Raw genomic sequence first — 72089 nt, 5'->3', positions numbered from 1 at the left:
GCTTGATATGCACTCGCTCCTCTCTCTGGACGACATTAATTTGTAATTTCTGAAGTTAACTTGGCTTAAGGTTCACTCTTCGCGGAGTGCTCCGCCTTCATCAGGATTGTCTCAATTGATATGTTTAACATGAGTTGAATGCGAATGTTGCAAAGCTGTGACGTCTTCATCGAGAATGTTGAAATGAGGTAGAGGATCACATTTTACATTTTGCTCGTGATCTGTACTACAAAGGTCGCAATCCCAGCTTAATGTCGTGAAAGCTTCACTGAACGTTGCATCTGAACTGTTTGACGAAGTTAACTTCAAATTTATACGGGTCATTGTCCTCAAACTTGTTCTTTTCGAAGTCTCGTTCTGTGAAAAGTACAACAAAAACGTGCGTGTGGCTTCACTTAACATTTTGCACGGTACTAGGCACGACATCTGCACCAAACGGCCTCTCTGTTCAGAGGAACATGTACTTCATTCATGACTGGCAAGCTGAATAAACATTAAGAGGAAAACGATTTATTTGCTCCACTTTCAATTTCCTTTTATTGTCTAGAGAACATGAAGCACTTGCGTAGTATCAGCAGCAGTTGAAAACAGCTACTTTTTTCGGGGTGCTTCAAAACAAGCAAACACTTGTGTAATTGACTGATTGTCGACATATGCCCAATTTCTGTGGTGAAATTTAATGCGTATTCATCGGACTTACATTAGTCAAACATATTCGCGTTCTTGTGTTAGAGATGTAAAACAGTGAATCATGACTTAGCGTGGTGCATCCCACATTCACAGACGTTCACACTTGGTAAGCTGCTCATATATGTATTCCGACATCGAAGAAGCTATATGTTTTAGTCTTGTTTGTTTGACGATATTATCGTCAAGTGTTCAAGGCGTTCCAAGGCGTTCCAAGTGAGTCAAGGCGTTCCAAGTGAGCGGAGATTGCAATGAAAAAAAAATGCTACACTGATTGTTCAATGACCTCAACCTCCACCCCCCCCCCCACACACACACACAAAATCATACACAGCTGAATGCACCCGTACAAAAAAGCCACGTAAAGGTTTAGGCAGCAGTCATTAGAGGTTGTTCTTGCCGCAGTATTAAGCAGAATATTTATTACGACCGAAGTAAGGAGAGCCTCCAAAATACAATTTTTGTAGTTTTACACTTAATTCGAAAGCCTTAGAGACCGGCCAAGCAGCCCAGTGGCTATTCTCTTGCGCTGATGAGGACGAAGTCCCGGGTTCTGTGCCGTCCATGTAAGCTACATGGCTGCGAATAAAACATGCAAAAACGGTGATGTGGCTTGATTTAGGTGCACGATACATTATTTATTTTCAATACTGCCACACTCACTAGAGAGCATAGCAGGTGTAGAGAGCATAGCAGGTGTGCATTACGAAAACAGTCATTAAAAACAAAAAAAAGACGGAAAAAACTACCGACAAGGAAATCAAACAGCCAAACTAAATCAGCGTCCCCGCTGCAGCATCCCTTCAAAACAGATCGTGGTTTGACGCTTTAAACTCGAGAATCTCAGTAATATATTTTAGTTGCTGAGTACCTTTGAGAATTTGGTTTCATTAGTTGCCTGCGAAATGAAGGACTTACAGTTCTAATTGATTCATTTTCGGCAACACGCGTATACGGAGTATGTCGTCGCTATCAGAATACTTTCGGATTTTGGCTGAAGAAGAGCGTCCCCTGAACTGGGATAAAAATCCGTGTGATATGAAACGCAAGAAAATGAAGAAAATATTACGACGCAATGTTAAAGTGCCTAAAATGAGTTGATTTTCAACCCTCCAAGGCTCTAAAGAAAATGTGTATGGCTGCCTATTAGTTTCAGCTTTTCAGGTGTTCTCGAAAAGTGATGTTCTAGCGTTTTATTTCGTTATTTTTATGTAGAGCTATTTCAGCTTTTTAGTGGGCACACCACTGCAGTGTATGCATGCCGCAAATAAATGGCGTCGGTTTCACTCAATTTCTCCACCTAACCCATGTATATGCATCCTACATTCGGGACAATACAAAGGCAAACGTACCCGCAGTACCCTCCGTCACAAGACCAAAACTTCCCGAACACCGACAGCCACAATATTCTCGTGTGCTACCGCGTACCCTCGGGTAGTAGACGAGGTGATTGAAATTATTATTCTTTTTGCCGCATTACGAAGCCCAATGCTCTTGGCGAAGGCACCAAATTGGGTTGATGGTGCCTCTTTAATTGCTCACCCAGCAATTTGTGGAAGAAACGAGCAATTCATCGTTATTCCGGTGGCTACAGGAAATGGAAGCGTCGAACGGCACATGTAGTAAACACGATGAAAGCTTTAGAGAAAAAACAGTGCTTCTCTCCGTCTCCGTGTCCTCCGTGCATGCGTCGTGAACTTGAATTACCAGCTCGCTTCGTATTTTAAATACTTGCAATGACAATTGCATTTGCTCTTTTAGGTGTTTGTCCACGTATTTCACAGCAAACTAACGTAAAGTGCCGATGACGTCCACAGCGAATAAAAAAAAGAAAAATAATAGACTAACAACGCCTGCCATGTACAAGAACAAAGAGCGTGCTTCGATTACGTTACTTTTAGCCGCGTCTGTTTTCGCTTCGGATATTCATTTTAGAGACTAGTCTGACTCCCCATTCCGTCAGTATGCAGCCGCACACTTCATAGATTGCTCGAATTCTCAATATTGAGTATTCTACCTTAAGTGCCAACCGGGTGTATCCTTTAAAATTGTGCTCATTATGAAAGTACTGTAGTAAAGTATTACAAGTAAAAGTAAAAGCGCCATTGTGGTGTCGCCTCCCTTCTGTCCTTGTTCACTGGCGCTAAATATACTTTCCAGGTAAAGGGGATTGGGGCAACTTCACTGAAATCACGGTTAAAGTCGTACACTGTGGTGATGTATTATCATGAACGAACTGAAGGACCGGACAAAATTTAAAACAAGAGCAAAATTAAACATACTAAGGTTCGGTAAACGATCAAGAGAAATGCCAGAAAACTGGCGATGTTTTCTGGGCTTCTCGTTCAGAGCGTAGGCTGTCCTGCGCTGCTATCCAAACGGCCAAAGCCCGATGAGCTGTGCACGCTCCCATTTCACCATCTGGGGTGCTTCTCGTAGCATGCAGAAGGAAGTGGCCAAGCAAACCATGGCCATTAGTAAATAAATATTATGCCCGCGATAATATTTACACGTGTACTTGTCTTCATCGGGTGACAGGTTTCATCGCCTAACAGATGCTATCGCACAGCGCAGGACGCGCTTGCATGTGTAGTTTCTGGAATGTTATCGATGGTTTTATCCGCTGTCTGTGACCGAGCCTTGTGTAATTGATTGCATGTGTGCGCGACGCGAATAATGTAGAACTTTGTGGAAGGCGCGCGGGTCCCAGCGATTAGTCTGGAACATTCGACGATTGATGTATAAAAGCCGACGCGCTTGACCCGTTGATCAGATTTTCGACGATCGCCGACTGTGTACGCCGCTGTCGCTGTTATTTGAATGTATCCTGTTTTTGAGAGCACAAGTTCACCCAATGAAATGCTAGGTTCGTCTTTCTCAGTTTGGCTGCTTTCTTCACAGAAGAAAGCTACCACGTGACAATATGATATAGCAGTTGGTGCACGCTCTAGCGTTAATAAAAAATCAGTCATGAAGTAAACAAAGTGCTTTTTTTGTGAATTTATTTCGTACATCAAGAAAAACGACTACTGCGATTCGAACAGTGTTCAAAGAGTGCGTATTTCAGCTCACAGAGATTTTGGGTCAGTTTCGAGGCAAAGCTGCACAGATCTCGTCAGCGACATTTAAGGACCTCAACTACCACTCAAGAGTGTGAAATGGCACCAAGGTCTCAAGAAAGAGGAATGTTTTACGCAACATGGAAAATAACGATCCGACTCTGCTTCTCGCATAAATATTCCACAGTTTAAGCGATGGCATAGTCCTAACTTCGTAATTTTGCTAAAATAAATGTAATCACGGCGTGAAACAGCAGCTTTTCAAAAACGCGTCAGCAGAGAAGTTTTTGTTAACTACCCTCCATTATTGACAGTCATGAAACAACGTGTTTAGTGCTGCTCTTCAGATCACAGTATTTTAGTACTTTAGATCTAGAATCAACGTTTTTCTTAAATATCTGCAAGCATAAAACATTCGCTAGACTGGCCCTCCCCCCCCCCCTAATGCCGTATCCATTACCGTTCTTTTTAGCTGTTTGCTCGTTCTCTGCTGTGTACGACATCAGTGGCAGCTATAGTAAGTTTGTTTTAAAACCCCAAATAAGTTTTCGTGTAAATATGCAAATGCCACGTAGGTGGACAGAACCAAAGTAATGTTGTTTACCATCGCTTGGAGACAATCAGACTGTTTTCTGCGTGCCCCTGGACTGGCCGCTTGAGGCACTTTGCGTGTGTTCACATGGTTTTATCACGCTAGCAAAAACTCTTATGTAGCGCGTATTGGGCAACAGAAAAGCTGCATCGGGGGTTCTTTACGTTGCTCTAGAATGTTCTCAATGACACTTTTCATCTATCTCTAATATTTCCGAAGTTGAATAAATAAGAAGGCGAATTATCTAATGAGGCAGAATGAAACAAAGTGTATGAGCATCTCTAAGCGACAGAAAACAGAATCCGCTTGGTTCTCTCCAGCTACGTAGCATTTGTATATCTTTTAAATCTTGGTATACGATAGCTGCTACACCCTGTATACATTGCCCCGCCGTAGAACGCACTCGAAAAACTCTGAATCAGGCAACGAGCTTTCAGAGCGCAGCTCTTAGGTGTCCGTTCCTGCGGTGAGTGTCGGCGTCATACCTCGTAACCAAGAGAACGAGCACTACGAAAGATGAGGGTGAAAGCGCGCGCAAGCGGGCAATGAAAGACAGCGAGAAGGAAGATAAAGCCAGGAGGAGGGTGCAGCGGAAACGTGAGGCGGTAAGCGGAGGAGGGCCTGGCAAAAGCGTGAGAAGGAAAGTGTAGCGCCGCGCAAGACGTGCTGTGGCGGCGATGGCTGCGAGATGGCGCCAGAGTAGCAGGCGTCGTTAGGATACCTCGATGCGCTAGCTCACGTCCGCTCCGTTCGCGGAGACGCCCGCGTCGAAGTACTCTACGGGCAGAGTGTTCACCAAAGCACTACATGAGCGGCAGTCTGTCGGCGGCGGCTGCTGTGAATCGTGCCCACGGGCTGCCTCTCGCCATCTCCCGTTTAGCGAGGCAGTTGCAACATACTTCACTCCGTTTGGAACATGCTGCACGAGGAAGGCTCCCCGCGCCTGCCAATATGTCGTGAAATGAAAAAAAAAACGACGCTCAAATTTTGCATAAGCATCGTAATCGTCACTGTATTTTCCTATTGGGCGAACTTATGCCCACAAAAGCTACACTCCAAACACAACAAAACACAACCCATGAATGCTTCCTGCTTAATCGCTGGTGCCCGCATGACTTCTAGAAAGTACTACACGATTCGCGTAGCGCATAAAATCGAATTACACAAGTTTCGATGACAAAACACAACGGATAGAACCATCGATAACGTTCGAGAAACTTCGGACACATGCAGACAATACATCTCCGGTGAACAGTAGTCACCGGAGAAAGATAAGCAAGTACATGCGTCGGTGCCTACTCTCTCAAAATTTACCGTCCAAGCATTCCGTGCAGATTGTTAACCACGAAAGCTGAAACGTGCGGCCCCGGTCACTGGGTTAATTCCGATGGTTCATTCAACGGCGGCTTGGTAGGCTGGCGGATCCTCGGTATGCAGCTGCTGCTTGCGCTCGGCTACACCAGTCTGTTCTTGTGCCCAGGCTGCAGCATCGGCACGGCGTACGGGACCTTGTTCCCGGTTCTGCTTGCGACGTTGCTCATCGAAAGCTGCCTGCTCTTCAGGAGTACTGGGACACATGGCCTACCCATTTCGGAGCCGGAAAGAAACCGCTGCGCGCGCGCTCGGCTGCGAGGGAGACGAACGACGTCCCTCCTGGCGCAGTAAATCCGGCGCCTCTCTTTCTCTTTATTCTTTCGTGCATCCGCATGGCGTTGCGCCGGATGTGTTTCTGGCGTACAGGCGACAGACGTACGCACTGAAGGAGAAACAAATCGGCTAGCCATATACAGCTTAGCTGTGAAAGCACCATCCCGATGCTGCAAACACAAGAGAAAAAACAGAACTACCTGCAGCAAAGCAAGATGCCAACAAACAAAGTCCCACGTTCGTCAACGGGCACAGAAAGGCTCAAGACGCACGACGTGGACGACTTGAGATCGTTCACTGCGTCACTTTGATCGGGCAATGTCGTCTGGGACGGCCTCGTAGCCTAGTGCGCCAATACGTCCGATGATCTTGCAGGTTCGGAAATAGCGTCACAAAAGTATGTTACGAAGTTCTTGTTAACGTATCAGGGTCACAACCCAAATACTATCACCGATCTGGGTTAACACGTAGCGTTGTCGAAAATTGCACTGTCGGCTGTCCGTCCTATGCTGGCTCTTGATGCTCGTGCGGGCCGGTTGTGCTTCTTCGGCGCGCAACAGATACCCGGCGACGTCGAGATTGAATAATCTCGTCAGTAACGTGTGGCAGTATGACGTCCAGAGCCGTCGTCGGGCTTATTTCCTAAACAAGATTTAACCGCCTGATCTGTGTTGTTGGTTGTACCACCGTGTTGTAAGCGAAGCTTGCGTAGGCAAAGTCCAGTGTTGAACCGTGACGTACGGGCACTGGTAAAAGAAGCCGTAAAATTACAGCAACATCCTACAGTATCGCAGCCGCATGAACGCCGTAGCTGCCGCGGCCTGTAACGGTATTCAACTGATCCGAACCCGTTTCACAACGGAATCTTATTTTGTGTATGATAGGCGACGTTTAGTGTGACTAATGTGGCGAGTACTGTTATTTTCTACGATTGCCGGGAGGCCCATCCTATGTCCATTTAGCTAACGCAACATTAAAACTTCAATCGAACTAACTTTTTGCTCGGATCTTGCGTGACAACGCCACCACGCGGAAGATCACGGCCACGCACACGCAGGCCTACTTTCTGTTCGGGTTTGCATGTGCGAGCCGCGGCGGCTTCGTCCCGGGTTTCGTCATTTCCCGCGTTTTACGCTGATGCAAGGTACAACCGTAGAGCGTTCTGGATTCTGCGGCTCCTGTCAAAGAATTGCGAGGTAAGTTCGAATGAACAAGTCCTTTGTTGCGTCAGAAAGTTGTTCATCTGCGAATCACTCATCTACCACCGGCACGTGCGCCTGTCTTGCTATATGGCACGCTTCCCTTGCTATAGATTAGTATTCTATACCTTATACGAGCGCTTTGTGGCGTTGTGCCATCGCCATTCTTTCTGGACATATAACTGTTCAGCGTAGCTTGCTTGATCGTCCCTGGTAATTTAAACTTTGTCGCCGAATCGCCGGCCGGTGCTTTCTTGTCCCTTCGTCTCGTCGCCCACAAAGCCGATATATGTAGTTGATGTGTCTGTGCGGTGTTTATTTGCATATGGTGTCGTTGCACGAGTTCGTATCGGCATACAAGGCGTCGCCATGCCTTCTGCGTACACCTCATAATTGCTCATAATGACACGCAAAAGCGCCGCCGGAGAAACCATCCGCACTTTACACGGGCACACCTCCGTTAGATTACGCGCCGCTGCTCAGGAGGCGTTTGTCTAACGCTGGAAAGAAATTCTCAAGTCAGCTGCGGTTATCACAGAGCGCTTATCTTGTGTTAGGGCGTCACACACAGTTTTTCTCCGCTGGCGTCAAACGAGCTGCTTGTAAGGCTGCGCTGCTTCGACAATAACACCACTCGTCGCCATGAGCCAGCCGGCACGGATCGGATATCTTGCTGGAATCGCTACTGCAAAGACGACCCGGTGAATTCCTTTCGCGCGTCGGTCTAACACGCCCTGAGCAGCGGCGCGTCCGATGCGCGTCCGGTGCGCTGCCGTGGGAAACTTGTATGACATTTTTGGCGATCCACTTGCACGTTTTTAACGAGTCTGAGGTCTGTACTGCATTCTAGAGAGGATAGAGGAAACTGATTAAGTCGGGTCGTGAGGCATACCTTTATTGCGATAGCCTTTATATGGACCCGCCATGCAGATTTTTACAGCGTGAGATGTTATGGTCCCATTCCAATAGCCGCTTCGGTTGACGATTGTGTCCGTCGCCGCTACCGGTGTCCGTAGCAGCTACCACCGGGAATGGAAAAAAATTACCGACGATTACGTTACTTCCTAATGCGAAGTTTGAGCGCAGCAAATAAGCTGTTTCACCTTTTCGATAGATTGAGGGAAAGAAATCGAGCAACACATGTATGCGCTATCACAGAATTTTTTTTTTATTTTTCACACGTATTCCTTTAACAAAGACTCCACTAACAGTTCTTGACAGTCATGAAGGAAGCTTTGTGGTCGGAGAAATAGACTGATATATGTTCGACTTGGTACACCAATGCTTGATTCTCAAAGACGACATCTATACAAGTGCCTCGCGAGGTTGTCACAGCCGTGGGACGCGTTACGAGCGAGAGGAACGGGATGTTCTCCCGCATAAGTGTTAGGAAATTGCTGTTTGTCTTTATGTCAAGCCGCCACCGATCTGGCTCTCTGATTGCCACCGCACAGGGCGAACGGCAGCGGCAATTTCGGCTCGGGCGGTGCACATATACAGATCCGCCGCCACCGATCTGGCTCTCTGATTGCCACCGCACAGGGGTTGCATTGGAGGAGGAGCGAAGAAAGGAATTAAGTTCGAGCCGGCGCTTTGACAACCGGAGACTCGCAGGAAGAGGGGGGAGGGGGGCGGCGTGTACACCCAGCGGCAAACGATGGGGGCAGAAGCGCGCGCAGCAAGCGGACAACACGATAAAGGGAGGAGGGAAGAGATAGCAGCGACTGACTGATGCCGCTGACGCCGATAGTGAGTCAACCCCAGCTGCGGAGTTGGTTTCAGGGACAACGAATAACCGGCGCGTCGGCAACTGAAGAGCACCCTATCCGCCACACAAGAAGAGGGGGGGGGACCCTTTCCTCCTCTTTCTGCATGGCGGCGACGGTGTTCTATGCAGTCACGTTATCTTGACTCTCTAGCGGCGTCAGCGGCATCCAGCGGTATCAGTCGGTCGCTGCTAGCGCTGGGGGGATGAAAGGGGGGCGGAGCTGGTTACGAGGCCGACGACGACGACGACGCGAAACCCAGGAACGGACGCCAAAGAGCTGCGCTCTAAAAAAGTTCCCACCGGGATTGAACCCGGCCTCGTTGCGTGGGAGTCAGCTTTACCACTGAGCCACACCAGCTTTCTTCTTTTTAACATGGCAGCAAGATCTTCAGCAAAATAAGAAAAACTCAACGATCAGAAATTTAAGGACTGGAAAACTGTATTGTGGTGCTGCAAGACGTGCTTAGCGCGTAGCGGGCGTCTCCAACTAGGGCGGGGTGCCCAGTACCCGACCGAGATGGACGGGGAACCAAATGAGAGTGTGGTGCTTGAGGGTGCTCGGAGCCGTGCTACGGAGGACGCGTAACGCCTGGTCGGAGACGACCCCATGTTCGAAGGATTTCATGGCCGGTCTGGAGTCGCTGTACATCGTTTTCGTTGGCAGTCGAGCACGGCCAGGGCGATGGCTACAGGCTCCGCCACTTCGGCGTCTCGGGTGAAGATCGTGGCTGAGTTGAGGGTCCGCTGCGTGGATGAGACGGCGACCGCGGCGACGGCTGGGGTTTGGGGGGGGGGAGCCAGAGGCGTCTAAGAAAGTGGCGTCGTCCACTTTCATGTCTATGCGCTGGAGAAGGGCGGCCGCCCGGGCAAAGCACCTGTCTCTGTGATGGTCGGTATGCACCTTTCGCGTAATAGGAGCCATCGTGATGAGGTCTTGTATATCTCGGGGAACCGGCGTCTACTTCGACGGGTAAATGGTCGTCGAGGAGAAGCCGAGCTGGTGCAGAACTGGGCGGCGCTGTTCGAGCTCGACTGCTTTTGACACAAGGTCTCCTACGCGGAAGACGGCCTTGTGCCGTGGAAGGAAGGAGCGGACAAATTTATAGAAATTCATAGAACCTACGCCCGAGACCGAGGTCTATGATCAAGGTCTGTGATCGCCATCAGAACGGACGAGTGCGCGATGTTATCAAATGCCGTTTCCAAATCGAGGCCGAGTATAGCGCGGGTGCAAACACAAGCAAGTATCCAATGAAGGCATCCAGACAGGCGCTGGTTCTTGTGCCGCGTACGGACGACGAACGTAGGAAGCAGATTGCCGAAATAAAGGGCCGGGAGCTTCGCGGTGGCTCAGCTTGCCTTTCGCACATTCTACTGAGCCATGAACATGTTATATGGTGGGTCAGAAGGACATCTGAAAAGTGGGAAACGAATTGTGTATGGTGTGAAATCTAAATCGTTTTTAAGTGTTCTTTGGAGAATGTGCCAGAAGAACACGGCGTCCCTGCAATCTACAGAACAGTCATCAAACTCAATCGGCTAAGTGATGTCTACATGCGGAAACGACTGAGCCACGTCATCGCTTGCTAGCATTCCGCGGAAATGTGTCCGATAAACGCGTCCTAGCGCGCGAGGACACACACGATGTCGCATTCGGGCCGCGTAGCGTCGATGCTTGCGCATTTGCATTGCAGTTGCACATTATTATGCCGGGTAGAATGCTTGTAGACGATAAACCGGTAGCGCTACAAGGAAGTTAAGGAGGTTCAGGGAAGAAAACAGTTCACGGGGATATATACAAGAAGGCTTAAAAGTGGATTATGTACTTGAATAAATAGGGCCGGTTAGGTGTCTATGTCACCGCCGCGTTTCAAAGGGGACGCCAATAAATCATCTATACCATGGCGTCATGCCATTTGTGTTGCGATAAGTGAGATGCGCGCCGTGCAGTGTCTATACGTGCGCCCTTTGCGGTGCAATTGCGTATTACTACACCAGGTGGTGCGACATGTAGCACTTGCAAAGGCAGCGGAACAAAGTAGGTAGGAATGTCTTCAAGAAGAAAAAGAAGATTGTGGAGACGTATACATATTGATCTAATGAAAAATATATATGGCATGCCTGATAAATTCAAGCAGGATTGGTCGCTGTTTTTTTACCGTACTTCTTCAAAGGGAATGACATTAAATTATCATCATCATCATTGCGATCATATCGTGCAATTTGACACGCGATGTGAGAGGCGCGCCGCGTGGCGTCAATGCGTACAAACCTTGCATTGCAGGTCAGTTATATTGCACCAGGTGTCCCGACATGTAGCAGTTGCATATATCATTTGCATGCTGCGGGTAGCTGGACCACGTTAACTGAAGCACGCCGGGTGGGTATTTGTCGCCACCCTATTTCCAAAGGTATGCCAATAAACCATCATTAATATCGTCATCAACAGGAATGCACCGTGCCACGGGTCAAAGCATGGGATATGAGCGCAATGTAGTCTGAGTATCTGTGTTTAGTCTTCGGTTCGCGTTATTGCGCCTCCTCAAAAAGTACGAAGCGCTACTGAAGAAGCGAATCGTAGAGCTACGCGCGCGGCTGCAACCACGCAACACTGTTCAGCAGACCGCAGTTAACAGAGCAAGACAAGCTGCAGCGCAAGCCGCATCTTGCCGTCGACGTCGGGTGGACAGTTCCGATCTTTGTCATGAAAACGGCGCGAAGAGACTTCGCCTCGAAGGCCTTGCAGTGCGTGGTGCCGAAAATGGAGCTTCTATGGAGCCGCCCCTCCAGCTTACGCAGGGGCTGTGCTGCATGCACCGTGCAGGCCTGTGGCTTTTCCTGCCGTCGGCGTCGCCATCGCCGTGATGCTCTGTATAAATTGCAAGGGTGATAACACCGTCGCCGTGCGCCCTACGCTTTATCTGCGAGCGAAAGCAGGACTCCGGCCGCAACTGCGTATGTGGCGGCTGCGCACGTTCACGGTGCGTCGACGGCTTCTAGCTTTCTGCGTGCTGTGTGTTTCCGGCGCTCAGTTTGCGGTGAAGCGAGAGGCAGCTCGAAGGTCACTTCACTCGCTGCTGCTGCCGCACTTGCTCAAGCAAGCATTTCTACAGAGTTTGTCCGCGGCAATCGAGTGTTCATGTTTTCTGTGTGTGCATACACCATGCTTGTTAATTTAGTTAGCAAGCGAATGTTTGCAAGTTGATACGGCGAAAACAAGGAGGAAAATGCCACTGAAGTTTGACAACTCCTTTAATAACAGACCTATTTCTCATGTTACATGTACAACTACTTAGGTGTTATGGTTAATTCACGGCTTAGTTGGGCTGACCCCATTAATTATATGAAGTCATCTGCAAAACGAAAACTAGGCCTGTTGAGGAATAAACTCAAAAGAACACCAAACAGCGTTAAGAAATTGGCATATATATCTCTCATCAGCACAAAACTCGAATATGCAGAAATAATGTGGGATCCACACACCAAAACGACATTTCAAAATTGGAAGAAAGTGCAGACACGTGCATTGCGTTTCATTTACAACAGATATCTGAATACTGACTCGCCATCTGCACTAATGGTAGCTCACCAAATTTAGCCGCTCCACATAAGGCGACAAATTTCTCGATTAAGTTTCATGCACTGCTTATTAGGAAATTTGGAATCTCTCCCCACCCTTACGTCATGCATTCAGTTACACTGAAAACTCTCCACAGTCATAAACACACCTTAACCCCCTATTTTTAACGCACGAATGAATATCAATATTGACATTTCCCGCGAACAATCACGGAATGGAAGTCATTGCCTGAAGAAGTGTTTGAAAATGAAAATTTCAGAAATGCAGTTGCCAACGTTATATAATTCTATTCTTCTAATAATATTCTCCATACTCTACCTCTCTGCCGTTAGTGATCAGTCCTGTAGTTTATTGGCTTCCGCTACTGTTTCTTGGCATTCCGAATATTGTATATTTTAGTTCTGCTCTTCCTGCTTGCACCACGTGGGTTCTGCAGTATCGCGTAAATAAATCAAATAAATAATGTGCTATTTTTGCTTCGTATGGTTTTCTGCAAATTTTTTACCGTAATCGATACTTCGCCTTTCTGGGGAAATTTTGGTTTTTTTGGCAGATGTGCTGGAGAGAAATTGGCAATTATGGGTCGCGATTGACAATAACTCTCACTACAGACATTCTATACAGAAAACGGGCCCATGTCCTACATTTGGTTGGCCCTCCATACACGATCCTTGTGAAAAAAGACAACCTTATAAATTTTAACGACTTCCACATGCTCACCAAATTTTAGAAAGACGTTGTGCTCGATTGAATAATGAATGCGCAACATAACTGCAACGTCCACCGTTTCAGAACTGCTAAAATAAATGAAACCGACTCTGACCAGCGGATCTCTTCATTCGTGCAACAGGACAGAATCGATTGAGCTTCTTCAAGCAATAGGCGAAACACAGGTGTCTCGAATGTGCCTTGTTCTTGAATCAAATCATAATTAGATAAAATAAAATGTCCCCATGAACACATCCACTTGAGATGCTAGGTCAGATTTCGACGATCGACGAATGTGCGTGCCACTGTTATTGCCCTACTTGTCTGGCTGGCCACAGGTTCGCCCAATAAACAGCTAGTTCTGTGACTTGTCACCAAAATAAAAAAAAAACGTATTTCAAGCTAAAGTTTGTACAAAAACTATCAATGATGGGGGTGAATATGGTGAATATAAGCAAATAGCTAAACATTGCAGGAAAGCTTTTCGCTGTGCTCAAGGAATGGTGAACTTGAACACACATATCTCTTGCGGCGACGTATGTTTAGGCAGCGTTTCTTGTTCCACTGCGTACTTGCGCAGACAACAGCGTCCATAACCTCGACATCTCTGGCATGGGAAGACTGCACGACCGTCTTAAAGAGCTTCAGTAGTCCGCGTTCGGCAACGAGCTCAACCCGCAGTGCGAGCCAAGCGCATCCTTTACGTAGTCTTCTTTCAGGAAGACTGACTGCTGAGCTAGTTGGCCTTGGATTATAATTATGGCAGTTGGGCGCCAATTAGTACATGGACACAGAAGAACAAAGTGGACAAGGACCGGCGCTACTAGCAACGGTTTATTCATACACAGGCCGCTATGTATTAAATTTCGTGTATTAATCTGTGCATTAATTTTCACTAATCTACCATTATTATGAAGCCGGCATCTTCCTCCTTACAGGCGACTAAAGACAAAGAAAACCGGCGAAAAAACCAAGTAACGTTATTCGCTTTAAACGTTCTGGAGTATAGTGACCCGGGGTCGCGGCATGCAAGCATTGGCACGGTGTGGGACGGCGACAGATGATCGGTGTGAAGCTGTCATTGTCCTGTTCCGCCTAACATCATCTATTCAAACTGGTGAACGTGCTAACATATCTATCTAACCTGACCTTATGTGCACAGCTACAGGTCGCCTGACGCTTCTGTGCCCGAGGTCAGCCCCTACTCTGTTCGAAGGGCATATAATGTTTCGTCTTCTTTTCGAGAGCTGCAGTGAGAGCACTTGAACTTAGCGTGTCCGACAAACGCACGTCATGTCTGACGGCAGACTGCTGCAGTCGTTATCAATAGGTCTAGTTTTAGCGCTCCTCCATTTTGCCCCAAGAACAATTATTGCTGGATACACGCGTTGCTTTTAATTTAAAATGGAAAAATGTAGCGTACATCCAACTCTTCCAGCATTTCTCCTGATGAATTTCGGAAAATAAAATTGAATACTAAATCGCACGTACATCTGCGTTTCGTGAACGCATAGAATATCATATTGCAGAATGCATCGTGGAACGTCCAAATGTGTAGAAATATTCAAAGCGTGGTAGCACTGCAATTGTTGTGCGCATTTAGACCGAGGAAGTCTCATGGCACTTGGCCTGTTTAGAATATTAGAGCTTGGTTAAAAACTGCTAATAAAACTACGGATAGCTTGGTTAAAAACTGTCGATTAGCCTTGCCTCTCAATATAGTATTTCTATTTAGCCACTGAAATATAGTCGTCGTGTATTGCAAATTTTATTGCATCTGGAACAGTAAGGTATGTAGGGACTTGCTCTTTTTGTTAAACTGTGCTATCTGCTTTAAGATTGCCCTCCCGAATAATTGACAGGAAATGGCTCAAAAGTCGGTCGTAAGAGGCACTTGCTAAAACTGCGTGCAATGAAAACATGCTCTGCTAATATGGCCTCCGTGTTTGCAACCCTGCTGTCCACGCACCTTGCTTTTCTATCGTAGTGTGTGAAAAAAAAAGAAAAGATTGCTCGATCATATATCGGTCGGGTGCGCAGATGGCTCTGTCGCCGCGCAAGACTTGACTCAACGAGAGTTAAATTTAGCGTCTCGCTTACAGTTCAGAGAGGCATACCTATTCAGTTAATTTGTAAATCTGATCGGCAGTGGGCGGGCTTAAGAGAGCTATAGCAGCCATAGTAGTCATAATCTATCAAACTCGAGCCTTGGCTAAATCTTGAGTTATAAGGCACACAGGCGTGCAATTTCACGCAGAAATTTCACGCTTTCTCGCTTATGGCGCCCCTGCGTTTCAATGGCGGGAGGAGACAGGCCACTAGAATGATGGCATTTGTTTCGAGTGAGATGGATGCGAATTCGCGCCCATCACCTTTGACCACAAATAGGGCGAAATCACGACTGCAAGATTATACCGTAGGATACGTACTAGCGGCATCAGAAGTTCAGCATGTAAGCTTTGTAGTGCGTAAATAGCTGTCATGCCCTTGACTTCGGTAACGTTTATATAGAAAAGGGGCGATTACTTTTGTAGTACCGTTGTCACGCGAGGCACGACACAAATTGGAGCTAAATTTAGCCTCTCGCGCGGCGTTCAAAGGGGCTTACATCAGCAGCGTCTTTTTCCATCCGAACAGGAATGGCCGCGTTTGAGAGAACTCGCTACGCCATAGTAAATATACCTGATAAAACTCAAACTTGTGCTCATCGGCATTTATGGAGCCATGAAATGTACAACTTCATACAGAAATTTCGCGCGTGTTCGGCTATGGCCTCCCTTCGTTTGACACTTGGCGCCTATAGAATGATGCGACGAGTCTCGAGCAGCACGACAGAGGGATATCCGAGATCCCCGAGCATGGTATAATGTGCCTGTCTTCATCTGTAGCCCTAGCGCGAGAGATTGAGCCAAGCGCAAGGACCCCAACATCTGCGAATGCGGCCGCTTTGAGTAGCAAAGCGCTGTCTCTGACGCCACCAGTACCCGGGACCGTGTTAAAGGAAAGCTTTGAATTCTTTACCTCTTCCTTAGACTTTTGAGCTGCTGCTGCTGTTGCTGTCACCGCCACCGCTGCCGCTGTCGTTAGTTAGTTCAGAGCCTGAATATACAAGATAGGAGTGTGCCAGACAGGAAAGGCGACGCGAGAAGCTTCTTTGTACCGTTCCATCCCGTGTGCCACAGTGCCCTTTGAAGTCCCGTGGGTGTCCCTTCAACATCCTATTGACGGCTGTTATAATCCGTGACCCTCGCAGAAGCACTCCAAGAGCTACAGCGCTTAACTTTGTATTAACGTGCAACAGTGGAGAGGGGAGGCTGCTAGAACGTTAGACAGGAGGTAGGGAGAATAGGCAGAGAATGGGTAGAACCGACGCAATCTCGCACATTTTCATTCATGGCGAAAAGCAGGAGCGAGAAAACGAGACGTAAGGTGGCGACGAAATGCTGCTACTAGACAGGACAGCATTTGCGCGCAATTGGATAACATTACGTTTGATGTATATTACGGCACGCTTCTACTATTTCTGAAGAGTAAACACCGTGCAATGTTGCTAGGCGGGTAACTGATGCAGGGCGTGCAGACACAAAGCCACGTTAAAGCGCCATAAGGTCTAGGCGGCACAACGGAAGCGGCCGCACGTAAGATCAACGCTTCTGTGCAAGCTGCAGTAGCTTTGTGGCTATGTCGTCGGTCGTTGTCGCGCGTTCGCCCACCACGGCATGCCTGATAATCTGACTAATGTTTTGGCGTGCACAGCCCCCTAATTCAATTGAAGTTTATCATTTCTACCCCGATGTGAGGTACCGTGTGAGGAAATGCCAACGCTAACCTTCTCGGAGGTTTTATCAACAACGGCGCAAAACTGAAGGCTCAAGCAAGGACGTCTCGCTGTGAGTTCCGTGCACTGCGCCGCCAAACAGCAGTGGTGTACGCAGGGTAACGTTTAACACGCACTAAACGCTGAAGAAATTAAACATTCGCTGTCAACGTTGCGGCTAATTATTGCCACTCAAAACAAAGAGCAGAGAGTGATTCGCTTGCATCGATTGCCACAGCACGTGGTATCCACATGATTTTTACGCTAGTGCCCAAAGACTCTTTACAAATCAAACGGGCTGCTACGAATAGGGCGCCATCAAGATTGAAGAATTAGATTGTAAGAGCCACCACGAGCTGTAATATAATTTAGGCATGTAATCATTCTAATGCACGGATGGCGCCAGCAAGATTGAAGAATTAGATTGTAAGAGCCACCACGAGCTGTAATATAATTTAGGCATGTAATCATTCTAATGTGCGGATAAATGCAACTGGCGTACGTCCGTCCTGTACGCTAGTGTCCATATACATTCTGCAGCACATGCGAGAAGTTTCGCATAATTTGCATTGGCGTCTCTGATACAGGCTGCCAATCTTTTTTATCCCAAGAGGTCATAGGTTGTACGAAAACAGAATATGACAATCGGAAGCCAGCATCAACTGTGGTACGTTTGCGCACTACAAATGGCACACAATCCTGAATAAGATTTCTTGTACCTGCTTCTTTACACTGGGAAAGTGCAGAATTTTACGATGAGTTCTAGCTGCGAATTACTTGGTCAGGTGTTATTCAACAAGGCATCGTATGTCCTAAAGGTGATGAGAAGGGTTTAATTTATGTTGACATTTGGTTTTTTAATTGCATGCACCAGATACACAAAGGTTTATTATTGCGAGAACAGCAAATTACACGCCCGTTAGAGGCCCATTCACGCGATCGGCACCGTCGGCTGTCCCTCTGGTGCTGCATGCACGACTCGCCTGCGTGCGTTTCCTGCAATACCTCTAGCGACGCTCTTGATCGCGCCCACTTTGTGTGGCGCCAGATATCTGCCAGGGCGCTATTCGTTTTCACCAGTAAGAATTGCCTTGCTACTGCGTCCCGCCAATATGCCGTGCTGGCGTAGAGTTAGAACACAGCGCACCGTTCGGTGTTGAAGCGCAGTGATAAACCTTCCTATCGCAGCCAATACTGCACACTTTGGGGCGAAACTGCCAACACTTTTTATTGTGATAGCAATTACATGGACACTCCAGGCGCACTTTTGATGTCACCGTGGTGTTAGCTACAATGATGACACCATGGCTTTAGCGACAATGATGATCACCATGACTTCGTGCTCGGTCATTATCGCCCAGGTACCGCTGAGGCCGTTTTTGCATTCCGTTCGTCACCCAAGAGACCCGAAGTTCTTTCCAGCTTATACCTGGGCCTTTACCGCGCAAATCACAGCGACACAACTACGTGTTCTCATGTAAGGTATGCCCATACTTTCGTACAGGCGTGGCCACGTCGCCAATCATTCATTCATTCATTGACTTACTCGCTTACTAATTTTTCAACCACTTATTGATACTTTAACCCTATGTTGCGATATACAGTAACTGGCACTTACAGGTAACACATATAGACGTGTATATATATATATGTAAAAAAACATTATTTATATAAACGTGATACCCTCAGCGTGTGCGGCGACGCAGAAATACGCAAGGTGCGCCAGGGGAAAGCCTCCACCTCTGAAATTGAAAAAAACACATCGCAATACAACCTAACGACCTCTTTCGTGTTCGGTGATTAACTATTGAACGTTTGCACTTAACCAGGAATTTAATCAGGTGAGCTCTGTAGTGCCAGGGCATTCGGTGGCAAGTGCCCTAAGTCACTATTCCGGAGCCCCCCAATCACCGTTCTTCACTCAGATAAAGCCAGATACCTGCAACGGCTGCCTGTCAGCCACGTCGCAAGGGTCACCAACCGCCAGCAAAATCCGCAACCAATGATATAGATACGCCTTTAAAATGCAATAAATTGAACATTTTGGCGCTGAAAGGTGTTAATGTGCGTAAGGTGTTTGCGAAAATATAACGTCAACACCATCCAAAAAGTCTGCGCTTGCAATTTCTGGCTATCAATGCTAAATTGTTTGCCCTACAGTCACATATTTCAAAAAAATGTTAATTTCATTATGCTTTCGTGAGCGAATAAGTAGCTTTCCCCTGTTCTTCGTAGTGCTCTGCTCAAAGGCGCGACACGCAGTTCAGGCCAGCAGCTTTAGAGTAAGCGGAATGAGTAACGAGGGGAAAGAACATGGATAGAACAGTTGTAGAACTGCTGGGCTACAGGAAAGACGCGTCTGAGATTAAAAAACAGTGCTTATTATACCTTCCTTATATGAAAGGAATATTAAAACACCGCGTAACTGGCAAACTTATGTACGCTGGTGCCAGCCCTTGTGATACTTTAGGCACTGCACAATGTAAACTTGCTCATCGTCGCGATAAGATCATTGTCAGCTCAGCTTTACTGAAGTAGTGAAATCTTCAGAAATGACCAATAAATCTAACATTCATAAGCTTATAGGATCATCCCCAACGATAAAAAAGCAAAGCAAGCGGTTGCTTTGTTTTCTAGTTACGAATGAAATATGGTATGATAAAGTTTGACTACATGAAATGCTTTATACGTGCTCTTTTGCTCTACTGAGTTCAAGGTTTCGTTATCCAAACCATCACATTGAGTTGTCACTACCTGTGACGTAGTTAGGATTCGTGTGCTGGTGCACTGTAGGATACACGAGCAGCTACACCAACTCATTGAATTCTTCGCTTTTTTGACATATCCCATAGCCTTTCGCCAGCATTTGACTTACTGACGTTGTAGTGAGACAAGAATGCGCCAAGAAATTTCGAATATATCCAGGAAGTAACAGCGATTGGTAGTTTTCATTTTCCCGTCGTAGAAAGAAATATGTGATCGACATTAAGTGAACCAAAACACTTTCACCCTTACGAGAGGTCAGAGTTCAATAAGAGAAGCGGACGATACACTACTCCCCGCCGGTCACCTACCATCCCAGCTCCAACGCGCAAATATATGTTGCTCACGGACGCAAGGAATCTCACTGACACGCCTTTCCTTTCTTCTTTTTCCCGAGATCCTTGTTCGGAGGAAGAACATCTAATAAGCATGGTGGGAGTACGGGTTACGCAATCGAATATTTGCTTTAATGGCAAACAGTTTTCTCAGTTTCGTTTGTCCCTTTTCGTGGTCGGTGGTGACAAGTTTAGCCCTTCCCGCCGACGCAAAGGCGCTGATGCAAAGGGCGCGCGACCGAGTGGTGCTCGTCGTCGAACTCCAGCAGTTACAGCTTCTTGCAGGCGAGCGTGCTGTCCACCTATACTGTATGCCTGCAGATCGGCTGGTTAACGTGTCTGCTTTCTGCGGAGTTACGCCAATGAAGCAAGAATTTTGAATTTCTGAATGCGCCAATGAAGCAAGAATTTCTCTTCATAGCCGTGGAAGGCAGCGGTCATACTGGTGGCCTGACACACATAGTTTCAAAACAAAAGAAGGAAACGTGGCTACAGCGCCATCGTAAGATACAAGTGAAACACGCAACTAAAGACGCGCGTGAGGAAGTTTACAAATTTTCTGATATTTCGGGGAAACACCTAAATGACACTTCGGCAGAAGGCCTGCTGTAAGTTGTTTCGACCCACCGCGTGCGTCAAGCACAAATGTGCCCTCTGCTGTTCGTGACGTACGTGGGGAGGCATATTTTGTACGCAGACACAGTTGAATACCCAATACGTATGCGAAAAGTGCAGTTCAGCACCATTTAAAGGGCCCGATGTACGAATACGGCGAAACATTTCAGTGCTCTTAAATCTCTATGAAATCGCATGTGCCCCTAGATGACAAGCCCGCTTAGAGATCACCTCGCTACTTCGATGTACCGCTGGCACTGAAATGATGCCCATGTTTCTGTCTATACAACGGAGCATGACGATTGTATTACAAATATTACTTCACATTTTTCTGCATCCCCGTGAAACAGATTGTGCCACACGTGAGTATAAATTGTGCACTGCGCTTTAAATCGTCAATATGTCATTTAGCTTACTTTGTTGATTACTTTAAGGATTGAAGCATCCTCTGCCATATCCTCGCATTTTCGCGCCGTTCGAGTGCCTAGGTGTTGACCTCCCTTAACGAAGGCATTAATTTTGATGAAACATCGGTCTTATAAAAGCAAAGCTAATAAGCAAATAAACGGTTTCACTATATTTTGTATATCATCATGTGATATCACAAACCCATTATAAGATGCCTATGTTACGGCGCGCGCCAGCAGAACTGTAAATAAGTACGCGCTTGTCCAACATATATTCCACTTATACAGGTATATTTTCATTCTATGTCTCCTTTTTAGCCCCTATCAATAAAAATTATCAGTCACACTCAATTCAGCATCCGGTAATTTGGTATGAGTAAGTACATAAGCGGTAATGATTTTGTATGAGTGCGTACAGATTCCACACAAAATTTGTAGTGTATTATGCCGCTGAATTTTTCTCGTTGGCCTTATTTGCATATGGTCTGCTTTAGGTAGAGAAGAGTTAAAATAACTAACACTCTTATTGAGTATCTGGTGACCGCTAATATGCTAATCTGCCTAATCCTTCTGGTTTGGTATAGCCTTACTCTTCGCTATATTTTCTTTTCAGTTACTGGGCGAGAAAGCGTGGTATTTCCAAAGTTATTAGAAAGTCGGAGCGACAATGGAACTAAGGTGCTGAGAATTAACGAAGATCTTACATTGACTCTTGAAAAGAGTTCTGTTTTAAGCAAGAACTTTCTCCTCAGGACTTACGAAGATCGCATCATGAAGCACAGTTATGTAAGTTCAGGACGTTATTCTATGCTATGACTTTTCAAATATCAATGATTCCACAAGTTTAATTTTTCTCTACAAAGACACGTGGATAGAATAAAACAGTATTCGGAACACAATCTAGAGCATAATGATTGCTCACTTCACAATCTCAACACATCTACACTTCTACTAGTAAAGAATCAATGCGAATGCGCCTTTGGTCGTTTTAAAAAATAGCTTTTGAGAATTTCAAGTTCTGTCATTCTCTGTACTCAATCTTTCATTGGTCATTGCTTTCCCGATGAATATCAGAAAATACTGGAACAAAATTCGCAAAGCGTCCGACATTCCGATAGCCGTGCACTTGCCCTTACAAAATTATTTTTCTAGCACAACACAATTTTTTCGGTGAGTATGGCCCCAGATTAAGGGAGTTCAGCATGCTTGGTGTTACTCTGTATTCAGCCCTCTGCTTAAGCGCCGGTTAAAAGGTGAAGTTGCACAATGGCACCCAGCTTGCTACGAACAGCAACCAGTGTTTGCGCCTCTGGAAGAAATAAGCGCTCTCATCCGTATGCGGAGGTGGCCAGTGCCGCACTTCGTAATGAAAACCACGTCGTTGGTACCTGATGCACTGTATTCGAGGAGGAGGGCTAGATGTGGACTCATCGATTTTCTGAGAACCTTTCAAGAGACTAAAAAATTACCGACGATTACGTTACTTCCTAATGCGAAATTTGAGCGCAGCAAATAAGCTGTTTCACCTTTTCGATAGATTGAGGCAAAGAAATCGAGCAACACATGTATGCGCTATCACAGAATGTTTTTTTTATATTTCCCGTACTCTTGGATCATCTCGACGGCGGCGACGGTAAGCTTCTGCTTCGGCGGCACGCACCTCTGGATTCTGACGGCGACGGCGCTGGGCCTCTGCTCTGGCAGCTCGTTTAGCAGCAGCAGCAGCAGCAGCAGACGGAGGACTTCCATCGGTCGTCTCGCTCATGGCTCAGAAAGAACTGGCAGATAATTTCGCAGTGGCGAACGGCAGCGGCAATTTCGGCTCGGGCGGTGCACATATACAGATCCGCCGCCACCGATCTGGCTCTCTGATTGCCACCGCACACGGCGAACGGCAGCGGCAATTTCGGCTCGGGCGGTGCACATATACAGATCCGCCGCCACCGATCTGGCTCTCTGATTGCCACCGCACAGGGGTTGCATTGGAGGAGGAGCGAAGAAAGGAATTAAGTTCGAGCCGGCGCTTTGACAACCGGAGACTCGCAGGAAGAGGGGGGAGGGGGGCGGCGTGTACACCCAGCGGCAAACGATGGGGGCAGAAGCGCGCGCAGCAAGCGGACAACACGATAAAGGGAGGAGGGAAGAGATAGCAGCGACTGACTGATGCCGCTGACGCCGATAGTGAGTCAACCCCAGCTGCGGAGTTGGTTTCAGGGACAACGCCGCCGATGCCGACACAAACAATATGATACCCTCGCTTCCGCAGCGCTAAGAACCAGGTCTAGCCGTGGGAAGGTGGTCACGTATTCGTCGACGTGCCGGGGCCTACGTGAAATAACCGGCGCGTCGTCAACTGAAGAGCACCCTATCCGCCACACAAGAACAGGGGGGGGGACCCTTTCCTCCTCTTTCTGCATGGCGGCGACGGTGTTCTATGCAGTCACGTTATCTGGACTCTCTAGCGGCGTCAGCGGCATCCAGCGGTATCAGTCGGTCGCTGCTAGCGCTGGGGGGATGAAAGGGGGGCGGAGCTGGTTACGAGGCCGACGACAACGCCGACGACGACGCGAAACCCAGGAACGGACGCCAAAGAGCTGCGCTCTAAAAAGAACGGTGGGGATGACAAAGCAAGCGGGCGTATCTTATGTTCTTTTTGGCTTTTATTTAGTTGTAACCCTTGTGATTGTATGGTATAGTAATATAGTAGGTGCGGAGGAGGAAAAGAAGCTGCAGCTAAATGCGGTACAACATTTGTAGGTGTGATGGTATGGTAACATTAGGAAGTCTGTATGCATAGAAAACACATGGGTAAATAAAGATCACCGATACAAACATCCATCCTGCAATTTTTACACGATGATGATGAGTGTACTGATGGCTGAAGGCATTTTATTCTCTGAAAGTCTGAATTTTCTGCTGCTTATGAGACGCCATGATAACAGTTTACGACGGCCTTCTAGCTGACATGAAAATACATGAATTGATGGTAAGAAAGCTCTGGACAGGACGGAGTCACTCGTGGCTCAGTTACATCGGAGCAGAAATTATACTTTATTTTAATGCAAGGTTCCACGCGGGCAAACACATTTCGGCCCCAAAATTATGCAGAATAACAGCCTAAACGAATTTCCCAAAGCCCGTGCTTATTGTCCCATAAGATTGATCCCATGAGCTTAATGTTGTCCAGAGCGGCGGGAACACGGCTAATTCAAATGTCTGCTTTGCATTTGGTGCTGTATGCTCCTTTGAATTCACGTGCCTATGCCTCTTAGGTTGACCAATTTTACAGATGTTAGAACGACTTGGATCATACGTGATCAAAACGCAGTGCATGAACAAACGTTCAGCAAGCTCGTGTTCACTGTCTCTGTCTATAACACAGTAACGTGTTTGGGCAAAACATGGCGTACTCCCTGTGAACGGAATTCGTAGATAGCGCCAATGGCAAAGACACCTTATTGCCTGGCGCACTTTCACCCAAAAAATGCTTCCGCAGTTGCGAAAGTGAGCAAACAATCACGCAAGTTTCTTTTGTGCCAGGCAAACAATAGGTAAATTCTACCTGTTAGCCCTATTCTTGACTTTGTGAGCAGGGATGTGCAGATACGGAACGACTTGAGGCCTTCTATTTTCACTGCCGGCTTGAAATTTTTCTTATTCATTCTTTTTTCAGAGAGAGTTTTAACTAATGAAACTATGGCAGAGTGAGGGTATCGGGCTGCAGATAGCCATGCGATCTTATGTCTAAACTTCTCTTTTTTTTGCATCACGTGACAAGAAATGTTTTTTCAACGCCACCGAAAGAAACGAGGAGGCTGTAACGTTCGCGTCAATTTCATTGGGGGGTTATTGAAATGGCATTTTTTTCCCGTGACTGGCAATATGCAAGACAGATACGTCGCTCAGAGAAAGTCACGCTCAGGTCATAAGAACTGCGATTCGTCATATCAAGGAAGCACACGCGTAAAAGCCTAACTTTCTAAGCGACACATTTGCTGCGCTGTACATACTGTCCATGCTCGCGAAGACTTTTGCCGTTTCACTTGCTTCAGGCTAAACTGGTCAAGATGAATGTAACGTCCATGCGTCTTGAGGCCGGGTCAGTGCGATCCTAATGTCACGTGATGCATGAAAGTTTGATCGATGACACACATGACTATGTTCTTCCGCGTACCGCTCATCTGTTATCCTTATACTTGCTGAAAAATAGAGGGTACGCAGAAAGTCACGCCGCGATTGTAAGAAAAAGTGGCTGCAAGTTGTCTCTCATGTGCAAAATATGGCTCCGAGCCTGAAGAGGGTGTCTGAGTAGTACGAAGTGCCCGTTGTTTTCTGAGCACCCGGAAGCTGGCTTGCTAACGAGTTTTGATAATACAGAAGACTATTTATATGTGGAGAAACACGTAATGCCCTATGCTGCCCGCACAGCTGGCATATAATCAAGTCTCGCTCACTTACGCTAAGATTCACGACAGCCTAACGGGACACTATATTATCGAGAGTGCAAGAGTGTGAGTGAAAACTTTATTGTCAATGTCCGCCGATTTAGGCGGGGTGGGGCCATAAGCGCACCAGCCTAGGTGACGGCCTCGAGTCCTTGGAGTCGGGCGGCTTCCTCGGCGTGCCGGACGACCTACAGTTGATCAGCGAGATCATGGCTGAGCAAGGCCGCCTCCCAACGCGCCCCTCGGTTCGAGACTGGCACTTCTACCCCGTTCGTCGGAGACTCTTGCTGCTCGCCACAAGAAAGCAAAATCTTTCTACGAAGAAAAAGACTGCTGCACATGCACTATAACTCTTGCATGAGCAAGTCAAGTCTTTCTACCATGCGTGTACTTGGAAAACTCAGACACGTTGACATGTGATAGAATGGAGGCATAGTAATTAAAAAGTAGCCAGCACGGCATTCGAATTACCGATGCGTATGCCACCATGAACAGCAGTGAAAGTAAATCCTTTGATTTCGTTTTTGAATGCGCAGCCGTTTTGGCAATTTACTCGCTTTTTGATGTCAGGTGTAGGTGTGTAAACTTATTTGCGCTAACTGGCACCTTTAAAAATAATCAGAAATATCCGCTTTAATCAAACTTCGCGGCGAGTGACAGGCTCTCCGCTTCAGTTGCTTCTTCTTTTTTTCTGTTGTTTCGCGTCTAGTACACCCTAACAAAGTACGAACAAATTATAATCCGCTTGATACTTTGTAGGCAATGTCGCGGAAGGTGAGCAAAAGTGCTGTAACACAAATAAATTACTTCGCGCGGTGCATAGTGAACGTGCCTTTTATCAACAACGTCTTCTACGAAAACCATCTAGATATGTTCGAAATATAGCCTAAGAAAGAGTTAGAGGTAAGGTAAGTAAGTCGGGTCATCGCGCTTGTCGGTGCTTCTGGCATGAATGAATTTCGCAATACCTGGCGAGACGTACAGATTAATTACTGCAAGGTACACCTACACATAAAGAGCGGGTGGCTAATGGACCATGACAAGGCTTACATGTGCAAAATGCAAAATTTGTCCCAACGTGTAGGCTCCTCATTCACTATATTCTTTCGAAAGCGTAAAGGCAATTTGTAAAAAAAATTACTTACAGAAGTTGAAAAGAATACATGTAAATATATACTCTAACATATATTTTTAAATGTGCTTATGTACACACAAATCTTAAAGGTAACCTGCGTTTTTACTGTAAGGATTGCTAGGTCGGCCTCTGTTGTTTTTGATACCTTTTTATTGCCACGCTAAAGTTGGCACCACTTGAACTAAAATTTACCCAACCCAATATGTTCAGCTCGACAATTGCTCGAATGGTAAACTAAACTAGTTTATGGCGATCGTAGTGCTATTGGCACGAGGTTCGGCAATTATTCACGAAAAAGTTGTAGCAGAACCCTCCTCACGACAAGTGTCTACGGCAGCGCGTTAGCATTGAACCAATATACCGACAATGCGTATTGTCACCGCCAAAACGAGTTATGTATAGGCGTGCAATGCATCTGGATTCCTCTTTCTGCCATCGCGAACCCTGTCTGTGGCCTGCGAAGTGTATGGTGCGCCGGTGCGTGCGACGCTGAGAAACACACAATTCGGCAAGCAGTCTCCTCTGTCGTGCTTCTTTCTGCACCCGCCGTGCCATATGGTGGCATTGTCGAGGTGTCCGCGTATGGCCTTCAAGACGAGAAGTGTGGCGCGCCTGTGCCTGAGAACGCTGAGAATTGTTCCCACGCTTCGTTGAAAAGCATCAGATACCTAGTACATTTGCTACACAGGCTGGTAATGCAACACATAGCTGATCGTTATGAAGCCTTTCGATGTTGTTGAATTCCGTTCGGCATTGGAGAAATTACGGGGATCTTTTGCGTGATTGTAGAGCGGCCCATTTCTGGTTGCCGCAGTTTGCGGCAAATACGTTAATTGAGAATGGCTAACACATACTGACACATACCCAGTGACCCGATTTGGCATCAAAGTGGTTCGTTGGAAACCAAAACAGACCGAGAGACCCATCCATACCCAGTACTCCACGTCGGCGCCAAAGAGTTTCTTCGCGCACAGCGGTACCATTCCGGTCCCGCATATCGGCTTGAAATAAGTTCGTTGAAGTGCGGCATGTAATTACACATTGCCCCATACTCAGTGACTCCAATGTCGCATTACGGGTCTGCATCAGACCAACTTGGAGTGCACGTAAGCATGGCCTATACGCGGACGACGTTACAACCTGGTCGTCCACAGCGTCAAGCGCCGCAATGGAGAGTTGCTTGCAAGAAGGGGCACATGTGGTGAGCAACTATGTCAAGTCATGTGGCCTCAGCTCCGCCCCGGAACACTCGGACCAACTCCTAGTCTCACTACGAAGGAAGCTCGCACCCGACTCGCCCACTATCAATGTGCAGTACACCATCGTACTGTCTCAAAGGGTGAAGATACTGAGAATATTTTGTTTTCACTCTGATCACACCAACACAATAAAAATCAACAAGCTTCAGAATACAACAGCCCATGTTGCCCGCATGATCAGGCGAAAAGCAACCAAGACAAGAGTCATGCGGCTGGCGGACACGTTTCGGCACGCAGAACTCAACACGACGGAAATAAAGAAAATTGACACAAATATGAGAAAAGCTTATAAGCAGGTGACGGATCGGTTGATAAGTAAGTCCACAGAACGCCTGTTCCTGCTTGGTACTACATCCGATGGTTGGAGGGCACAATGTAGCCGAGGAGCTGATCGAGGCACATCCAGCGACATGGATGGCGGACAGGGAAACGAGGAGGTCTATCCTTTAACGCCTGGGACTCTCTGCCCCGCTGAGCCATCCACCGCCTCAGACTGTAAGCTTAAGCTGTGCCATCGGGAGAAACAGCACCGTGCCTCCCTTACCTCCCAACATCCACCCAGTGTACCACTCGCAGCAAAGGGAGGCCCGGGCCGTAAACAAGAAATACCGAGTCAACCATCTATAGCCTAGAAGAATGCGGCGTCTCACCCCGGACGCGCAGTCACAGCAGCCACCGTAATCAGGAACAAAGATAATCGGAGTAGCATTTCACTGCCCATAAACAATCTGTTTCAACCCGACGAAGAAGCCATATTCCTCGCATTCTCTCAAGCAGAAGTCGAACTAATGGTAACCGACTCTAAACAGGACTGTCGCAGCTTCCCCAGTGGCAGAATTTATACCAACAAGCTCAAAATCATCAATCAAAATCCGCCAAGAAGACCACTCACGATAATCCGGGGCCTCAGCTCACCACGGTATTTCTGGCAATGAGGGCACCAACCTCCTGACTCGAGATTTTACCCGCCAAGCCGACGCCCAGGAATCCGAGTCCGACCACATGCACCCATTAGTCTCATACCAAGACATAACGCATTACAAGCTAACCAGCAGAACATGCCCTTTTTCACACAAGTCACTAAGAGAGCAGGAGAGATTCCTCCGAGCTATACAAGTTAATTCATTCCCCCAACCAACCAGCAATCCTCTCGTAGCCCTTACACAATTGTCTCCGTTGCGGAGGACCAGGGCTTTAGCCATACAGCAGGCGATTGCAGACAGGCACTACTAAAACCTCCAAACCCTTATCACACCAATGAGTTTTGGGAGAAAGCCTTAGTCAGCTCAGACCTCGAGGATCACCAACGGCTGATTGCGAGGGCCCAAGACACGGCCCGTTCTCAAGGCATTCTGGAATAAGGGCGCCTCTCCGAAGCTGCGTTTACTTATTAAAGAGGTTCATTCTCTCTCTCTCTCTCTGCTCTGATAGTTGGTTTTAAACCCTGTTATCTTAGCACAACTGCTCGAAGCGCGAGGTAATGACCAAGGTAGGCGGGAATATGGTTAGGTACAAACATACATAGATCCACAGATACATGCATAAATATCCCCGGGAAAGTACGCCAAGTAGCCTAAGAATGCTAACGCATTAATGTTTTCATTGAGAGTTGCTTATCTGATACGGTATCCCATGCTATCTCATGCAACAATATTCATTCGTTTAAGTACGCTAAATTGGTAAAGAAGTAAATATTCTTACTGCGGGCAAAATTCAAGTGCTTAGCTTTTCTTCCTTTTTATGCACTCAAATAAATTCCGGCGTTACCAACAGAATAACAAAAAATTTGTTTATCACTGAGAAGTAAGGCGCAAAAGAGATGGAAGACATTGGTCTCACCGTAAACCATCCATACTGTAAACCTAATGTAAACTAATACACTGGGATTACTTCCAATATAATGCCAACGTACGCTGAAGCTAAGGAAAGGTTACTGGAAAGATTTGCGGTTTTATTTGACACGTAGACATAATAAAAAAAAGAAATGAATTTCGACGAGGAGGTGACCGTTAGATGCGGAAGCCATATCTACATATTCCGCATTCCGCGTGCGATGCTCCGCTAATTAAGCTATGGGGGCCAGTACTGTCGGAAACTTTCTTGAATGCTTGTGCAGGTGTACTATTGAACTGGCCTTGGGAGTGATAGCCAGTGTCACTTAAGGTAGTGGCAGCTGCTCAAGGTGTCAATCCCGCCATTGGCTAGTCACCTTTTTATTTAATTTCCCTTTGTTTTATTATTTTGAAGTTTTCTCGTAAAGCATACGCAATGCCCCTATGCTTTCTTTAGAATTACGTACTCTATTAGACACATCTCAAACAATTACGTATAAGCCTCGTTCGTCACCAAATGGGTTGAACGAAAACCTAATATTTCACTCTCCTAGAAACAATAAAATATTATATATTCAATGCGATACTGAGGGCTCCTTTTCGTTTGATACTTCCTGTTCATTTTGATTTGAAAGTTTCGCTATTCAAAGCTTAGCTATCTTGCAGGGGACACTTAGGACTGTTGGGTTCCAAAGTTATGCAATTAGTGAATTTTAATGCCCATGCAAACTACTTCTGACAGCACAGAAAAAAAAACTTTCTATGCTTTCATAAATAAAGTGCCGGACTCTTCAAAAATATTATAGACCAGAAGCGGCCGTTGTCTTCCGGGCACTGTATATCCGAGTAGGAATATTCAGCAATATCACAGTTTCATTGAGTGGTCACTTGTGCACTTGATGCAATAGAATCACTTTCAGTATTTTCATGTCTGAATGTGCTGTGGATTGCTATATTGATGTTGTTTTTCCTGTACTGAACTTTCGCACTGGTAACTGTTTGATGACAGACTGTGGTCGTCTATTTTGTTTTTCATACAGCATGATGGCGAAATTCTAGAAGAAGACCTGTACCATGACCTTCGTACTTTCTCTTCTGTTATGGTATCTGAAGAAAATGGACTCGAAGTGGTGTGGTATTCTTTCATCTTTTAGATTTCTTATTGTGGGGCATTTACATCACGAGATGATAATTATGATGTGGCGAGATCGTTCCCACAAGACAAGTAGGATAACGACGCCAGTATATATATATATAGGGCATGAATAAATAGTACAAAGAAAAATAACGCAGGAGCAATAAAGCAATGTTCATTAAATGTTTCTCAGTATGCAATGTTGGTTAAAATTGCATAGGCATATAATTGGCAAAAGAATAAATAAAATAAAGGGTTATATTGGTATACAGTGTAAGTGGCTGCGTTATGAAATACTAGAGAAACAAGTCGTGAAGTTACCGTGGTTTGCTCTGGCAGCAATGTATGCCGGACAGTTATTCCACCCTTTGGGTCCGTTTGTTCTAAGAATGACGGGAGAAAAAACAATATTCTTGCATAACGGAATACCAACTTTGTAACAATGACCTAAACGAGACAAGTAATCAGAAGCTCAAACATGTTCGTCACGCAGAAAAGGATGGTGGTATGTGTGGTAGGGAATTTTCACCAACAAGGTTGTGCCTGTAAACCTCAATTTATGGTGCCTATTGAAACATTACATCACGACATAAAAGTCGTACATGAAATGTCACCTAATGGCTATGTCTACCGTGCAAAGACGTATTGATCGAATAGCGCCTGACAACAAATGGTTCTTTGATTCCTCATTTTTTAAATGCTTCCCCTACCCTATTCTTAGATGAAAGGGCATGTGCTAAATTCTGGATAGTTCTTGATAATGCGTGTTTGGTAGACTGACATAAGTGCATAGAATGCCTAAAGATATTCACACATATGTAGCTGGCGTACGTAGGACTAACTTCGTCACATGTGTGGTGCCTAATCTAACAAATCAGATTACATGTTATTTAGATTAAAATAAACAATTTCAGATATGGAATCAAAATATAGTCCAGGCATGTTTTAATCGCTTCACGAACGTTATGTGTGGCGTGGATTCCAACATGCGTATTGCGTCTGCGTAATTTCCAAAGCGTAGTGTGCATCTTATTTGTATATTGCTTTTATAATATATTTGTCTGTACCTTTCTTGATTTAGGCTTTTTACGGCGATTCAAGAAAACTGTCCTTAACGTTTATTTTATTTTACAGCTGCCACTCATCTATCGCTTTTACGATACCACGCTTCGATGAGCTGTATTCTTAAGAGGTCGTCTGATTTCGGGCCTGGAACACAATAACTGTTTTCCACTTAAAAAAGCATTTTTTGCTACAGGAAGTATTTACAGGGTGGATTCGCAGTTCGAACATTATATTTTCCTGGAGCAATTCACAAGCAGAAGTGAATGATACTTTAGAAAGGAAATTTTTCTCCATGATAAGACACTATTGCATGTTGGGTATATGCGCCAAAGTTCACCTAAACGAGAACAAAATTAAAATATTTCAAGGTAATGAAGATAAAATGTACATGGTAGAATGCGTGTACGAAAAGTGAAGCGGCTAAGTAAATGATTTACAGCCAACGGTTATGCGTACTGTTTCATTTACTTTCCTCGCATGCAACGCGAAATCACAAGCAGTGTTTATGTTTGTCCACCACAAACGTAACGTTCATTTCTCGAACAAGCATTACGTTTATGTGCTGCACGGGTCACAACCGCCGCCGTAACGCGAACGCCGAGTGAGGTGGATGCACAGTGGGAGAAGTACACGCAGAGATGTCGAAAGGACGAAGGTGACATGTGATGCTTTTCAGAGGGAAGAGGTGACGACATGAGTATGTACAGGAAAGTACGACACATATCAAGAAACGTTTAAGAATTCTGTGCCTGCAATACAGAACGGGGCATACCCATTGTGGGAGATTGGCCAAGAGCAAGTCGACCAATAAACGAAACCAATAAATATGTCGCGTTCTGATGTCAACATGCGAGTGTAGGTTAAATTGTAAGTATACCTTTGTGCTGATATTATCGAGATTTTATGTGGCAACTTATATTTTTGTCAAGTATAATACAGGCACGAAAATTAAGTAAATGAGCGAAACCAATAAATATGTCGCGTTCTGATGTCAACATGGGAGTGTGGGTTAGACGCATATATAAGTATACCTTTGTGCTGATATTATCCAGATTTTATGTGGCAACCTATATTTTAATCAAGTATAATACAGGCATGCTTACTGCCGCTACTTTGTCGATCAGAACGTAGGCGTTAAATGAATCGGTTCACTTGTCTTTGCACATGGCACACATTATCATCTTCCCTTATACATCCACTAGTATGTCCGCCGATACAGTGGCCTAACCAATAGCGCAATGCACTCATGCGAACTCCAGGAGGGTGGGCAAAAAACACTTTGCTTCAAAGTTTCAGTTGTTTGCTTAGAAGCAGTAGGCGTAGAACGCTGCGGACGGGGACAAATATGTGGCCGGAAATATTAGGCGCTGGGGTGCCAGTACGTGTTTCAAGTACACATTGCAAAGGTAGCTGGTATTTGATTTAACGGTGTACACGAAAGTATATATATATATATATATATATATATATATATATATATATATATATATATATATATATATATATATATATATATATAATTTCAAAGCAGTGTTTAGACGTAGACCTATAAATTTTGCATTTTATTCCACCGTTGCATTACTCCCGCCATTTCGTAGGCACCTATTTTTTTCGTCTTCGCAGCAGGCTTCTGCAGTAGATGTGATCCTGCATTGAAACATATCCACAAACTACAAGAAAGTAGGTGCAAAAGTGGGCACAGGTTCGGGCGTGTTAGGTATCGTACGGTCCTTTAGGGAAATCAGCAGGCACTTATTTGAACGGGCCAGAAGCAATGCGCCGTTGTGCTTGCGTCATATCAAATCGAGCGTCTTATTATTTCCCGGGAAGTGTGAGCCAATTAGGAAACCACTCTTTAGTCACTCGTTTTATTTTTCTGGGTGCTCAAAGGTCTCTCATCCATGAACGCCATTAAAGATATACTTCTACAAAATCGCTTTTGACGAGTCCGACATGTGTGCATATTTGAACAATTTACAGGAAGGTGTTATCGGACCAGGACTGCGAATAAGGCCATTGAGAGGAGGGACGAGAAATGTGGAAGGACGTACTCCCCACGTTCTTTACGAAAATAGTGATGGTCTCATTCAAAGCGGCGTGAATGGTATGCAAGGGAGGATTGATGTTTACAGTTTTCTTTAAATGTTAGTGTAACTTACGTGGGAGCGTTTTTTTAATTCGAGCATTGCACGGTGACCTCTGGTACATTTTAGGTGACTGCAGCAATCGCGTGTACATTAGATGTTGACGCGGCTTTTAAGCAGCAGCCTTTAAAGTGAATGCAGTATGCTCCCGGAACGGACCACAACGTCATTTCAATTGTTTTTATAGGAAACTAAACGCTAAATAGCGACAAGTTTACCAGAATAAATGTGCTTCAGACCAATACATCTTGCAGGATGGAAACTAAGCTCTTACTTTCTAGAACGACGAGCAATTTGCTTGGATTCTCATGCGCAGTGCTGGGACGTTTCTCTAGAAAACACAATTTAGCTAAGCTCAAGAACACCGAGTTTGTAACGAAGTTTAACGTATTTCTTTAGACAAAGCCACAGGTAATTTCACAGGGTACCAAACTGAAGAGGTTCGAGTGCCCCTCAATTAGCGAATGAAACCATCGAACGAAGACATAGAGTTGTTGAAGAGAGTACTGCCCGTGTTCTGTAATAAAGTTTTAAAACATGAATTAGTTCAAACTGTGTTGTGCACAAAGTACCGCTGTTGTATATACAGAGAACACAGGCGCTATATACGAAAACATGCGTAAGGTGCCTGTGTTGGAACTGAATTTGTGCAAGTACTTGACAGGAAGCACCTCATCACTTCGTAAAGTATCAAGAACTGCAATGAAAACGCAGTCATCGAGTTATGCGTCGAAATTTTATAGCTTAGGATGTTTTGATCCAGCAGTACGTCTTGCAGGGCTAATCGGTTCACATTGCTGAGTAGACAGTAAATACGATCGCTTTGGCGCAAACGCGGAAGGACGGAAGGAAACAAGGGATGCCCTGTTCCCTTCCCTTGTTCCCTTGTTAGCGATATTGTCACGACACCGCCACAAATGAGCATGAGGTTCAATAATTCGTCATTCTACAATTTACCATAGGATAGATATGTGAAAAGTAAAACGAAAATATAATCGTACGAATATAAAGGGACGTGGAAGCGATCACATTTATTCGGATTATGTTGTGAGCGAGCGAGTCCCCCCCCCCCCTCTTTTTTTGCTCCTTAGGGCGAGCACGCACGTGAACATAGTGGCTGAACGTAAACAGAAAGTGAGAAACTTGTTTCAGTAATATTCAATTGAGTAGGCCCTTGGCTGATAAGACACTTTTGCGGGCTATTTTAAAAGCATATGTATTTCTTACGTGTACAACTACAAGTGTGTTGATGTATTTGGGAAAGAAGTAGGAAACAGCTTTTGAAAAATCTAATTGAGGTATTGAAAATTATAATTCTCTCTATAGATGGCATCGGAGGCGCTACGTCCTTGAACATTTCCCAACGCGACGATAAACGTGGTATGTTCTTTTTTTTCGTTTTCTTTTTTTATGGCGCTAGATCGTGCTGAATGACACTTTCACCATCTTCCCAATCTTTTTGTTTCTTTCCCTTGGTGTACAGATGAAAGTGACACTAATGTGCGTGTGGAGTTACTGGTTGCCGTAGACAGCACATTTCGACGCCAATTCAGAAGTGTTCGCACTTTGCTGACGTACCTCACCATTACCCTGAATTCGGTAAGGCAATGTTTTGGTCGAAGCCCAACCTCATAAGTCATTTGTTTTCTTCTCGAGTCAAAAAAAGGCCTCGTGCCATGTGCGGTGCATTCATTTCCTTGCGACGTTTTTTCGTCCTCTTTCGATTTTCCTAAGAAAATCCGCATTTTTTTTTGAAGGCGAATGTGAGGTACACGACAGTGAGCAATCCCAGCGTAAGACTCAAGCTTCACGCAGTGGAAGTACTCGAGGTAAGTATTCAAGTTCTGTAAATACTTCTCCCAAGTCTGTATCTTGAGCGCAACATAGCCCTAATGAACTGCCGTTTTTGTTGCCAGGAATACACGGAACACTTTCTGTACCGTGTAGACAGTTACGTCGCTGCTCTTCGGAGCCTGGAATCCTTCAGAGATTATGTGCAGCAAAATCCGGAGAAGTATGGCTTATACGATGCAGTATACCTGATTACCGGGTAAGCACGTTGACGCCACCGCGTCTGAATGAACGCAATCAGATGAATGTCTGGCTGTCTATCTAGCTCATGTGTGCTCTACGCAGACTCGACATGGCACGATACACCGGACACGGTTGGGATAGGGAACTTCAGGGTGAGCTTCGCTTTATACTAAGCATTTTTAATACTAGAGCAATATTATAAAGACCCCCCCCCCCTATGTACAGCATAAAACAATCATACAAGTAACATAACATTCTACAGGTTAAAAATTTATTGCAAGCAGCATGAACAAGGAACACTCGTGTCGACTCGCTGTGTCAGCGAGCGTACTTCAATTATCAGGGCAAGTAACAACAAATAGTTAACAACCTCTCCGGGAAAGGGGGGGGGTGGTGGCATCTTGCTGAACAGGAGCATCGCTGAACAGGAGCATTGTTAGCGTTTAATCACTGTGGCTTCCCTCTAAGCATGGCTTACCTATTCGCGGGATCGTTTGTGAGGCTGTTCAATGCTGAAAGATTGTTAAAAGAACTTCCTCACTTTCTTTAGGATATGCTTGGCGGAAATCGTCTCTTCACATTCTGCAGGCAAGTTTCTTCAACGAGATAACTACACTTATAAAAGCTGGTTTTCTTCAGCACGTCTTCCGTGCTGTTACTGATTTTATTGTCCATAAAGTCAGAGGCAGCTGCAAGAACTCTGCAATAATGCGCAAGGGAAACAGAAAGCTGTTAGACGAATAGTGGTGCCTTCTGTACACCCTACCAGTCATCACCAAGGGAAGGGGGTGAACTGACATGGTACTCTAATATTGCTTTCAGAAATCAACAAGTTGACAAGAATACGTCCTTTCATTACGTGCTATGAAGCGCGATGATTCAAAGAAAAACATGCCAAGCCTTTCATGCCTTGCGCTATGGGGGTAGTGTATGAAATCATCCTCAGATTTGAAAAGTCCTCCGTTGGACAACAACTCAGATACAATAACGACCACCTGAGGGGGCATTTTAACAATTAGAGCAAAGGAGAGATTGCAAATCATGCAATAGGTGTTGCGAAGCCTGCCTTCACGGGCTCAGCTTTCGCATACCAGGATTATCTCCATGCTACGATTCTCTCTGAAACCCTAGCAAGAGAGTCGAGGTGGTTTGTATGGGTCCGAATGTATATAACCTGGTCGGGGAGGGTGTTGCCGGCGTTCGCGATTGGTCAGCTAACCCTCACGTAGCTTGTGGTGGCTGTTCGAATGTCGCGGCGGCGTGCAATGGTACGGTAAAACTGCACCTAAAACATATTCTCAGCAAAGAAGAGCTGGCAGAGCGATGTCGCATGCCTGCCGAAAGTCCTCGCCAAAGTTATGCTGCCATGCAAAAATTTGTACTATACACAGAGAAATACATCCTTCCCGGCACCTTCGAGTAACCAGCGGCAGAGTGATCAGTAGGCAACCGTCTTTTATTCCTTTGTGAATGGGCAGTCTCTGGCTATTTGGAAAAAATTTGCTTTTCGGCATGCTAATGCATCTTTATAGTGTACAAGTCTCTTTGACACCGCGAGCTATTGTGGTTTGTCCTGTCGCTGCAGAGACAGGCGATAAGGGCGCAGTCCAAAAATTTTGCACGAGTAGTGCAGAGGTAATAGGGGAATATAGGTAGAATTAAAATAATTTTTGGTTCTTCTTTGGACCTAACCACGCACAACCAGTGCGGGGATGTCCCATTACGTGGGAAATTCTGATGGTTTTCCTGACGTCGCGTGTCAGACAAGCGAAGCGGGGGTGACCGAAAACATTTTTGTCCAATCGCAAATGGCTGTTCGCAGGAATGGAATACAAACATTCAAATTGCTTTACGCTACAGCACTCAGGATTTTGATACGTATGCATGATGATCATTAGATAGAAAAAGATGCCACGATGTTTGCATTGTTTATGCGTTGCGCATTCATGAAGCCTGCCGTACTTAACAATTGATAGTGATTGCTTCTGCATGTCGTGTTTTCTGGTTGGTGACTGCTTTTCGCACCTTTAAAAATTGCGAGGGTCGTTAGGCCATTTAGGGTGTCTCATGGTCGGTTGAATGAGGTGTGTTCCCAGCAGAAACTAGGAACCTTATAATTTCACCATTAAGTGATGGTCAAAAAGCAACAGTCGGAGCGTAGATGCGTAGCCTTAACACTGAAGCGCCGACTGAACGTCCGCTTGATAGCGTGCTATTTTATGAAATGTGGATTTCCTTACAGATTCTCTTTGGACACCCATATGTTAATTCAAATAATTTTCTATGGTGATTGCAATTTTTAGGCGAAGGTATGCGTCTGGCAGAAACCATCTAAACGTCTTTGCAGATCAAAATACATCAGGGAAGCTTGGCTTCGGCTTTACATATTAACGAATAGGAAACAAGTGAAGTAGCCGGCCTTTGAAAACTGTATATTTAAAATATTCCTAGTATCTTTGTGTTTATCATTTGTTTTACTTCCGTAAACTGGACACCCCTAAGGAGCGGCATACTTGCAGGAGTAGCCGTGAACTGACGTAGTGGTCTTGCGGACTTTTTATTTGGAAGTGCCTCGTAAGCAAACTCGGTGCGCGGCTTAGTGTTCGTCATTGATTAGTAAAACAGTGTTGGTAACTCACGTAATCTGACAAATATGATCAAATAACTCTTAGGAAGTTGCATGCCGCAACCCTTTATTGACAGTACATCGGAAAATTTACAAAGTTTTATTTTAATATAAACGGGCAAACCACGCACAAATTAAGCGTAATCCACGAAAAGGGTGCATTCTTGGCAGCAACTTTTTTTAGGGCCATGGAGGTAACCTCAAGCAGAAATTTGGAAGTGGACATCACGCAAGCCACTTATGGCCTCGTTTATAATTTGTGCAGACCTCTCTCGTCATACGGGAACAATAAATGTCTGTTTCATTACCGCGCTTTCACAAGAAAGGGGTCGCGTGTCAAATTTCTTCTGCCTCATCCAGTGTTCCTGCTCTAAGCCAACAAATAATGTTTGCTGATAGGGATTTAGCCGGAAACTCTGCACTCAATGCCGGCACACAGCAATAAAAAAATTCTGTTGTGTAGCCTGTGGGCAACATTTATAAATAACGGTTAAAAAGGCAAATGTCTTTTTTCATGATGATCAATGAAAATAAAAAAGAAATGCTTAACATTTTTCCTTCTTTAAGGCATCGCATATGTGGGAGGTGCCTGCACGTATCGAAAAGTCGGCATGGGTGAAGACAAAGTGGGAACGTTCTTCGGAGTGCGAATATTTGCCCACGAAGTGGGACATTTGTAAGGCAACTCTCTTCTTATTACGTACAGCTACTTTGCCTGCGTCTTTGAACAATCTATCCTAGGAGAGGGAAGCGCAACACTTGAATTGCAGACTGTCAATTCTTATCTGTGTAAACAATCATTGTATAGCTTAGTCTTCGATAGACTGACTTCTAGTGTCGAAAATTTACCAATTAAAGATGTATTTCACCCGAAACGTCACAATGACTGACTGCACAACCAGGGCAAGGAAACCAGTAATGTTTTGCAAGCAATATCGTAAAAGCGCCGATATGACATCGTGAAAATATGAGCTTTTGAACCTGAAGTGATAGGTTACGGCGGATCTGCTGATCGAAAAGTTTACATTTTAACGTACATTTTTGAATCTCTGTAAATCATTTTAGCCCATAAATTGTGAACACACACAAAAGAACGCCGCAATACGACTCCTACCACTCTTCCGCTGCAAAAACTAATATGTACGTTTTTTATTATTATAAGGCGTTTCTAATCTAATAATTTCCAGTCCTATAGACAGATTGAGGATCGGAACTTGAGGCCAGTAAGATGAGTGATAGTTTTGTTTGCACTGAAAATGCAATTTGGAACCAATCAAATAGTCTAAAATGCTCATAAGTACAGGTGTACCGTGAATATAAAGTCTGTTTTAAATAAATGTCTGTGATTGGGTCTTCAGTAACGTTCCGCAATGAACAAAAATATCTAGTTGAGCTTTTGTGTCGAATTACTAACATGGGCAAAGTAGTAAACAGAGAATCAACCCATATGGTTGGAATACTCATGGGTGTTTTCTGCTAATGTATAAAGTTATGAAGGGAAACTTATCAACTACGATTTCGTAATCATAGTCACCTGCGATGCATGGAGTCACAGAAAAGTAATGTACAGCTCTTGTCATTACGATACTCTTCTGCAAAATATTACTCCATGCATGGCTCTGACGACCGAAGAGACTGCATTCTGTTACCGCAAACAGTGCTGTCACTAGAGGCGTCCGAGAAAAGTAGCGGCACTTAACTGTCGTAGAAAAGTGTGCTAAAATTACTGGAACAATGTTCTCCTTTTTTTGCAAAGTTGTCACTGAAATATGGTTTATGATGCTGTTCTGACTAAAAATGCAGGCAGTTACGTGCAGTAGATACTATTTCCTGAAAGCTCGAAAACCATTTTTAACCGCAGCCGATCAGGTTTCAGGGTGCGATTACGGTTGAAACAACCTGAGCAATCCAAGTGGTATTTAAAGCAGGCATACAAGCTTCCTCAGTAATATTCTTCCCTTGCATTCACAAACCACTTTTTGGGCGAAATTACTTTGTTTGGGCAAATGCACACCTAAACTCAAATTCTGCAAATAAATGTGGTGGATTTTTTGCTCTCGCACAACGGATAGGTTGGGGTGCCCACACGATGGCCAGCATTATGGTACGTATTCATCCACGGATTGTCCCTGGCACGACGGCTTTATTATGAGTTACAAAGTTGCGGACAGCCGAAGCATGAAGTTCTCTCGATGCTGCAAAGACATGATCAGGCTGCATGTAAGGTGGGCACGGCTTTTTTCCTCTCGAATACCAACCAGCTTCTCACGCATAATAATCTCTGAATATCCTCCAGGAAATTTTATGCTGCAACACGTATGTCATACACGAATACATGAATTGCGTACAATAGCTTGAAAACGCACAGTAGGCTTCCAATTCCATTTCAAGGAATATATATATATATATATATATATATATATATATATATATATATATATATATATATATATATAGGGGTTTTCTTCGAAGTTCAGCACGCAGGACCCGACGTAACATACACAGGAAAGAGACGACGAACTTTTTGGGAGACTTCTTTTACTTAACGTTTTCGGCTGGTGGACCAGCCTTCGTCAGAGTACTGTACTCTGACGAAGGCTGGTCCACCAGCCGAAAACGTTAAGTAAAAGAAGTCTCCCAAAAAGTTCGTCGTCTCTTTTGTGTATATATATATATATATATATATATATATATATATATATATATATATATATGCCACAACCTTCCCATGCTAAGGCTGTGGGATCATTCCGCACCTGCGGCAAGTTGTTTTTTCATCAACTTTCATTTCCATTAATTCATCGTTTCATTTCACTTATTAAGCACAATTAATTTCCCCTATGTTGTCCTGGGTGTCAGTGTTTGTTGGCTTCTTATAATATTACTAATAAAAATCGGGCCCCTTGGTTAACCCCCATTCGTGTTTATATATATATATATATATATATATATATATATATATATATATATATATATATATATATATATATATATATATATGCAACCACATCTTCACGCGTATTATGAGATATGTAAAAAAAGGACAAATTGCGGTTTCATTTGGCGCTGTCTGGAAGGAAATATTTATTTTCATGTGAGAAGCGTGCAGTATGCCACATGTGCTGCTTATGGTTATTGAGGTTATTTGGTAATCTACTTCCCATTTCTATATGGACACTTTTTTTCCTGAACTGTATTTGTAGTGACTTGCACTTTTTGCTTGAAGCATTACAGCTCACAGGTGAACAGTTTCCGCTCTCGAGCAAATCCCAGGACGTCACCACTTCGCTACTACGGCAGCGCCTATTCCAAACTGATGAGTGCCGAGCTTTGTTTCTTGGATATGTTTAGTCTAAATATTTTGTGCCTGGAAACTCCCTTGTATGCAGTAATTACTTTTACAAAAAGTAACAGACATATTACTGCCATTACGGCATGCTGATATTGCTTGCTTCCAGGTAAAGAGATAGAGGACGAGAAAATATGAGTCTAGATCCTGCCACAATTGCCCTGCGCACGTGAAAGGTAGCAAACTGGGTCCAGTCTACTCAACCCCTCTGCGCCTCTTTCCTTGCCTCTTTATTATTAATATTAAATTAATTTAATTCGGTATTTAAAGATATTAAACTTAGCACTATTGCCCTTTATTTGTACTTTAGTTCGCAGTACGTCAAAAGCGTGGCAGTTTGGGCGAGTTGGTATGTCATAACTGTTTAAGGCTAGTAGCGCCGCTCAGGACGAGCAAAAAAGGAAAGAGGTAGGGGTGATCAAAGGGAGCGGAAAACTTTTCCGCTCCCTTGATCACCCTACCTCTTTCCTTTTTTGCTCGTCCTGAGCGGCGCTACTAGCCTTATCGCAGTACGTGTGCGCCAAAATCCACAATGGAAGCAAGAAAGCTTATGGCTTCCGCTGAGGTGTTACTTACGCCTTGTAATTACAGCCAGTCACATTTGCTTCGCCAGCAGGGTTCCTTCCAGCTGTGGTTTTATTGGCCGGTACAACAGTTCACATTACCACTGTTATGTTTCCTGAACCTGCAAATCGTCTTGGACCTTTCTGAAGAACGAAGCTACGAAGAAAACCCGTGCAGGTTTCTCAGAAAGAACGATCCGCCGTTCAATAAAAATTCTACCTGGTCCAGTATACAAATATAGGAATACACACTCTGTGGCAAATACATCGTGGTACAGCTTTTTGTATGATTGGTGAGGCAGCTGCTGCCAGCACTCGCAAAATAGGGGGATGAGGCAAAAAAAAAAAGACATTTGCCCTATTGAATGCGCCAGATATGATTGTATAGAAGCAAATGAAAAATGGAATATAATATTTCCATCGCGAAATGGTATCCGTAAAATATAGGTAATATCAAAGAAGCAATCGATATTAGCAAAGTAATTAGTCAAATTGCCATGATAAAAGCGACTACTTTTGATAACGTATTGTCACACGCATGCTATATGAATTTTGGTCGGTAAATGATTTTCACTACATTGTCATTCATAAACAGTTATTGGTTCCGTGCAACGTGCGCCTACTGCATCCAATTTCTTTATTTATTGTGCTCGCCGTAATCGTTGCGTAACAGCCTGACATAATGAGGTTGGGCGCAGCGAAAACAATGTTGTAGTACATTGTCGAACTTACGTAACCACGAGAAATTTTAATGAATTGTAGAAACAGGTAAATTTTAACTATATCTCGCGAGTGTTAACCGCACGTTATGTCAGCGCCTCATAACGGCGGGAAGCGGCATGGTCGGCGATAACACAGGAACGCACGGCAAGGCACTTTCCTGTGTAAGCTTTACGTTTTCCCCTTGAGGAATGCGAATGCCCCGCATGTTAATCTTGAGGTCCACAAACATCCTTAAATATACCTCACGCGTTGTTATAAACTTTTGTCTATATTTTTTGTTCTTTTTCTCTAGCGCATGCACTGTTTGAGAAATAAAAGAAATAAGAAAAAAAAACACCACAGGTTTTGTACCTTCAAACCCATCGATGAAAAACAGCGTGAAATAAACATAGACAATGAAGGAACACTCGCCGAGCGCCGACGGCCAACTACTTTGTTTCTTGTGCTCATACACAAATATACCTTGGAATAGGGGTTTGCGAGCAAACGTTATCGTGCGCTTCCAGCGGCGTATGCCGCGAGTGATTAAAAAGTTAGCTCGTGAGAATGGAAGTAAAATGCACTATCAAATTAGAGGTCGAGATACCTGAACCCTTTGTCAGTAAGAGAGATCGAACGAGCGCTGACGCATGCGACACCTTTACACATTATGGCAAACGCTTAAAAAAATCTCGCGTGCAGTTTTGTCTCTGTACTGGCGTGGAACACATGTTTCTTGAAAAAAAAAACTGACAGCAGCCACACTTTGTGCTCATTGGATGGTCAAATTACTCCCCCTTTTCAGTTTCACCAATTATCGTGCTCGCCAAAGCGGTCGTTAAGGCAGCGACCCGATTTTTCTATATATATAAGGGGCTGCCACGAGGTCGGGATCTCTTACAGCCTCGCTTTTTGCACGGCACATAGCCGCTGGTGTACTTCATGACACGTCACCTGTTGGCGGGGTTGCTAGCGTTTAATTTTTAGCAAAGGGAGCTAAGTTTGTCCGGAGCTGAGTACACAACGCGCACCCCCGCAAGTCCCGCGGCATTCTTAACACGATGGGGCGCGCTGTGAAGACACGCGATTACCACCACCTTGGGTTTTATTTTTTGACCACTGGCCGAACGTGGTCCTTGGAGGTCGAGGCATCACGCGAGAGAGCAAGGGTGAAGGCAGACAACAGGGACTCAGGATAGCAGCTCGCCTTCGGTTGCTGCACTTGAGAATCGTAGCTTGCCATCCAGTGATGGCGGGAGGCGCCGCTGGCGAGTGCGCTTCTCACGAGATTTCACTGATTTGACGAAAGCGGTAGAAGGAGTTGCTTCGCGCGTGGCGCATAGGTGCAACATGCATGGTTTTGGCTGAAGTGTTGCTTCAAATCGAGAAAGCGTATCGCGTTATCGACAGGCAACTCGTGGGTAAAAGTGAGGCCTGGAAAATAGAAATGCAACAACCTGGAAACTTGTCCAACTTGACTAAGAAAATATTTAGGTGTCACACCATGCGCAGGTACGTTTGCGGTGTTTAGGAATTGTGGTGATCTTCGCTAGGTGATGTTCACAGTACTGGCTATATGTAGTTTCTGCAGATGCAGACTATGTGTCCTACTATCGTCGACTATGAGACCAGGACTATCTGTCCTGGTCCAGTCTGTCTTCGCTGGAAACAACTGAACCATTCAAGCCTTCAGTCTTGACGCAGTATGTTGTGGTAATGACGCTAGCAGTGCTTTGGAAGGCGCTTTGAACCTCACCTTGAATCTTCACACCAAGAACTCTACGGGCCACGACGCAATTTCCCACTTACACTTTACAACTTAGTCTCCGTGAACTTCTTGGTTCCTCTTGGTCATTTTCTAGCCATTGTTGAGCTGCGGCGAAATCCCCTTATTGTGAAAGGTAGCCAAAGCTATTTCATTATGCTAATAACGCGATAAACAATTTCTAAATACAGTCCCTTATCATTTACTGCACATCGATGCAAAATGCTAGGTCACATATTCAATAATTTCATGACAACAGCAATTCGTTCATACGTTTTATACGCGGCTTTTGGCCATGGTTACTACACAGTCTCTGAATCAATTTCGGTCACGTCATTTGTGTAACATTAAAGTTAGGATACGAGATGAGCGCTATATTTAGCACCTTTCGCAAAACATTCGACAGTGCACGTCATCGCAAACGAATCCATAAACGTACTACATTTTTAAAGAACCCCCTTTTGGTTTGATGGATACAAAGATTTCCTTATTTACGTAGACAGTTCTACTGTAAGTCAACTTACTCGGATATTGGTACGTTAGTTCAGGAGTGCCACAGGACTCCCTGCTAAGACCAATGGTATTTTCATTTTATAATAATAATTTTCTACGTAATTTCGTGTCTAATATTTGTAAGCTAACCACCTTGTTTTAATTATATAATATCTCCTGATGACCACCATTGCCATAACAGTTCATCGCATGTTGTTGGAGACGGTGCATTACTTGGGAAATGAACATCAACTTAGAAAAGAAACCTTAATATTGTCATTTTCTCACAAAACCATTCCCTTTGAGTTTTGATTACTGCTGAGGTTACGTTCGGCTCACAAGGGTTGCAAATTAGGAATCCCTGGTAATTAACACTTTCCATTCAAGACAAGTTAAGATCTTCATTTCTAACATTCTTTACCTAAAAACATTGAATACATGTTTCAGTGCAATAAAGATATGCTACTTACACCGAACGTTAACAAAAACACGCCAAAAGAAAGCCGAGTGACTAACGTAGAAATCACTAAACCGCCCTATTTTCGAGTAGGCATTTTTCGTAGTTAATACACATAAGCAATGCAAAGCTCACGCTGTCGCGGGTATACGAAGAAAGGCTATAGGCTTCACTTATTTCAATACGATCGGTGATTGCTAATGTTCTTCGGATGTTCCTGCATCTAACCTACAACTAATTCCAGGATGGCGGGCAAATAAGTCACTTGAAGTTATTATACTTAATTTTAATAGCTCTTCAAATAACATTCTCCTGAAGTTCACCAACTATCTTTCATTAGAAGTTTTCGTGCTCTAAACGTCGTATCTTCAGCACCCATGCCGACATCTTTATAAACAGTTCTTATTTATTCCTTGAACAGTCAATCACTAAAACTCGTTGACTCGTACAACTCGGCCATTGTCAGTGCCTGAACTCTTGAGTGTTCTAGATTAGTATAGCAAATGTATAGCTAGGAACCATAACCACAGGTAATTGTTATCACTCGAGTATGTTTTGCCGCCTTGCATTTTTATTGACACAGTCATATTCCTGTGCCATCTCCGGCTTCAATTACTTGGCACACTTTCGATTCAGTGTTGGCGTGTGTGTTTGGTATGTCCTGTCCACTCCTGATGGAGCATTTTTTTAGCAGTGGCTTCATATACTAATAGTTTGGCCAAGCACCTTGGAAGTACTTAGAAAGGTGATGAGAACTTTTCTCTTGTATCCAGTTCACCACAAGGTACTTGTTTGCGGAGAAAAGACACGAAGCGCAGAATTAAAAAGGCCAACTTCACAAAAGGGTTACCTGGAGAATATTTAACCAGGAAAGGTCTCTGCAAATCAGCCTTCCCTGAAGTTCAGGAGACGTACCTAATGGAGGTAAGCGCTGTGGTAATTTTCGAGCTGCATTTTATGCCTTAACATAAGCAATGGGGTCTTCATCCCGATGAAGTGAAATGAGTGGGCGACAGGCTACATTATTTCACATTCTAACGCTTGCTAAACATGTCAGCTTTCCGAGCCATGAAAAATCCAACGGAACATTGACGTTGGATGGGGCCGAAGTCTCGTGATGGTGGGCGCTTGGCCCCACGTGTGATGTGTTTGAGAGGCTAACGTCTTAAACTAAGAGCGAATTCAGCGCAACGGAAAAGCCGTCCCTCTGATACTTTCTTATCGTCGCTGACAAAATTTTGACGTATGCCGAGACCTTGAACGGCGCCAGTGGGAGCGAGAAAGTAAATTTGGGATGGTGAAGCCGAATCAATCAGTGAGTCAATAATTCATGCATTGAAAACTTGTCCCTGATTCAAAGGGGACGCTCACTCATGCCCAGGACGTACAATGTTCGGCCGAATGCCCTTATTTTTCTCCCAGTAGAGATACATTGATTTGCTTCTAATTTTCTGATGATGTACCCGTCGTGAAAAAATAAAATGGCGTACTTGCTTTAAGCTACGTTGAGTGGACCTGCCTGTATAGTGATCCGGCCCGCCTTCATCTGTGGTCTTCAAGTGCTGATGGTGGGCCCTGAAGCTTCCGTTTTGTCTATGCCTCATAAAAAGTGAAATTCGCAGAGCACTGCATCAGTTGGAATTGAATAAAATAAAAACTTAAAAATGATACAGCACTTCATAGCTTCGAGAGAACGAATAATAAATTACCCGTAGTATCACTGTGAAGCGCAACAGGAGATAGCTGACCTGCGAGAAGCCGACCTGGGAATTGAGAAATATAATAGTTTGGACGCTATTTCCCAATCATAGTGTTTTTAATCGATGTGGAAATCTACGGTTAAACATAAGCAGTATTATCAGTAAGCGTGGCCCAAAATTTCCTTAATTTTGAACCCAGTGAAAAGAAAACTTATTCCGTGAAGAAACTCGCCACGGTATTCGAGAAGCAAAGCGAATAAATGCAGCGGAGTACTAGGAAACATTTGAATTTTGGATTAAGTGGATGTACGTATTTGTCATAGAAGTATTCTACGCGCTTCTATTTTAAATGCTTTCAAGGACCGTTTGAAAGGCCCAGGAAACGCAGCACTTAGAAGAGAAACAGCACTTCGTAAAAATATCTATACACCTAAATCAGATAAAATTGTATAAATTTTGAAAGCTGATGAAGCCGAAAAAAATGTTCCTATCCAAGTTATAACATTGAGAAAATTGGGCAAACACTGCAAACTAAGGAGGCTAATATCAATAGGAAGAAAAATATAGTATTTGGGGAACAGTGTCTATGCAGTTAACAGTAACAGTTGCAGTAAACGTGACAGTGTACGAGGAGATTTATGATTTATGAAGCAATCTTATACTGAACTGCACGGAACCAACAGCAACCACGTCACCATTATTGAAGGTATTGCAAACAGGAAACAAAGTTCAAAGATCATACGGGTTTTTGAATGCATGTCTGGGAACATATTGGCCGTAGGCGGAATGCTAGTAGATTTGTTAGAGGAGTGATATTTTACTCCATATCCTTGCAAACATTTATTCATAGTTTCGAGCGACATCAAATATATCAGACTTAAAGCAATTGCATGATCACAATAATAATGCAGAAGGAAGATTCTGAGGATTTTAAAATGTTGGCTTCTATTGGCGTCCATTCCATATAATAAAAAATATTTACCAAAGCAGCTTTAAATAAATTGAAGGAAACAGCTCACTTAAGTAAGCCTAGAAAACAGCTGTCCTGAACAATGAGTGCTCACAAAGAAATAATACAAAACAAATCAGGCTGATTATATTTTTAACCAATACAAGGAACGGATCGTCCTCAATGACCATGAGTTGTAATAACAAAGATGTCACGATGGTGTTAGGTCTACGCACGACCCATCGGCCGTGCGTAGACCTAACTTTTGCTAAGATTTCCAGTGTCGTTACAGATCACATGGCTTTCTATTGAAGTGACTATAACACAATATTTGCGATTGTCACGAGATAGCTGTTAATATAAATAAATATTAAAAAGTGCATACTCCTGCACTATGGTTTTGATTTATTTTATTTACTTTATGGTTATGTAATATGGATGAGATAGTTCAAGTGGCTGAGGAGTTCTACAGAGATTTATACAGTACCAGTAGCACCCACGACGATAATGTGAGAGAGAATAGTCTAGAGGAATTCGAAATCCCGCAAGTAACACCGGAAGAAGTAAAGAACGCCTTGGGGAGCTATGCAAAGGGGGAAGGCAGCTGGGGAGGATCAGGTAACAGCAGATTTGTTGAAGGATGATGGGCACATTGTTCTAGAAAGACTGACCACCCTATATACACAATGCCTCATGACCTCGAGCGTACCGGAATCTTGGAAGAACGCTAACATAACCCTAATCCATAAGAAAGGGGACGCCAAAGACTTGAAAAATTATAGACCGATTAGCTTACTGTCCGTTGCCTACAAAGTATTCACTAAGGTAATTGCAAATAGAATCAGGAACACCTTAGACTTCTCTCAACCAAAGGACCAGGCAGGATTCCGTAAAGCCTACTCAACAATAGACCATATTCACACTATCAATCAGGTGATAGAGAAATGTGCGAAATATAACCAACCATTATATATAGCTTTCATTGATTACGAAAAAGCGTTTGATTCTGTCGAAACCTCAGCAGTCATGGAGGCATTACGGAATCAGGGTGTAGAGACGAGCCGTATGTAAAAATACTGAAAGATATCTATAGCGGCTCCACAGCCACCATAGTCCTCCATAAAGAAAGCAACAAAATCCCAATAAAGAAAGGCGTCAGGCCGGGAGGTACGATCTCTCCAATGCCATTCACAGCGTGTTTACAGGAGGTATTCAGAGACCTGCAGTGGGAGGAATTGGGGATAAGCGTTAATGGAGAATACCTTAGTAACGTGCGACTCGCTGATGATATTGCCTTGTTTAGTAACTCAGGGGACAAATTGCAATGCATGCCCACTGACCTAGAGAAGCAAAGCAGAAGGGTGCGTCTAAAAATTAATCTGCGGAAAACTAAAGTAATGTTTAACAGTCTCGAAAGAGAACAGAAGTTTACGATAGGTAGCGAGGCACTGAAAGTGGTAAGGAAATACATCTACTTAGGGCACGTAGTGACCACGGATCCGGATCATGAGACTGAAATAATCACATGAATAAGAATGGGCTAGGGTGCGTTTGGCAGGCATTCTGAAATCACGAGCAGCAGGTTGCCACTATCCCTCAAGAGAAAAGTATATAACAGCTGTGTCCTACCAGTACTCACGTATGGGGCAGAAACCTGGAGGTCAACGAAAAGTGTTCTGCTTAAATTGAGGACGACGCAACGATCTATGGAAAGAAGAATGATGGGTGTAACCTTAAGAGATAAGAAAAGAGCAGATTGGGTGAGGGGATAATCAAGTTGAAATCAAGAAAAAGCAATGGGGAGGGGCATGGGCAGGACATGTAATGAGGAGGGAAGATAACCGATGGTCATTAAGGTTTACGGACTGGATTCCACGGGAAGGGAAGCGTAGCAGTGGGGAGGCAGAAAATTAGGTGGGCGGATGACATTACGAAGTTTGCAGGGACAACATGGCCACAATTAGTACAAGACCGGGGTAGTTGGAGAAGTATGGGAGAGGCCTTTCCCCTGCAGTGGGCGCAACCATGCTGATGATGATGATGAAAGCTCCGTTCGTCATGCAGCTTCGCAGAGTAGAATAGCTCTGAACTTTTTCATTGCTGCGCCTGCAGAGATCTGACTTCTTTCGGTGTGAAATGCTGAAGTGTTAATTGCATTGAGGCTCGTGTACTGCGATTTTCTTTCCGCAACACAAAAAAGCATTTGAAAAGTACACCCACTCGTAAGATTTCAAACATGAATTTATGCCTACTAAGAAGATACCTACATTCTTCCGGAAGCATTCGAAAACTGTACCTCCTGTTTTCGAGACGCATTTGAAAACAGAGGGCCAAAGGCACCTTTATACTTTGTTTAAAACTTGACAAAGTCTGCTGTTTATTTGATGTGGGGAAGTGCAGTACATTGTAGGTATTCTAACACACGGCACCCAAATCAATATGCTTAGGTTTATTTTCGTTTTCGTCAACGTAATGCAGCTTTTTCGCGATGCACCGTCGACCGCACATTTCGAATTTATTCCCTTTTCATCTTGAGTGTGGCTTTATAACCATGTCCAAATTGCTTTCATGTAACCATTACATAAACGTACCTCAATATGGCATCTTTCGCAGGGTGGAGAACACAGTCGGTGCTACGGGCGCTGCTTCATACCAGAACGCCTTTATCGTGTTGGATTCAAAACAGCAATCTTCCCTGACAACTTCCCGTGCAGCGGAAATAATGGCGTACGTTCCTCTTATGTCCAAGAAGGAAGCACAGCAGCAGTAGCTAAGCGTACTTGATGTGAATGTGCATGCATACGTTACCTTGTGTAAGAAAATTCGGCATATCACAAAAGGCGCTCTCTTTTTCGTGCAGCTAAAGTTCCAGATTATCTCAAAACCGAAAGCCTCCTTACATATTAAAGGCAAGGCGCAGAAGAACCGGACTCAAGAACACGCATGACAGGACCGGTGTGTGTGTGTGTTCTTCTTGAGTCCTGTTCTTCTGCGCCTTGTCTTTAATAATTCAAGCATGAACCAACTAGCCCAAGCAAGAGTTTTACTTGAGCATACTCCTTACATTGACATTTTCTCAACGTGTACTATACTGGGTGTTCTTAAAATAGGGAATGCACAAGCTCATGGCTTTAAATATGGCTAACGTTCATAATAAGGGCAGACGATTAGGTTGGACCATTAAAAATTACAGAATGGGCAGGAAGTTAGTTGAGGCGGTGAAATTATCTAATTTTCTTGCAAAAGTTGAATCAGCTAGCGTAGCGTTAATTGGAAATGGATGGAAGATTATTTTTTTCTGCTGTGGACGTAAAAATAGGCCGATCGTGATGATAGCCCAGCTCAGTCTCTTCTGTTCTGAAAGGCCCCAAAGAGCCTGACGTTACCCAATCGAGAAATCACAATGCCCAGCTAGCTAATTAAATATATTCAATAGATAACGTGCCATTGTTTACTACAAAGTAAATGTTTTAAATGCAAATATAAGACGAAAAATAGTAAACTTATGTATGCGTAGCGAAAATCTTATACCAACCTGCAATTTAGAGATATTCATTGTTTGAATACTCATACACAGCTCTCTGTAACTAATATTTTTCTATATTCTTTAGGCTCTGCACTTCACTGGTGTTCCTTTCTTCTCTATCTTCACATTGTCATGAGATTGTATGTGCTTACTTGATTCTAGGCGTCCCTTACTCAATGCCCCATGTCGGGGCCCTGTAAGGCATATTTCAAGAAAATAAATAAATAAATAAATAAAAATAACAATCTGCTAAAATGCATTTAAATTGCACTTAACAACATCTTGGACTGCTAGGCACGGTCTCTTCTTAAACTTTTAGACGCCGTGGATGCTTAGTGGCTATGGTGTTGGGCTGCTGAGCCCGAGGTCGCGGGATCGAATCCCGGCCACGGTGGCCGCATTTAGATGGGTGCGAAATGCGAAAACACCCGTGTACTTAGATTACGTGCACCGTAAAGAACTCCAGGCGGTCCGAATTTCCGGAGTGCCCCACTACGGCGTGCCTCATATTCGGAAAGTGGTTTTGGCACGTGAAAACCCATAATTTATTTTTTAATTTGAGAGAAACTTGGCTGAAACTACCATGTATTTGTATCACATCTTCAGGCTGAATATCTCGTCAGTTGTGCTGGACTAATAATTCGAAGGAAAAAACAACTCTACCAAATGTGACGAAGCAGGAGAGAAAACACACAAATGCCGCTTAGATTAACTAATTCAAATTTAGATTCGATTATTAAGAAGGGGTACAATGACACGGTTCCTTCTTTGTGTTTTCCCTCTTTATTTTCTTATCAGAATCCAATCCTCTTGTGAACGTACTTGATGAACGAAGTAGCCCGAGAGTCAGTTTTTCTCTTCGTTGCTTTGCTAAGCGAACATGACATTAATGCGGACTGACTCAAATTTTGCGTTTGAACGTGCGGCCGGAAACGAACAAATAAATGTTTAGTGAATCTCGTTAACTTGCTACCTGGACCTTGCAATTTGTCGTGGACGTGACGTCCAAATCTTGCACAAATGTGCCTGAGAAGGTAATAAAACGTTATCTGTCATAAACAAAAGTTAAACACCTCTTCTAACTAAATAAAACATTGATAGTACAGTTTATAACTATTTTCGTGTACTTTACTGCTTGCAGATGTAGTCTGTAGGATGCGCAGTTCAAAGAAAACCGCTCTTTACCTTCAGTATCGGCATTGCCTTTGGTGTTTCCACTTAACTGGAAGAAAAGAGTACATTGATTCGAAATCTGGTGGCCGCCTCTCTGAATATCAAGGAATTGTGCGATTCGCAAATAGAGTTATATCGACAGAATCAGCTAGTCAGGGACGTTTCGGGGGTTTTCGAAGCGTCTAGCTGATAGAAATGCGCAAATTAAATGTAAATGTCCACTCCCGCAATTGCAGGACTCTAGTCAGTCTTTCATTCGTGTTTTCGTGTAGTTCGTTAAAGTCGAGCACATTGAAACAACTTTCTAAGCCAGAATACTCAAATACAAGAGCTCACTGAAGGGGTTGGACATGGCATGATAACGTTTATAAGACGGTCGCTAGAAATTACTTTATGTAACAGGCCTTTGTTTTTTATTTATTTCAGACGATTTGCATAAATGGTGACTGCAGGAAGAAAAAGCTAAGGTATGCAAGCTATCGACCATCATAATGAATGCACAAATAAACACTTGTATTAGAGAAAATACCTGTCTAATGTTTCGCTGTCAGGATTCTAAAGCACATGTAGTCTAATCGCTTGCTGGTTTGACAAGAATGAAGCTCTCGGGTATGGAGCTAGGTCAATGGTGACCGAATCATTTCATTGAAAGGTGCTCTATGAACCATCGTAATGAATGCACAAATAAATACTTGTATAAAGAAAATATCTGTCTAATGCTTTGCTCTCAGGATTCTAAAGCACATGTGCCGTCTAATTGCCTGCTCGTTTGATATGAATGAAGATCTCGTGTTTGGAGCTGGGTCAATGGTGACTGAATGATTTCATTAAAAGGTGCTTTTTGTTGCAAGCAGGGGCTTTTGTTCATATCTAATCGTATCGTAACTAATCAATCCGAAATGAGCGCTTTGATATAATTATACTAGAAATGTGTTGCACAGTAAAATCCGTAGTGCCGATTATCATGCAATCCATGACGAAAGCGCCAAATTGTTCGGGAATAAACCAACATTTAGAGTAAACAAAATATCTGGAGATATGCTCCTGAGACGCCTCTGAGATTTGGCTTATTGGCGACCATGAATTGCAAACAATTTTTTTTTGCTTTTATCAGATATATTTTGGTATAGCGTGAGATATGACGGTCACATAAGTTTATGTAGAGACTGTTTTACACAGGCGTGCACTCATGAAATAAAGATGGCTTTTCAGATACAACATCTAGTGCAAAAAAAAGAACGCGCGTGACAAGTTTAATATTTTATGCAAAATACGCACCTCGAATCTATTCGATAGAAGCGCTATTTACCATCTGTGATGGCCAAGCCATGAAGTCGAAAATATAAACTCACAATGTTTACGAGGATATTATTGCTCATTGTAAAAAACTGTTGTGCGTAAATGCATAGAAAGGTGGTTTGTTAAAAACAACTAAGAAACGAATTGTGACGCTTGCACGTGTACCTAAATACACGCGGTAAAAATGCACTACTGTTCCACTAAGTGGACATGCCTTGCAAACTAGCGGCATACAATTCGTGGATGCCTTGTGCGCCATACAATATTCAATGGAACGCTTAATTTGTATGTTTTTGTTAATCATGCGAGTAATGTCCTCCAAATCAAGTAATTGAGCTCAAGAAATACAATTACGCTATCTCCCAAAGGCGGTTTCTTGAATTTTCGTATGAATTATGCGAGGATGAACAAGGATGGCTAACCAAGCAAGTTGGAACTCAAGCATCAGTAGCAGTGCAATCGAAAGAACAACAGATAAAAAGAATGGCGATACAAGCTTTTTCTAACAGAAGGAATCTTTATACTAAAAAATACGATGCATATATCCTACGAACAACAACCAAAAATAAACAATACAAGAAAGCGACAAAGCCCATGCTAAGAGCAGTCAAGGACTCAAATATTTTCTTTCGTAAGAGCAATAGAAGGTTTGCTAACGCTTACGCTTTTCTGCTGAAATAAGCAGAATGCTTTTGCAATTCTCTGCATGTACTGGCCTTTCTCTGCGATTACTGCGATAATGCAGAGCTATGAATAGCTTTGTAGTTACTGCACTCGTAATTAAAAAAATACGCGTGTATTAGCTATCTCTCTATCCCTCTAACAAAGGAAGTTATGACAATCATTCGTTGACACTTTATCATCGGGGCTATAAAGTGAAGCTAATACATCCTGTTTCTATTCCGTTTCTTTAGCTTTCGCATGATTGGACAAAATGTTTCATGCCACGCCCAGTTCGCTTGTCTCTCCCGCAACGTACTGAAAAACGCGAATACTTTATTTTTCAATTCAATTCATTTTTGCACTTCATACATCAGAAATGCAAGGAACATGGATAAAATTTTTTGACAGTCGACAAGTTTGATGGGATCCCTATACCCTTACAGACAGTCAATGACAGCGCGACAGTGGTTGTTATCAATATTAAAGTATTGTACCTCGATTCTAGATTCTCGTGAGAATGCAAAGTCATCGCTTATAAAATGCAGGAAATGTGAACAGGTACAGTGCATACATATGGTGAAGTGCAGAAGAAAAAAGACAGAAAAGATATACCACATTTAACAAATTCAGAACAATTCAGTAGGGGTACATGATAGCGCACTAACAAAGCTACTAAAAACTGCTTAGAAGGTAAAACTTAAGATCACTATTCATCCTATTCAGGACATTTATATCACAATAAATTATTTCATTGAAAAGCCTGCCTAAATGGTATTCTGTACTCTTTCCACTTTACATGGCTAGTACTCCCTGATTATGTATGATTAGGCTAAACAAATAGAAGGATGTATTTCCGGTGCTACATCTTTTTTTTTTCGCCGTAAGCCCTTCGCTGTTGTCAAAATATTTATGGGGACCCACTTCAGCATTCCGTTACCGCAACGTTCAAAACATCGAGAACTCACCACGTCCAAGAGAGGTCTACGCACTAAACTTACATAACTATGCCAAGCCAAAATATTTTTCCGATGGCCGGCGATTGCCCCTATTCCGAAAGGAATAAAAGATGGCTGCCAAGCAGTCGCTCTTGCACTGGCTGCTCGTAACTGCTGGAAAAAATGGACTTCTCTGCATAAAATAAGCATTTCTCAATGAAAGCATCAAATGCAGGTCCTTACCAACCATGGTTTCTCAGTGGCTATGGTGTTGGGGTTCTGAGCGCGAGGTCGCGGGATTGAATCCCCACTACGGCGGCCGCATTCCGATGGAGGCAAAATGCTAAAGCACCCGTGTACTTAGATTTAGGTGCACGTTAAAGAACCCTAGGTGGTCAAAATTTTCCGGAGTCCTCCACTACTGCGTGCCTGATAATCAGAAAGTGGTTTTGGTACGTAAAACCCTATAATTTTTTTAAATGTAGCTGCCTCTCGGCACGCAAACAACGTTACTATGCCAGCTTTTCTGCGCTGAGCATTTGTTTTAGCGGTAGTTTCAACTTTCGGCTCCCCGACAGCACCATTTTCGACCAGCTACCACAGGCTGAGCAAATGGAAGCGGACCAATCCCACAAGCCAGCACCGCCGTGCTCATCCGGTTACTTACGTTCACTGTGCTATCTCGGGCGCACTGCAACCCTCTCCGCTCCTGCGCGCTCCTGGCATCTTGACAGGCAATTACATAAGAAAAAATTGGAGGACGCTTAAGCTTCGCCTTCAAGAGTGGAACGCGACAGCGTTCCCGTCGACCCGCCAAGGGGTGTAAGACAATGGGCTACGGCGCAGCGACTACGCGCCCCGCATCGGACGCGGTGAGCGTCGAGCAACGCAGCGTTCGGCGCGACAACGAAATGTGCGCCTGAGCAAGCGACGCACGCCTGAGCCTTAGAAACAGCTCGTTTCTAAGGCAACACCGCGTTCACTAGAGGCGCTTTTGTACCGCTTTGAAGCATCGAACTCGTGGCTCAGTGGTAACGTCTCCGTCTCACACTCCGGAGACCCTGGTTCGATTCCCACCCAGCCCATCTTGGAAGTTGCTTTTTATTTATGAAGTGCCTGCCTTGATTTATCGCTCACGGCCAACGCCGCGGACGCCGACGCCGACACCGACGCCGACGCCGACGACACCGGCTTTTCTGCGACACGAGCTCCTTAACGCTATCGCGTTAAAATTAGTCAAGCAAGGAAATGCCGCCTGCTGTAAACCACCTGCTATCGAGTGGCCTTCACCGCCCGATGCTTGCGTTCGTGGTTATGGAAATTAGGTGGGACGAAATTGGGCTAAAATCAGAATGGAACACTTTTTTGTTATAGTGCCTATGTTTATTGTATTCACGAGTTTGCTGGTGAAGCAGCGCACTCACTCGGACACAGTGAACACACACAAGAAAAGACGACAGATAGGATGATTAATCACCAACTAGCCCAACTTTCAGAATTAAGTGATATTCATGAGTTTACCTGTCGCGCTGTGACGTGATAATGCATCCTTGTTGTGGCTGTTTTCGTTGTTCGTAGTCAAGAAACCGTGTTTTGATTTCCTCTAAAGCTTCAGTCGTAAAAAAAGCTGTTTTGTATTATTCTCTTTCTCTGTTATTTGCTGTGCGCATCTATTTTTGAATTCGGAAATATAGCTTTGCTGCCGTCTCAATGTCTCATTCAGCCAGTGAAACCATGTTTATGAGGCTGCTGCCAAGCTCGCTTTATTATGTGGGAGGCTTATCCTTTTGCATTAGCCAAGATCCACGATACCAGCAGTGGGGTAGACATTGGCGCTATGAAGATCATTGCAGCCTTAGCCACCACAGATGTTACTTTGGCGTTCGCCAGCACACAGCTTCTGGTTCTGAGCTGTAAGAAATCTGAAAGTTGATTCGGGGAGCATAAAAGAAATAACAATGTTGAACGACCCTATATGGCCTCTCACAGTGTTTCAAATTGTACTAATTCAATTATTTGTGATTGGCCGTCACATTGTCTGGTACGAAAGTACGTTTACGCATTGTTGGGTGAAATAATCGGAACTCACCGAAATTCTTGCTGAAAGCTCACTCGGACTCAGGCACTTAAAATTATTAATTCTGGGGTCTTGTGTGCCGATTTGATTACAACGCATGCCCAAGTGGGGGACCCCGGAATAATTTTGATCGCCATGGGATATTCACTACAACTCTCTCAGCCAGTCTCATTCAGGGTCTGATTCATCGAGACTATGCTCAGCTGAAATTCATCCGGACTCACACTCGCCAAAATTCTACACAGTCTAGCTTATTTAAACTCATATTCACACGTCGGTTTGAGTGCGGCTGAGTGAGTCGACTAAGGAGTGAACTTGCCAAAGTATGAATTTGCTTGCTATCTAAGCACTTCGGAAGTCTTCCAAATTAATTATTCACTTACTGGGCGCATTGTAAAAAAAGTATAACTTACAGCATATTCAGGTAGTCGTTTGAGACTACTAAGGCTGTGCTGCGAAGGTAGCAAAATTACCGCTTAAAATCTGTGTTACAAGATTAACCAGGAACAAAAGTGATGCTCCTGCTTCCTTTTATTCAGATGATCCCCATTACGCTATAGTAGTAAAGTTTATTTGATTTTTGCAAGACCTTTGAAGTGCCGCCAGATCATTCTGAAAAGACCACATGAGTATGCCAATTCAATTGTGAGGGTTTCAGAATGATACTGCACAGTGGGTTGTAGGACGCCGTAAAGTTCAGCTGCCTATAATTACTGGCCACCTCGGGCTCTTTATCGCGCACGCAATGAAACATGTGCATGCATTTTCACATTCTGCTCTCATCGCAACGTGGTCAAAGTGGCAGGGGTAGTGGTCAGCAGCGAAACGCTATATCTAGTAAGTTACTGCGGCAAGTATATACGTTTTATTATATTATCATGCCAGCCCTACAGTACATACTGTCAATACAGTTTTCATTATTACGCTCGCGGTAATGAATTTTGCCTTGCAACACAGGGCATTTATGTTTTTTTAATTGAACGATTCTATGCGCAATTCTCCCGCTGTGCAGTGTTTTTCTCTTAACACGCTTGTTCAGCCGTAACGGAGCTCTTGTCACAATGCATGCTTCTGTAAAGTTGAAAAAGGCACACCAGTGGTTACACGGAAGTACTGTTGTGCACACGTCAAAAGCAATCTGAAGAAAAAATACTTTTTCCCCGGCTTCCTCGACGCAGCCTCGTGTGCCTATAACGGAAGTCATTAATGTGAAATCTCGCTCTAACGTCTCTCTAGGGCAGTGAACGTGTCGTACATTAAAACGCAATGTACATGTTAAATAGCGCTCTAGCTTTAGCGTTCAGTGATGTCAGTCTTTATTTCTAGCTTCTTTTTAGTGGTCAGAAGAAATCTAAGAGATGGGCTCGGAGGAATGAAATAAATGCAGGTCATTTGAATTTAATGTCAAGAAAGTTACGAACAGGACGACATTTCAGTGTGACCAGTAGCTCGAAATAAATATTCTTAGCGGTAGCCTTTTACCGAAAAGTGCACTTTAAACTGCCTTTTTCACCACAGATGTGAAAGAGATATTTGAGCCCACATGGTGTGCACGTGTTTCATTGCCTTTGCTGAATATCATTGCGACCTAACAAAATGTCCAGCTGAATTTACGATGGCTAGCTTGGAAGGAAATGCCATGATCTAAAAGAACTGTGTGACAATGTAAAAGAAAAAAAACTTTGCTGACGCAGTTGCTCGAAAGCGGTTATTTCTACAACAATATTATCCTTCTGGATGCGTCTACTAAAGACACTTTGGATCACAGCGCAGTACAAGACACTGAGTGCACGAGTTTGCGAGCTACTTCACGAAAACACATGGGTTGTTTCAACATTTCAAGTTACTAAGAACGTTCTCCGTCAAGCCTTAAAAAAGATAAATAAATTGTTACAATCCTTCGGGCGACCCCGAACTGTGTGTTAGCCTGTTCTGTTACGCTACCTCCAGTACCAGTGTACAGTAAAAGTTGGAGTTCATTACTGGCACTGAGAATGCTGCCTCCCACTACAAATCGCTAGTACCTTCAGCTTGCAAACTGTAAGAGCTGCTTGACGTTTCAGCATGCACTCTGGGGGGAGGAGAATAAACCTTTATTGCAGAACCAGCACTTTATGATGGCCGGGGCCTAAGCCTCCCATGAAGGGACGTCGAGGGCTTGCGTCGCCGCCGCCTCACGGGTGTGCTGGGTCGCCCAGGTTGGGTCATCGAGGGCGGAACTCCGCAGAGCCTCATGCAACCTCAATGAGAGGGTCGTGTTGTTAATGTGTGTGTACTGTGCTGGGCACTCCCACAGGATATGCGGAACCATAGCCAGGCGAATGCCACAGCACCGGCAGTTGGGGGTAGTGTAGGCGTCTGGAAATATCAGGTTGAGGCTGGCGGGTGAAGGATACGTGTTTGTTTGTAGCAGACGCAGGGTGGTAGCCTGCGCCCGGCTGAACTTGGGATGAGGTGGAGGGAAGGTTCGGTGGCAGAGGTAAAAGGCCTTAATGAGATCGTTATAAGTGGTCAGACCCTCGGACACAGTTATTTTTTTTTTCGTGCAATTCACCAGCACGCAGTGGCGTTTCACTGGTGCAAGCTTCGCGGCGGTTCTATGTTTACGCGCCAGCGTCCATCTCTACGTCACCTCAGCAGCGAAACCATACCCGACGCCGCCAGCTTGGGCCATCTACCGTGAAGGCGCGTCGTACCTCGCGGTCTTTAGACCGAAATATCGGTCCAGCGCGTGGACCTGCGCGTAGACCTGGCTTGCCTACACTGCAGCTGCCAAAATGACACGCATTCTGATCTGACCTGGACTGCTGCTGTCCTTTGGGCAGCAACTAAATTTGACCTATTGAGCTAGGTTCCATTTCAATGTAGGTTGCACGACAACACAAAAGAAAAATGTGTGTTGGCGATGGGCAGTAGACGTTCTTAGTCACGCAAATTTCGACCGAAGTGTTACAGAAGAAAGCGCCGCACTGTTTTCCGCATTCTTTTCTTTTTGCGACAGAATGTACGTACCAGCTGGCAACCACATCTACCGGCTGATTGCCTTACTGGATATTGTAGGAGTAGTGTTCTCTCAACTGAACGGTATGCAACCCCAGCTACAGTAATTGTTTTCGCGCATTTCACCGCCATGTGTCGTTATTTTTGTTGCTGTTTTTTTTTGGGGGGGGGGGGGAGGTTCGGGCGAATACAGCTTACGTTGAGCCCAAGTGGATGTGCCAATAACAAATAAGGAAGTCGCCTTTACGTTGTGCAACATCGGAGTGGTGTGTGAGAGACGCTTTAAAAAATAGCGTCCATTTGATACTTTTCAAAATTGTTTCGCTCGTCTGTAAAGTGTTTCGGAAACGAACACCAAGTCGCATGTTCGCCTTGATGAAGCATGTCTGTCGATTAGCTGGGTGAAAATTACTTATAAACTTACTCTATAGGAACGACTGAGAGACAAGATTTAATAACGAACTTTGTTCACTCTGATCGTTATACGGAACTAACTGCTCGGTATAGAACAGTGACAAATTGAAGGCAGAAAATACTTATGGCGTTTGCCGTATTATGCATATTTGAACATGTATTTTAATTACAACATTTTGCATTCAATCTCCCAGAGCCGACGTACCCCCCTTTTTTCATATCCGTTCTGGCGAAAATGTCGTTTGGAAAACAGAGTGAGGAAACCGAAGGTTGTCGCAGAGACCTTGGACAACGCCACTGCCCGCTTCGATGGCTGGAGCAAAAAGTTTGGAGGCGAGCTGCTATATATTCAGTGAGAGGTGAAGACGGCTCGAAGTAGACGAGGCTAATGCTTGAATCTCCATATACCATTCTTCATCGCCTCGTAAAATCTCCGCTTTAAGGTTTCACCAAAGACCAAGTGGATTACGCGAATGAAGGGACTGCCAGTGCAGGGTTGCATTGGGACCATCCTTGCCATTTCTTGCGTTTAAAATTTGCAGCCAATGCAACCCAAATATTGCAATCATGGCCGATAGGCGAAACATATAAAACGCTGAATATAACGCTTCAAGTAAGTTATACGGAAAGGCACGCGTGAAGCGCCTATCAAAATAAAGGCGCCGAACCCCCCCCCCCCCTCACACGGCTCACTCTCGCACTTGTCCTCGCACTCATGGGAAGTCACTTCACGTGCACTGTTCGGTGCGCTGACCGTGCCTGCAACGTCCACACTAGGACGTCACAGCAGCGATGGCGGAGCAGACAGCATAGGCGCGGCTCTAACGTCCGTTTATTTGCTGCGCAGTACAATTATGGGTCTTAATGGATTTGAAACATACATAAAAGTAAATGGGCTTATATGAACTTTTGCAAATATTTTTACCTTTTTCTTCCAGCAGAAATTACCCTCCACTAATACTGGACCTTAGTTTTGATTTTCTCTCGTGTGAATGCGTCTGGGTTAATTTTTTTTTTTGATGAGGACATGCCGATATGCAGGGCGATACGCAGTGACTACATAAAGTTGTATGACACTGAGTCTGTGACACTGCGGCTACCAGAGGCAACAGCAAATCAATAAGTCTTTTGCTTGAACCAATCACTCCTTCTCCATCTGGTCGCTTCACAAATGCTAGTGGCGCAGCTTTGTAAATTAAACAACAATGACATTGCAAGAGTTCTGCTTCAGCGCCACCCAACAAGAACATAATCCTGTGCATTAATTGCTCTAAGTACTCGCAGATACTTTATTATTCATTTGTAAGAAAAAAGAAAGCCTTCAGAACTGCCGTGGTCATTTAGGTCTGAAGAATGCCATATAAAGGTGCCACTCCACAGCTGCGGCTCAGTGCATGTCTTCAGTGTTCGAGCAATTGCATGACACGTATAAACCTACAAGTATTCAATGATTGCTCTGCTAACGTGGAACCAGAATCTAGTGTTCCGGCTTTCGTGGTACGGTCCCTGGCAGCCTCTTGGGCTGCCTGGCTTGAGCGGGTTGTTTCTAGCACAGCAATCGAAAAAATTAGCGATTGAAATCGCGTTGCAGAAACTTATACCTTGCCCAGTAAAACCATTACCAATGTTACTGTAATGAAATGCAGCAGTTCAGGCATTGCAGCGAGATTTTGACGTGGCAGTTGCTTACAGAGGCCTTTACGAAAGATCAAGCACCTATGCAGTTTGAGAGTTTACCTGAACTTTCAGTAACTTCCAACCATGCTTCTATCACACATCGGTTTGTCCGGTAATCAAGACGGTGGTGTTCTTCCACGCCAAGCACTGAAGTGCCTGGCGACTGCGTAAATAAGGGACTTAGAGGATTCGAACTGCCCTTATTACCCCGTGTTCGTACCCGATCAATGAGAACGCCGCCATGGCCAAACAAAATAGGAATTTCGGCCTCACCAACGTGTTGTTTCTGCAAAGTCCGCGGTGATATAAAATATTTTATTCCAGAATGCCCCGAAATATTGGTCGAGTGTGACACTCTACTTGACAGACAAGAACATAAAGTGGCTCCGCGTGATCGCATGGAGGAATTATTCTTGCCGAAAGGACAATGCATTTTAAGTAGAAAGGTGTTTCGCCTACTCCCGATATTTTTAGTGATACTGGTCTAATGACCGTGTGGCGAAGTTTACCATGATAACGAGACGCTGGGGAGGAGAAATTGCTGGCCTGCCGCTGAGAGGCTAGACCCACCCGAATCTTGCTCCTCCTGCTTCTCCAGGCGAGAGTCGCTCCGGTGCGACATCTTTGCAGGCGAAATGAACATGTTAAAGAAAATTCGGAGTCACAGAATGCACGCACACCGTATTTTGCATTTGGTCGGTAATGCTTAAAGCGGTTGTACGTTTGAATGATGGTTGCCTGTTTTTCGCGATGCCTATATAGACAGCAGTGTCGAAAATAGATTGATAGCTTTATCCTAACTACCGCGACATTCAAGCTCACAGCTCGGGAAATTACCTTAAAGAAACATTCTATCTCAATAACTCCGTAACCAGCAGCACAAAATCGACACATATTTGTGTATTAGGTGTGCAACAAAGATGTTCACGAAGATAGCCGTAATCTTGCACGCAATACAAGGCAGCCGAGGTACTAGAATGCAGAAATAAATGCTCAAGAGCCTACGAAGTAGGTGGGTGGAGAAAGTGCAATTATTATCCACTGATAAAACATTCAGAAGTAGAAATAACAACAGAGTGCTTTAGATTTGTACTTAGTAATGCGATTACGTTACCCGTCCCATCAGGCAGAAAAGCCGGTGTTGTCCGGAACAAGTGGTCCCAAAATCAATGTGACGTCATCAGCGTCTTGTACGACGTCAGCGGTGACGCAGGAGATAGTACATGGTAGAACAACGTTAACTATACGTAATTATGGCTCATTAATATTACGGTACAAGGTGGATTAGAATGAGTTATTATGAATTAAAGTTCGAACGACTTTATGTGAGGATACCTTAACCTGGACAAAAGTGAAGTAAGGTGAAGTAAATTGAATTAATGGGAAGTTAATGACGGTGAATCAAGGTAAATTAATGCGGAATAAAGTGGATTAAGGTTTATTAAGTTCGGTACAAATTAGATAAAGGTTTATGAAGGTGGACTAAAGTAGGTTAAGGCTGGTACAAATTAGAACAAGGTGGCATAAGTTGCAATAAGTAAGAGTTGTGAAGGATTCGTGACTATGTACTACGTCACGTATCATAGGCACAACCAATTAACTAAAGAAGTCAGAGTGCTTCCTCATTCAAATCATGTATGAACAGTTAGGTGACTGTAAATTTGTATAACAGAAATTTGAGCAATTTTTGCTATTGTAACTGTATTCGTTCTTACTGCTGAAACCAGTGCAAATGTAGACCATGGTATTTTATGTCATATATCTTCCGTGTACCGAGCGTATATTGAGGTAGTCTTTTTCTATATATAGGCTCTAAAGAGAAGCACGATATTTGTTTAGACTGATAAATTATCTCTGAAAATTATCTCTAGTTTCACTAATTTATCAGTTATGCCTTGAATTTTCCAACAATTAGTAGGGTCGATATGTCAGTTGTTAAGTTTCTTGCCAACGCCCCAGTACCAGTACGTCAGCGTGACGTCAAATATTACAAGGTATTTTGCCGGATTTGAGTCGTTGTGTCTCGCTAAAAGAGTATGAAACTTGTCATGCTCGGCCTTTGGCTCCTTTATAAGGCAGTGTAGTATATGAGCACCTATAAGCAACTAACTAGGCCCGAGCCTCGGCCCACCGAAATTTGTGACGTCACGGCGGGCTCGTGCGAGCCCGTAAAGGCGGTGTCGCCACCAGGTTTCGTTCTTTCGAACTTTCCTTGCTTACAATGCCTCTTTTCACTGTAAGATTGGCTTTCTGGCGTTTTAGGAGCGCAATTTCGCAAGGAAGTTCAATTTTTTTATTCCACAGTGTTCTGTTAGTATACAGGTATAAATGACACTACGCAATCACTCACTTCGCTCACACAGGCGGCCGCATTGTATACCCGGAGTTATTTCGGAGCCGTGAAGCAGATGGTGGCTGCTTGCTGAAGATAACAGACGACATTCTACTTAAACTTAAAAAGAGTTCGGTTCTTGAAAGAGAGTTCCTTGTGAGGACGTACTCCGACGGTATACCTGTGCACACCTATGTAAGTGAGTAAAGCTTACACCTTTTGAAACAAGGCACGTGTTTGTGGAACACCAGTCGCAGCGAAAGCTTGTCGTTCGCTCTAATTTTTTGCAGATGAGCGGACCTTACCTTGAGGATGACCTTTATCACGATGAAGCATCAATGGCGTCTGTTACTGTCTCTTACGACAGTGGCCTTAGAGTGGTTTGAAGTCTTCTTACAACCTGCTTTCACTTGCATACCTTCCACTATATCTATCAAATGATGTGAAAAAGACTAACCGGATTTCCCAACTGATTAATGATGCGTGTAGGCAATTTTTAGACATGTGATGTTGCGATAAGGAATGTCGTAACTTCAAACATTAATCTTACGTTGTCCAAGAAAACACACGTGCTCGTCTTTCTTTCAGGGCAACACTGTTAACACGTTTGGCGTAATCCAATTCTTGCTTCTTATGTTTCTTATCGCATTTGCCGCAGTGCACTTGTTGAAACCAGAAGAATACTAATTTACATAATGGACATACGGGCATATGCGTTTGTAGTTGCCTATGCAGAAATGAGAGCATCCCAGTCATTTCAAGGAAGAAAGTGAAGTTGCACTATTCGTCGCGACATTGATGACATCGCATTTTTTGCTGCATCGGTAGATTTACATGCTTCGTACCAAATTCTACAGTCCTATAAGACCCGCCTAGAATTGTGGTTTGATGGCATTAAGCTCTCTCTTATAATATCGGAAAATGCATCATTCTAATTTTCCGTCAAAGCATTCCTGTAGAAATTACGATTGTTTATCGACAAGAGATAATCCAGCAGGTGAATTTACTTACACATGTGCGAGTAATGTACACCGAAAAGATTATTTGGAGTCCGCGGGTAGAACATATTAGCTGAAGGGGAGCAAGCGCAGTGGGAACGCTGCGTAGACTTAACAGCAACCGATCAGAATTGCTTTGGTATGCCCAAGTTATGATCTATTGCTTGTATGTTCGCCAGATAATAGTGTTCGGCTGCATTTTGTTTTCTGGTGGACCTGCCTAGGAAATTTGGTGTACGGTTCTGTTAGAACGAGAGGAATTAGGTTTATGCCTTGGGCTTCCTTATTTTGTCGCTAATGATATCTTATATCAAGAAGCACTGCCGCCTTTTCTCCTCATGCGATTTCATATGGTGAAAGTAGAAAGTTTCCTCAAAATATATTTATCACCATATAAGAGGTCACAAGATGTTTTATTAATGAATCTGCCGCATTTTCAACCATACATAGTATTGCTCAAGTTGCCCTGAAGTTGTTGTCGTACAGAACTATTGGACCCACTAAATGTTCACCTCTGCGTGGTGGCCTTTCTAATTTCCTCTGTTCTAGTCGCTAAAACTGAATTCAATTATATTTTTTCAAACAATGATCAACATTTGTCCGATAAATATCTGTATAGTATATTGGAAGACCACCTTACACACCTGGATAGAAAGACCGTGATAGCAACTGATGCTTCCGTCTGTGAAGGAAAGGTCGGTGTGGGCATTCTATCGCCATATCCAAATTGTTTTTTTTTCATTCGGCTACCTGATCTCACGCTTATCTTTCAGACAAAAGTATTGGCAACTGCTTTAGCATTACGCAACTTACTACCATCTCTGTCATCAGCCGTAATTTTAACTGATTTTCTGTCTGTTGGTTCTTCACAAATCACGTCCTAATTGGCAAATTTATTAAAAGCTGCCCATTCTCTTCTCCCAAGGCTTTTACGTCTTGTTCGTGTAATATAGGTGGCAGGCCACAAAGCTCCAGCCTTGAACAAATATACCGATGCACTGGCTGTAGCATGCCACGATGGTCCTATAACCCCCATTTAACATACGTCAGCTTTCATTACTGTGGCACGCTTCGGAAAATATACTACTGGAAATAATTTCGCACATTCATCATCGTCTTCATCTGATTTCCCGCATCTCAATTTTCCTTAGTACGAGTACAACAAATGGTGCTCCACCAGAAAACTTGAAACAACGATTGTCAGACTTCGGTTCCCAGTCTCCCCCCCCCCCCCCCTGAACCTTTACCTCCACAGGACTGGTGTGTCTAAATCACCTTTGTGTCCTTTATGCAATGAGAGTGAACTCTCATGAGAGTGAACAGGCCGCCGGTTCATTATCCAAAGGAAAATATTTTTAGAAGAACTCTTCCAAAACCATGGCCTGAACTTCACTCTGCCATTACTTCTTTCCTTTGGGGCTACCGTGCTGGGCTACAGCTACAGGAACGTTTGTTAAACCCTATGCATCTTTCGGCGTGAGGCAAAAATAACTGCATGGCAAAATTCTTCATAATATTTATTAAGCTCGAGTAACCTTTCTTTTGCAATACCGAAAAGTTTGATCATTAATATCTGTAACAGTAGACACACTATGAATGCCATTTACGTGATACTTATTTATGTTACCTTACTTTCACAGAAAAATTTGTTTTTTTTTCACCGCCCAATTTATGGCTGATTCCCCAGGATGCTTTGCGTCATTTCACTCGAAGAGAAGAACTAGAACATTGTCATCACGGTGTCCAAATATGATACACACTAATGCTGAAACACTATAACACGCCTTGTCCCTTCGGATTAATTTTTGTTACGTGGCATCAACCTGGTGAGTGGACTCACAAGTGATAGCAATGTTTTAACTAGAACATTCAGTGGCCCATATTGCTGACAGAATAAAAAGTGATTACTCACTCATTTAAATGCAGCCTGTTTTGTTGCAAAGCCGGACACGCGCTCTGTCAATCAAGTATTGCGGGATGTGACTAGTAGCGAAGTACAGGGGCGAAGCACGTGTAAACAATAATGAGTTCTACCTCTCGCAGTTTGGAGTCGCAGCGCTTGGTGATATGCTGCCTTTGCACATTTCCTTCTTTCCGTACTCTTAGACGCTGTGCTCAGAATGAACATGAGCCTGATACCATATCTGTTTAACAATACTTGTAGCTAAGTAGCGCTCGTAAATAAACCCAGAATACTGCGTTAACAGTAATATGACCCTTCTTTTAACTATTTCTGCAGGAAGGCATAGTCACCCCGCGAATGCGTATCGCACCGCTTTCGACACAGGAACGAAGCGCCGACGGCCGTGTTGCGCACGAACTGATAGAAATTCAAGACGAGCTAACAAGTGACAGTGGAGATTACGGTACGAACCAGTCGTCTCTATCAGGCTTTAATTACCGAAAGATCATTTCTCCCTTGCAGACGTCGCTGCCTATCCAACCGAGCGAGCTTTCAACCGCGCCACGGGGAGAAATGGTACGTCCGGTTTAGCACAACCATTCATACAGCTATAATGTTCAATTCTCACTGCTCCCCCATCCGGGGACATTATCTTCATTTCAGAAAGTATCCATATTTCGGAACGATCTTCTAAAACTATACGTCCCGAACTTTTCGTTGTGGTGGACTCCCTGTTCGCAAAGGTTTTCAGCAGTACAGCCAACATAATTAAATACGTCGCCATATGCGTAAACGCTGTAAGTAGATAAATTAGTACACTCATTTTAAGAGCTAGCGGAATTTTCGCACTGCTCACTTTTGTTTCTCTTTTTTTAATTCCTTATAAGACCTTCTCATTGTGCCAACTGTAGTGCTGAACAAGTAGCGGACTGCGCAAACTACAAGGAGGGTGGAAAGACACATTGCACAAAGCACAGTTCGCTCTGTCCTTGCTTTCTGTCCGCCCTCGTCGTATTTTACACAGTACGTCAATTATTCAGTGTGAAACAACTAGTCCGCGACAGAGTACTTCTGTATCTATAGTTTAGCAGAAGAATAACAAAGACGTTTCTCGATGTCACTGACAAAACTCAAATGATGTGACAAATATTATCTCTAAAATAGAGTCGCGAAATAAATTTGCCTGCCCAGTGACTTTGCAAAACAATTACTGCACTCGCTCGGCAAGTCATGTTGTCCGCATACAGACTGTTTCAAGTTAGCACGTGTATGTTAGTTACTACCGCATGCAAGCAACAGTGGAGAGGACTTTAATGACAATAGCTGTTTTGTGAAACATATACGGGTCTTTGCATACTGCTGTTTTATTCACACCAAAATGCCGATGAATGAAAAAAAAGACATCCTTCACTGGGGGCCACGTTCAGACTAGAGACCTAGACCACACTTGGTTCCAATAGTGTGGACCGTGATTTGGCCATCAAGAGGCTTATCGCGAAGACTTATATCCAAGTCATAAAAGGCAATTTCTATCGCGATAGAGCCTGATCGGAATCGATTTCTTTGGTGGCGATTGGTTGCCTGCCGCAGCCTTCTCGAAGGAGCCGATCACGATCCAGGAATTCGATTGCGTTCGTGCTCAACCACATATCGAAAATGTGTCGCGCGACTGCGGCATAAATAGTCATGGGATGTAAGCTGTGCACCACAGTAGTTTCGCTGCGCTGACGGAATGACAGGAGCGCGTTACGAATCTCGGCGCAGCTCACTGCGTATGCTTCGTGTGTGACAAGAGGCTGGTGTTTAAACTGTTTGAAGGCCTTGTGCGACCACGAAAATACGATTTGTTTTTCTATACGCTCGTATTCATTATGTAAACAACAAAAAATTTGAAAGACGTGCCTCGGAAAATTTCAGCGACTCAGTAGTCTCTGTATACAACGTAATAAGGTATCTATGCAGTTGCAGCTATATAAAATTTGCAGTGTAATTCAATAGAGGAAGCGTGGATTCTACAGTCTATAGCCACTTCATCTCACTCACTTTCCTAATTTAGCATTGTTTCACTTTTTCTTGCTTATGCCTGCCTTTGTGTAAACGAGTAACTAACGCGCAAGACGCCATTTTCATAATACCTTGAGGAATCAAGTAAGATTTCAGTGCGGAAACTACACCGTGCTTTGACAGGGATAATGAATATACCTGATATTATTCACTACATTATCAATTTTGCAGTCACCTTCATAACGCGTGATATATAAGTTTATGGCGTAGCCTGCAGGCTTACTATGATGAGTTGACGCGGTGCTTTCAACAACTCTCCGTAATGTGATCAAGCATTCTGTAGCACCTTTAGCTTGTCTAATAAGATCCAAATTAAGGCACAATATACCTCCTTATTTCTGCATTACATAGCCCTAACACGTTGGCTCAGTGATTCTGGGTCACAACATACCGGGATCAGTTTCCGACAACCGAGGCAAGGACGCTTCTTTATGGGGCATTTTCACGTACCCGTTGTATGTCAGGCATTGGGTGCGCAATAAAATGTGATATACGGGGTCTACAATTATCAAGTTGATGAATCTAGCGGTGCTCGCAGCCGAAAAGGAACTGGAACAAACGGCAAAGAGAATATTCAGAGCACGCTGAAACATCTAATGAACACTGTACGCCATGTTTGTTCCTGACGTTCGAAACGCCCTCTGCCAAGTCCGCTGTAAAGCTGCTTTCCGTACTCGAGTCGCTCATTGCGTCTTACGAAGCTCTGTTTTATTCCTTCGGTGCTCGTCAATGTCCTGCAGCTGTTTACCAACGTTTCGATGGCGTCACAAGTCGTTTGTGAAGATGCGCAACTATCTTAATTGAAATACGTTCTGGAACAATTCGAGAGCATCCCTCAATTTGTTAACATCCCTCCGTGCCTGCATAATGTCATTAGCATGGCTGCAAGGTGGCGCCTCTAGCGTCCCTCTACACTTCCCTTGTTGGCCCTCGCCTTCTCTTTCATTTTCTTTTACCACTTTCCCTTGAGCACTGTAGCAAGCATGAACACGCTAGCTAACGAGAACCTCCCGCACGTTTCGTTAAATAAGATCTCTCTCTTCTCTTTTTGGGGGAGGGGGCGCCCTGTACGCTTTCCCTCAGAACCGTCTATCGCTCAGAAACAAACCGCTTTACGGAACAGCCAGCGAATAGCCACAGTGCATTTTGATGATAAAGGAGGCCTTCGGTATGCTCACGTAAACATGGATTTCATAGAG

General features: G+C 44.2%; 3 protein-coding genes across 4 annotated transcripts in view; all 3 read left to right on the top strand.

The window, feature by feature from the left end:
• The first annotated feature begins 20922 nt into the window (after positions 1-20922).
• Positions 20923-54110, top strand: LOC142564775 (venom metalloproteinase BumaMPs1-like). 2 transcript variants are annotated; one of them, XM_075675928.1, is made up of 14 exons: positions 20927-21132; positions 21791-21963; positions 30889-30978; positions 34029-34152; positions 35519-35572; positions 35676-35791; positions 35950-36021; positions 36109-36242; positions 36329-36378; positions 39420-39528; positions 40925-41077; positions 46954-47104; positions 51443-51556; positions 53955-54109. In XM_075675928.1, the coding sequence occupies exons 1-14, from the start codon at positions 21033-21035 to the stop codon at positions 54018-54020; spliced, it is 1506 nt and encodes a 501-aa protein (XP_075532043.1). In that variant the 5' UTR covers positions 20927-21032; the 3' UTR covers positions 54021-54109. The 2 variants fall into 2 exon arrangements, with proteins under 2 accessions (XP_075532044.1, XP_075532043.1); XM_075675929.1 differs by lacking the exon at positions 40925-41077 and having other exon boundaries at positions 20923-21132; positions 53955-54110.
• A 7278-nt stretch (positions 54111-61388) lies between these two features.
• On the top strand, positions 61389-69440 carry LOC142563295 (venom metalloproteinase antarease TserMP_A-like). Its single transcript, XM_075673849.1, has 5 exons — positions 61389-61586; positions 65957-66120; positions 66216-66305; positions 69163-69289; positions 69349-69440. Exons 1-5 carry the CDS (start codon positions 61505-61507, stop codon positions 69438-69440), a joined length of 555 nt encoding a protein of 184 aa, XP_075529964.1. The 5' UTR covers positions 61389-61504.
• Positions 69441-69494: 54 nt separating this feature from the next.
• LOC142564774 (A disintegrin and metalloproteinase with thrombospondin motifs like) overlaps positions 69495-72089 on the top strand; it is a 34493-nt gene continuing 31898 nt past the window's right edge. The window contains exon 1 of the mRNA XM_075675927.1: positions 69495-69623. The gene's annotated coding sequence lies outside the window, so the exon portion shown is untranslated. The remainder of the gene's footprint in view (positions 69624-72089) is intronic.

This window comes from Dermacentor variabilis, chromosome 11 (genome assembly GCF_050947875.1).
Source record: "Dermacentor variabilis isolate Ectoservices chromosome 11, ASM5094787v1, whole genome shotgun sequence".
In the NCBI taxonomy this organism is placed as follows: Eukaryota; Metazoa; Arthropoda; class Arachnida; order Ixodida; family Ixodidae; genus Dermacentor; species Dermacentor variabilis.
This window is presented reverse-complemented; position numbering and strand designations above follow the sequence as displayed.

Coding starts and splice junctions, on each gene's coding strand:
- LOC142564775 (XM_075675928.1), top strand. CDS start 21,033: ATGATGCCCATGTTTCTGTCTATACAACGGAGCATGACGATTGTATTA. Junction 34,153..35,518: donor CATTCAAAGCGGCGTGAATG/GTATGCAAGGGA, acceptor TTCTCTCTATAG/ATGGCATCGGAGGCGCTACG. Junction 36,243..36,328: donor GCAGTATACCTGATTACCGG/GTAAGCACGTTG, acceptor TGCTCTACGCAG/ACTCGACATGGCACGATACA.
- LOC142563295 (XM_075673849.1), top strand. CDS start 61,505: ATGTACGTACCAGCTGGCAACCACATCTACCGGCTGATTGCCTTACTG. Junction 66,306..69,162: donor ACGACAGTGGCCTTAGAGTG/GTTTGAAGTCTT, acceptor CTATTTCTGCAG/GAAGGCATAGTCACCCCGCG. Junction 69,290..69,348: donor AAGTGACAGTGGAGATTACG/GTACGAACCAGT, acceptor TCTCCCTTGCAG/ACGTCGCTGCCTATCCAACC.